Source organism: Globicephala melas, chromosome 15 (genome assembly GCF_963455315.2).
Source record: "Globicephala melas chromosome 15, mGloMel1.2, whole genome shotgun sequence".
Classification (NCBI taxonomy): Eukaryota; Metazoa; Chordata; class Mammalia; order Artiodactyla; family Delphinidae; genus Globicephala; species Globicephala melas.
Window position 1 is genome coordinate 56382503 of NC_083328.1, and position 65119 is coordinate 56447621.

Genomic DNA, 65119 nt, shown 5'->3' on the forward strand with positions numbered 1-65119 from the left:
TACACAAGAGGGTGAATTTTACCTTAATTTTTAAAAGATTTAAAAATTCCCTGGTGGTCCAATGGTTAGGACTTGGCACTTTCACTGCCGGGAAAGTGGGTTCAATCCCTGATCGGGGAACTAAGATCCTGGAAGACATATGGCATGGCAAAAATAAATAAATAAAGGCCAGAAGAAAAAAGTAGAATGAATAATTCAATTTAAGAATATATCCATATAGCTGATTTACTTTGTTATAAAGCAGAAACTAACACACCATTGTAAAGCAGTTATACTCCAATAAAGATGTTAAAAAAAGTCCAAAAAAAATTTCCCAACATTGACTATTGCCTTTTAAAAATTATTTGCAAATCTTCTAAGCAAAAAGGAATATCCCACAATTAAAAAAAAAAAGAATATATCCATATAATGGAATACTACAAAGCAATGAACAAGAATAACTCTTGCTAAAAGAAACATGATGAATCTCAAAATCATTATGCTGGGTGAAAAAAGCCAGACACAAAAGAGTATGATTTCGTATCTATGAAGCTCAAGAACAGGCAAAACTAATCTACCATGATAGAGGTCAAACTAGTGGTGACCACAGAGTATGGGTAACTAGGAGGGAGCAGGAGGGAGCCTCCTGGGATGCTAGAAATGTCGACATCTTGAGCCGTGTGGTACCTCCTGACATCTGTGCTTTATGCTTAAGATGTGTACCTTTGAGGAAATGTCAGTCTTTCCCCAATTTAAAAAGAAAACTTTTAAATTGTCATTGCAAGTTATCTGGTGAGCAAATCCAATAATGCCCAGTGCCCAGTGATGCCTCCTGACTCTGCCAGGCCTGGCACAGGCTCCTTACTTGGGCCCTGCCCTGCACAGCTCTGTGAGTCGGCTGCACATGGCTGCTCCCAGGCTCCTAGCCAGAGGTGGGAATTACTGCCCCACCCCTTGGCCCAAGTAAAACAACCTTTAAAACTGGCTGGCAGCCCAGTATTTGAAACCACTTCCTTGACTGATCCACTCCTCTTTATGAGCATCCAGGAATAAAGTTATAGCTTCTTTTCCTGGTGTAACAGGGGGTTGCAGCACCTCTGCCCCATCCCCGGAAATTCCCAGGGGCAGGGAGGTCTTGGCCAGACCCGAATTGGAGAGGCGAACCCTGGCGCCCCCCTCTACCGGACCCAGGCCCGGACCTCCCTCAAGGTAGATGTCAGCACCAGGGCCTTCTCTCAGGGAAGAGTTTCATCCTCGCTTGACCAGGGTCCCTTCCTTGCCTTCCTCTTTCTTCTGTTTCCCCTGCAAAATGAGCTGAATACTGACCTGGTGTGCGTAGAAGACACTAGGTAAAAGTGTCTGGAGCAGACAGACAGCAGCTATGACTCTGATGGGTTATGAGCGGGGCAGATGTGGCTGCAGCTGTCAGCACCTGGCACAGTCTGGGCAGTGTTAGACGCTCAGCACCCATTACTTTCTCCTCCCCATGTGGCCTGATCCAGATGGACAGAGTGGTAAGAGGACTCTCAGAGCAGAAGCCAGGCAGCCTAGCCCCACCACCTTGGCCCTCTGGGCCAGAGGTAGGAGGTGAGTGGGAGAGTCCTGGGCAGCTGTAATACCTGCTCTGCTTGTATCTGTTGTGTAACCTGGGGTGAGTGCCCTCTGAGCATCCAGCTGCCTTCCTCCTCATAAAACTTGAGGAGCCTCTTGAGCCACTTGAGCCCTCAGGGTGGTACAGGCAAGTCTCAGCATAACCGTGCCCAGGGCTCACTCTCTCCCCTCCCTCTACTTCTCCCTCTTTCTCAGGCGTCTGCACAGATATTTTCCTTTATCTGGGGCAAATCCTCACCCAAATAAAGCTGGCCTTGGTGTCAGCTGCCTGCTCAGTGGAGGGGGCTTCTGGAGACTTCCAGAGTTCCTCTTCCTGAGTAGAAGTCCAGCCCTCAAGATACCGGCCCTCCCACAGGTTGTGCCCTTGCAGGGGGCTCTAGACCAAGAGTGAAGACCAAGCCTTGGAGCGTAAGAAACTTGGGGTGGGCAGGGGGACAAGCTAGAGACCAGGTAAGTGTCCTTTAGACCCAGCCTGGGAATCTCAAGTCCCTTCTTATTGCTCTGGCAAGAAATAGCCTGTTTTCCCATCTGCAAAATGGAGCAAATAATCACGGCAAGGTAGATGAACTTTGACAGAAAGCAGTAATGACACCTGACATGTTCTGTGTGCACTCTGTATCAGGCAGCGTCTTAGTTGTACATTTGCAAAGGATTCCCTACAATCACAGCTCATATTTGAGGGGGAGAGTTATTTGCTGTGGCATTCCGAGAGGATTTCCTGACACACCCAGGTTTGGTCTGGGACTGGTTCTCCCAGATTGGCCCTTTCCCACTCTCTTGATCTTGAACTTGGCACCTCCTAGGTGGTGGAACCTCTGCTGGGTGCTGGGGATACTGAAAGGAAAGTCATGTCCCTGATAGGGCAGGGAGCCTTCTGGGAGGAATTAACATTTGAAACTAAATCTTAAAAGAGGAAAAGCAGATTGGGGAGAGCATTCCTGAGGATAATACAGCAGATGCAAAGACAAGGAAATGTAACAGCAACTCTGTTGCTGGGATTTGATTCAGCAAGAGGTGAGGAATGAGGCTGGGGAGGGCCTAGGTCCTAAAGGGCTATGAGACTTTTAAGTTTATCTGAGGGCAATGGTGAGCCACTGACAATTCTAGAGGAGAGAACTGATGGCATCACTCTTGCCTTTTTGGTGCAGAATTTAGGAAGGGTGAGCCCAGAAGTGCTTGAGCAGCCAGATGAGGGAAATGGGGAGGCTGAATCCAAAATCTTGGCAAGACTTGGGAAGAGGGTAAGAGGCCCCCTTCCCAGGGGTCTTCCAGCCTCAACCTGCTGACTTGCCCCTGCCATATTCCACCATCAGTGTCTGCCGCAGTCTTGTCAAGGGCTCCACAGGACACATGCTGCCTTACTCAACTTGCTCAGTGCTTTATTGAACCAAGACCCTACCAGATGACTCATCAGGGCCTTCAAGAAGCCCTGCCCATTTCCTGAGATTCAGAATCCAGAGGTGGCTGGCCTTGGTTTAGCTGCTTCCATGACATTTCCTTTTGAATATCTCCAAACCTTAAAGTGTAAAGATTTTGTCCACACAGATACACGTATACTCCTGCTGCAGGCTGTCATCCTCACTGAGACACTTTCAACTCAGCGGTTTGTAGACAAGGCATTGTGCATCCATGGCCATCCATCCATCCACTCTTCCATTTGTCCATCTGTGTATCCATGACAAGACAGCAGCAAGTTCTGACATGGTTCAGGCCCCAGGGTTCACAGCAGTGAGGGCTGGGCTTCCAGTGGGCTCAAGACGCAGGCCTTAGCCCTCACCCAACGGCCTCCGCAGATAGTAACATCCCTTTCTGAGGCAACAGAAGCCAGGGCCAAGTGGGTTATGAAATTTGAGTCTTTAACCCCAACTGGACGGGGGAACCTAAACCTTAGCCTGTGACTATCCTGAGATGGGCAAAAAAAAAGACAAATCAAGCCTACAGATAACACTGAAACAGGAAAGAGTAAGAGCTCATGTCCGTGCTGGAGGTGTTCATATGGAGGGACAGGAAAGAGGAAAAGAGAAAGGGGAACATGGCGCACACACTCAGGAGTGCTGTCGAGGGCCTGGGGCATAGTGCTGAATCCTAGGGCAGCGAAGAGTACAGCTGTGGCCCATCCCAGGGGGCTGTAGCTTTCTCTCAGCCTCATACATACAAACAAAGCCCCTAGAAAAAAGGGGGCTTTTCTGAATACAGGAAGACAAAGGGTTAACCCAAACAATAAAGAAAAAAAAACAAAAAGGCTCCTGCTAGACACAAAATACTTCCTTTGAACTAGACTTAATCCAATTTCACTAAGTCAGCAGGCTGGGCTCTTCCAGAGGTGCCAGGGGTGGGGGCGTGGGTGTCACCAGGATATGGAGTATGACTGGAGTGAGACAGGGGATCAGCACTGGGGTGGACAGACAGGACACCCTCACCGTCTTTCGCCCAGACAGCAGACCCTCAGCCCTGTAAGCCACCGGGCAGCTGACGCCCAGGCCGCACAAAGCAAGAAAGGCGGGTGGGACAGTTGCCAGCACTTCACTGGTCCTGCAGGCGGCTGCAGAGCTCCCGCCGGCTCCGCTCGCCAGCCCAGCTGCGCGTCTTGAGGCGGAAGGTCTTCAGCTCATCCTTGAAGGCCTCATGGTTCATGGGCCGGTAGTCTTGAGGCTCACAAAAGGTCTAGGGCAGGATGGGATGGGTTGATCAATACGGGGAAATGGGCAACTTCGGTGGGGTGACCCAGTCCTCCCTACTCCTTCTCCTAGGGCTACCGCCTGGCCGAGCCCTTTCCCTGTAGCCCAGCCCTCCCACGGAGACTATGGCCACCCCCACCCATGGTACCGGGTGCTGTGGGAAGAACTCCTTGTAGCCGCCTTTGAGGATATACATCTCAGGATAGTAGAGGCTGGGGTAGTCATTGGAGGCTCTGTCCCGTTCCCGGATGAAACGGCACCTGGGACAAGCAGGGGTGTGGGGTTCAGAGCTGGGCGTGCAGTGGGTGTACATCAGGGGACCTGGTCCCCACGCCCACTCCTTTGAGGGCCTTGGGGAACCACAGAAGGCTTGAGTGGAGGAATGTCCGCCACAAGAACACTTTGAGATCAGTCTGGCTAACTGGGTACAGAAGAAGTTGGGGAGATAGAAGGAATGAAGCAAATCAAGGGGGTTCTGTGTCCAGAAGACAGTTGCTCAATCTCTGTCAGAGACATTTCTCCTGGACTGAGAAAGGGGAGGCAGAAAGGAGAGAAGTGGACAAAGTTCAAGAGGTAGATTCAGAAGGTCTAGACAAGGCTTGGTGAGGAGGAGGTGGAGAGAGGAAAGGATGATTGAACTCTGGAAGGGTCAGTGTCACTGAGGACTGGGACAGGGCCCTTGGACTTTAAGGACACTGATGGAGACTGATGGAGAATTAGGTTTTGGGGAGGGGGGCGGCAAGGGACAGAGGGTAGATGGGAGGCCTGTTGGGAAGGACAGTGAGAGGGAGACAGGAGGAGCGTGCCATGCACAGGGAAGCGGGGATGAGGTCTGCTCCAAGGTATCGGGTGAGACAACAGGTCTAGGCCCAGATGGGGCCATGGCTGGGCTTGGGCGTCTTGGCCATTGGATGGCTCCAGCACCCGCAATCCCGGGCGAGGAAGGTCAGGAGCAGCACTAGCTGGCTGGGCGGAGCTGGGACTCACATGCGGGGCCCCCGCTCAGATGAAAATTCACAATGGAAAATGAGGATGATTCTCTTGTCCAGGCTACAGGGTATGATGGGGCTCTGTAGCAGGAAGGTCTCAGCATCCCTTTCCAGAGGCAGGTTCACAGCAGTCTGCCAAAGGAGCCAGAGGTCAGGCCACAGCCCTAGGCCTGGGTAGGAGACCCTGCCCTATGCGGTCCCCATCTTTCAGATGAGTGACCCCACCTCCTGAGGGGCAGAATCCCATGAGAGGGTGCACCCACCCCCTACTGATTCATCCTCCGGGCAGAGGAAGGATAGAACTGGGTGAGTCTTCAGGGCCTCTCCCGTCACCCTGCCTCACCTTGATGTGCCCGCCTTCATACTCGTAGGGGTATCTGCAGTCCACAATCACAAACCTCTCCACGATGTTGCTGAACTTGCCTGTCAGCAGGGCCACCATCTGTAGGAGGCCACGGAGGTGGGTTCCAGCAGTTCAGGCGGGCAGGCAGGGGCTGACCCATGCTCGTAGCCTGACCCCAGGGGAGGTTAACAGGCAAACAGAAGTCCCAAATGCACCAGAAAATAGCTCATGCCTGCATACCGTTTCTGGTGAGATGTACTTGAGGTCTTGGTGCTTTCCATCCACAGTCTGTAGGAGGAAGGCCTGAAGGGAAGAGGAGAGAGAGGGGAGAGAGAAAGTGAGATTGGTAAGATGGAAAAGATGGAGTTTTTTCCCAAGCCCAAAGGCCACACCTGCTTTGACCTTCAAATTCAGCTCTGGTTCCCATAGCAACCAAGAGGGGCCTCTAGGGTCTGATCCCCAGGGAACAACCTTCCAAGGGGAAATGAAGATGGGGAGAAGAGATGAACCCCCATGCCTCCTGCCCCCATGTATTGCCAAGCAAGCCCCAGGATGAGGCCCAAAGAAGCTCCAATCAAGATGTTATGGTTTGGAAATGTTTTCCAAGGTTGAGACACCACTGATGCCCTGTACAGATTTGGGTACAGTCGGGATATCAAGGAGAGTGAGAGAGAGGAGTCTAGATGAGAATAAAGGATAAGATGCAAAGGACAAAGCGAGGGGCCTCTGGGGAAAGAGGGAGTTGCTGAAGCAGCTGCTGGGCTCAGGGGCCAGTCAGTAAGGGATCGAGCCTTCTGAGGGATCCCACTGCTAGTACCTTGGAGTAATCCCCGATCAGTTCTCGGTGGTCACTGTCCAGGATGTTCTCAATCTCGTCATGACACAAGGACTTTGAGCGGAGAACGCGGGCTTTCTGTGAGGCAGGTGGCAGCCAGGGTCAGGGGTGAGGCTGCCCCTCAGTGCCCCGTCTGGCTAGGACCCCCCTTCCCTGCACCCTGTCCTCTGCCACAAACCCGGCTGAGAAGGACTTGCAGGGTGGACTTGGAGGGTGGCAGCTCAGCCCTGCCAAGCCCAGTCCTGCCCTAGAAGGAGGGCACTCACGGGTTCCTCAGCCTCCCGCTGCTCCTCCTCTGGAGGGGTCACGCTCCTTCTCCGCTTGCTCTGTATGGGCAGGTCCCTGTCCTGGGGCCGCTCCAGCCTCTTGAGGATGGGCCGGATCACGCTGCAGGGCATGGACGGAGAGCGGAAGAGCCGCTGGCACTTGCTGTACATGATGAGGTCCTGGCAGAGGTGGCAGGTCTGGGGTCAGAGTTTCCAGCCCCTGCTCTCCACCCCAAATCCCACCTGGAGGGTAGGGCCCCACCCCTCCAAATTCTGAGGGGCCTCTCCAGAGGCTCACCTGCTCCTCTTCCTTTTCTGAGGTCTTGACCAGTGGGGCACTAATGAGGCTCTCCATGCCTGGGGGGACTACATCATCATCCTGAGGCCAAATCAGCAAGGATATGGTTACATTCACAGGCAAAGTTCCAACCTCTAAGGCCCCGAGTCCTCCAGGATAGGCTTCCCAGTTCTCCCAGCAAACTTCAGGCCAGCAGCCCTCCCTGACCCTGCTCACACCTCCCTCGCTTTGCCCGAGCACAGGGCAGCCCCCCAGAACTAGAAAGCTGCAGGGCCCCACTCGCTGCAGGGGCTTGCATAGAACTGTGAGAAGTGTGCCATGCAGGAGGACCAGGCCTCCCTCTGCCCTGCCCATCCACCCTTCACTGCAGCACCAGCCACCTCCTCTCCTCTGATTGGCCAGAGGTCAGGCTGTGACTCAGTTACCTCCAATTCTTCTTCTGACATTGAAGTGAGGTCATAGTCTTGCTGTAGGAGCTCAGAGCTCTCCCCTTTTCTCAGATCCCAAGGAGGGAGAGGTAGGGGGCCTGACAGGGCAAGGCTGTTCACCTTTAAGTCACTCTCCAGGATATCCACGAATCCATCATCTTCCTCGGCAGCCCCCTTGGTTGGGGTTAGGGAGAAGCAGCATTGGGCCAGGGGAGTCAGTTCCTCTACTTCCATCTTCCGCTCAGGGGTGAGACACTGTGTGGGTGACGAATAGACACAGACGACTCAGGGGTGGGGCCCTGAGGCAGTCCCCACCCCAAATTTCTGAGAAAAGTTTCCCAGCGCCTCAGGGCTCAGGATCACCCTCAAGTCCCCCAGGCTGCCTTCACAGGCACCTGCCCCGCGTGCATGCCTGCCCTGCATGGGTCAGCTCTCCTGATGTACCATCAGGTCGGGAGCCGAGCTTGGCCTCTGGGCAAAGGCTTCTCTGCGGCTGGCCCACTCTGCCAGGGCATGGGTGTGGCTGGGATGTGTGGGCTTCCCCGGCATCTTGAAGACAAATCCATCCTGCGGGCAATACAGGGAGCGGAGGGGGGTGCGTGATCAAATGCCAGAGAACCATCCCAGCAAGCCCCCTTCTCTCCCTGGAGTGCTCCCACTCTGGCCTTCTGGAAGCGCACATTCTCTTTGTCCTCCCTAGAGCTGTGGGCAGCTCGGCCACATGCTTCACTCTTCCTCCAGGTGCCAGGTGCTTGGGAGTTGGTGATGTTCCGTAGCACAGGGCTGTGGCCCAGAAGCCTCCCCTAGAGAGCCAGGAGGGCAGCAGGTACAGAAGGCTGCATTCCTCTGGTGCCAGCCCAGGCCCTACCTTCTCCCACCCCTCTTCCAACTCCCCCAGCTCCCCTGTCCACCTCCAAAGCCCCAGCTCCCAGAGCCAGACCAGAGACACCCAACCGATTCAAGTCCACCCTCTGGGAACCAACCACAGTCCCTCCTGCCCCTCCACAATCCTGGCCAGCAAGCCCGAGCCTCCTGATGGGCCTCAAGGACACTCACCGGCAAGGACTGGAAGCGTCGGATAGAAAACTGCTCACTGCAGAAGGAAACAGGGATACCTCAGGGCTGAAGAGTTGGGCCGTGACAGAGAGCATGCAGGGTCCCCCTCCACCACAGAGCCCTGTGCACCCCTTTGGGAGGACCTGGGAAAGCACCCTCCCTGGGCCTACTCCACCCACACGGGGCAGGGGAGCCTGCGTGAGGAAGGCCCAAGCACTTACTTTCGAATAACTCGGCTGGCTGTCTGGATGGCCTGTTCAAATCTAGGAGAGAGAAGGGTCCCATGCATCCCAGCTCCCCTCACAGCCCATCGCCCACCCCCAGCATTACGTTTTTAGTCCACAAGGGCCAGGGCCAAGGTTCAGGCCAGGGGAAAGAGGAGGGAGGAAGAATGCAGACTATCAGGGGGCCCAGGTGTAGGGGAAGGGGAGATGAGAGGCAGCCTGGGATTTTAAAGGCTGCCGTGAATGAAGGAGGCCTGGAGAATGGCAGTGACAGAGACAGCTGGGGTAGGTTGCAGGGTGGCTGAGGAGTTACCAAGGCAACAACAGTCTCACCAGCCTGCCCACAGGCCTTCCACCTGTATGCAAATCACCTCAGCAGGGCCATATGGCTGCCAGGAAAGGCATCCATCCATCCTATGATGACAGGCCTTGTCCTGACAATGTGGATATCTCCAGGGCCTGGATGCCAGAAAGGCTGGGCTTCCCTCCCTTGTGTGGGACTGTCCTGGATCCTCCAGGACAGGGGCCTGGTTCAGTCTGCTGTACCAGACCCCCTAGCGACAAATGTGCAGGGTCACAACCTCTCCTCCCTCCTGTGGAATTTTCCAGGACCCAGATTCTGTCCTACCCCCTCCTCCTGCCTTAAAAGAGGCCAGCAGGCAAAGAAATCCAACAGATGTTCCTTCTGAGGCTAGCTATGTTACCAGAGATCACCTGCCAGGCGGGGCTTTTGTGTGTCTATGTGTACACACACACACACACACACACACACACACACACACACACACACACACTTCTTTCTGTGTAACCATCAAAGCAGGTGCAGTGGTGGTGGGGGGAACTGAGGGCTAAAGTGTCAGGGGGATGCCCCTGCCCCGAGTAGGGGGGTGGCTCTGCCCAGCCAACCTGGCATCAGGATGACCAATTTAATTGGCTTGGTTTTCAGTCTGCACCTGGGCCCTGGGGGTAAAGCAGGGACGGTTCTGTGTTACCATCAAAACCCAACGTGCAGTCCCCACACCACCACCCAATGCTCTCCCCATTTCCTGTTTATGAACAAACCTGCAGCCCAGCCCAGTCTGATCAAAGGCAATGGGAGGAAAGACAGCCACTGCCCTAAACCCAAAGCCACAGTCCCTTAGCCCAGGCCACAGATGCCCAGCTGTTCCCAGTAATGCCTGACAGCTGCTCTCCCTGCTGGGGCATGATCAGCTGGATGGGAACAGCTGTGCTCTGGAAGGTACTACTCATGCCCCACAACCAAGAAGCAGGGAACTATGCTGAGCAGAGCCCACCAACTTCTCTACTCCCCCCTCACAAAATGCCTGGTCCAGGGGTTGGCCAGAGGGTCAAATGTCACTGAAACCAGAAGTTACTGATAGGATGGCCAAGGGCCAAACCAGCTTGCAGCAACTGTTTTGTTTGGCCTAAAGTAAATTAAAAACTTTGAATTAGTTGGACTATATTTTCCTACCACCCCAGCCCTGAACCCACTCTAAGCTGCTCCCATGAGAGCAGACCCTTCCATGAGACAAGGAGCAGAATTCTAGGACATGGGAAGGTCAATTAGTGCCCCCATTGGGGATCCAGAGAGGTCTGTTTGCTCTCCCAGGATTCCCAGTGAGTTTAGGGTAGAACTGAGATTCCCCAAGGCAGGTTCCCCGTCCTTGGTAGTGTGGTCCCTCTTCTCTACTCACGTCTGCTCCACCACCTGGGGGTCCATAGGGCTGGGAGAGTCCATGCACAGACCTGAGGACAGAGTGCATTGGTTTGAAAGTAGTGGCATTTCCTGCACACTTTCCCCCACCATGTCCCAACCCTATTCAGAAAAGGGAAAAAAGCCTGTTGTTATTTTAGGTCTTGACATATTGAAAAATGAAACAAAACCCACCCATGGACCCCAAGGGCTGACACACTGCCAAATCACACAGGGCTCCACTCCCTGTTTACTATGGAAACTCCTCCCTGTAGGCTTTAAACCAGAACTCTGCTAAGCATTTTTCTAGAACTGGTTTAAAATAATCTGTTCTAGAAGAGATAATGGCTTTTTAAAGGAAAAAGTTAAAGCTGAAGGCAAGTGAATGTTATAAAATGACAGACTTTCAGCCCTGATGCCTCCCAGATGGGGCTGTGGTTCAGGATTTTGGCGCCTGGTTTTAAATAGGTAAGATCTCATCTCCCGCAGAGGACCCCACCCAACACCCACCTTGCCCAGCCAGTCTGTGCTGGGCATGGTAAGCCCCACCAGAAGTGGGCAGAGGGAGGCTGCTGGGCCCACCAGGTTGTGGTAAGGATGTTAGTCTGATCAGTAGTGAAGTGGGGAGGCTAAGGCAGCCCCCCAAACTCCCCTGGCACCCCTGGGCCTCACCTGCATCAGAAGATTCAGAGGACTCAGACGACAGGGAGGATTCAGACGCCCGACGGGACAGGGATAGGCATGTGAGCAGGCTGCCTACCTGACTCTTTGGGGTCTCGCTGGGAAGGGAGCAGGGACCCAGGGAAGGAGAAAGGTAAATATGGGGCTCAAGGGCTGGCCGGCCCATGTTCCCACCAGCCACCCACCTCTGAAGGGCCCATCCAGCCTCTGCACTGTCCCAGGGAGGTGATGGCATCAAGGGCCTACCCTTTTCTCAGGCCTTCTACAGAGACTCTAAGTGTCTTCTCTTTGTTGATTGATTTAACGTTCTCCTGGGTGCAGGGGAAGGTGAACCCGGAGCAAGAGCAAGGAGGTAGGCTGGAGGAGGTGGGCTGGGATCATCCTGGGGGATTGTGGGGCAGTAGACAGCCCTGGAGGGCTTTCCCCTAAACTCTTCAGGCCCCTACCCATCCACAAGCCTTTCTGGAGGAATGGCCAAGACTTTGGTCTTTATTGCTCCAAGGACAACCCAGGCTGGAGCTGCAGGCTTGCTCAGGAAGCAGGACCAGAGTTTAACCCCTTAACCCCAGGAAAGAACTGGGGGTGGAGGGAACAGGGCCACCCTCAAGTTCCCCCTCCAGACTCAGAATCCCCTGCCTGGGGCAAAATGGTGGAGATTTGGGCTCAGATTAGGAAGGCAGCATGGTGGAGGTGGGGAAGAGGGTCTCCAGAGGCTTGTGCGGGCCAAGAACAAGTCACCTGGAGGGTGTGAACAGCACAGCCCTAGTCCTGGGCCCCTGAAGCAGTCTCTGTCCCGGATGCCTCCCCATTTGGCACCCAGGCAGGGCTCCCAAGAGGCCTGGGACTAAACCCTAATGCGGGCCTCTCATCCCACATCCAGTATCCTTGGGGCGCCCTACCTGCCGAGCCCGGCGAGGTCGTGCATGGTCTGGGTGAGGGTGGTGACCGGCGAGGAAGCGGCGGCGCGCTTCGGAGACCCCAGGAGGCCATGAGCCCCCAGCCGGAGGCCCGGGAGGTGGCCGGGACGCTGGGCGCCACCGCGCACGCCGGCCGGACTGAGAGTCGAGGCTGCCGCGGGCTCCGGCTGGGGCAGCTCCATCTCGGTGGGGCGGGAGGGCTGGGCGAAGGGCGACCCACAGACGCCGGGCACAGCTGGCCGGGACGAGGTAGGGAGCCGGCCCGGGGTGGAGGGGGGAGGGAGGGAGGAAGGAAGAGCAACGGGGCCGGAGCGAGGGAGGAGAGGGAAGCGGGGAGGGTGGGGAAGGGAGGAGGGACGCAGGGACCAGCCACCAGCCCGGGAAGCCTCTGGCAGAAGCTGCCACCTCCACCTCCTTATATATTCGAAAAATAACAGCGGCCGCGCCGCCGAACGCCACCAATGGGGGTGCGGGTTAGAAGAGAGGCGGGACCGAGGGCGGAGCCCGTGTGGTGGAAGGCGCGGAGGCTGGACCAGCCGGGCCTCGCCCAGTTCCAGGCTTTGGGTGGGGTGGAGGAATTAGGGTTTCTCTTACACCCCTCGCACTCCCTCCCAGCTACGGTTCGAGGAGCCTGGCTTCCCAAATTCCGCTTCTCAGTATGTGGTTTGGAGCTACACCCCCCGGCCCCCAGCGAAGAGGGTGTGTAGAGGGCCTCCAGCGAAGAGGGCCTCAGAGGATGCAACAACCCCCCAGGGTGGCCTCAGAGGGACCCCCGCCGTTTAACATCACTCACAAGCACCGGTTGGCATCTTGAGAGCCTCCATTCCCGGAGTCTGCAGAATACAGCTGTGCTGTGCGGTCTGTTTTCTTCATTCCACTTTACAGACGGGGACAATGAGGCGTAGAGAAGTTCATTAACTCGTTCAAGGTCACATGGTTGTGCAGATGGTGGAGTTGAGATTCGCCCCAGGTGCCTCTACTCCCACAGCTTCCCTGACCCTGCAACTGGCAGCTCAGAGCGGCCCCAAAGCGTAATTCCCACGGGGAGCCCCCAGTGCAGGAGGTGGACCCGCGGTGGGGGCTGACACGTAACTGATGGGTGCTTCCATAGCCTCTGATTAGATGTGATGCCAAGGGATCCAGTTTTCTCCCGCAGTCCCAGAGGAGGCTCTAATGGTTGGTCTAGCCATGAGTTTGGGCCGTAAGGGCCAAAGAGGGTGTCAGCAACCTCAGAACCCAGTTATGGAATTATCTCATGCCCACTGACGGTTTGGCTAATGTGGTGCCAACGTTTAATTGGTGTTTCTTTAATCAGGGAGGCTGAATTTGTCACTAGTTTTAACTGAACATCTTCTAATTATCTGATCACCTCCTAGGGAGCCATCTTTCCTGGACCGTGGTGGGAAGGCTGAACCCAAAAGCGAGTGGGTGGTAAGCTACTCTTGCACCCCATCTCCCCCAGGGAGAGGTGCCCTCCGGCTTGTCAGGTCGCAGCTCAGGAATGCTGGAGCCGCGGCCTTGAGTCCCTTCCCCTGCAGCCCCAATCCTTCAGGCCAAGGAGCAGTGGGTGGGGGTGGCAGAAGGGAGGGCATGGCGGTAGGGGGTTGGGTGGGCCAGGAGACATGTGGAGGAAGGGAATGGAAAGACCCCAATCCCATCTGAGAGGGGTGAGGAGGGTGGGGACGTGACAAAAGTATGTCTCCCACCCCACCGAAATCTTCAGGGCCCCTCCCCAGAGGCAGTCACTACTATAATTTGTTGCATATTCTTCTGGAGTCAGTCTAAACAGTCCTAGCTAATAGAAACAAAATGGGAGGCACAAATACGAGCCACATATGTAATTTAAAATTTTCTAGTAACCGCATTTAAAAAAGGACTTCCCTGGTGGTGCAGTGGTTAAGAATCCGCCTGCCAAGGCAGGGGACACAGGTTTGAGCCCTGGTCCAGGAAGATCCCACATGCCATGGAGCAACTAAGCCCGCATGCGACAACTACTGAGCCCGCGTGTCACAACTACTGATGCTCGCTTGCCTAGAGCCCGTGCTCCGCAACAAGAGAAGCCACTGCAATACGTCCACACACTGCAACAAAGAGGAGCCCCCACTCGCTGCAACTAGAGAAAGGCTGAGCACAGCAATGAAGACCCAACGCAGCCAAAAATAAATAAATTACAAAATAAATAAAGGAAGGGTGTTTAAAACAAAAAAGGAAAAAGAAACTTTAATATTTTATTTAACCTATTTTAAAAGTTATCATTTCAACATGTTATCAATATAAAAATTTTTAATGAGATGTTTTACATACTTTTTTTTGGTACCAAGCCTTCAAAATCCAATGTGCGTTTTACACACACAGCACATCTCAATTTGGACTTGCCAGAATGTTTTATACCTTGCTTTCTTTTACTTGATATTTTTACTCAATTCCCTAATGCTGAACATTTATTTAAATGATGCAACAGATATGCATAGAATGAAGTCCTAAAGAGAAACTGCTGGAAGGAATGGACTTTATTTATCAAAATCTCCTTTTCCCTTTCCTGAATCTCATTTTCTCAATCTGAGTTATTGAAGAACAGGGACCAAGTCATTTACCTCTCCTCCCGTCTCCCAGAACCTTGAATAGGCCCAAGCCCAAGGTTGGTCTCTAACCCCCATATCCTACTTCTAGAGATTTCTCTTAAGAAGGTGATAAAAGTATACAGAGATGTATGTTCATAATAACAATGAAAAATGGAGAGCAAGCTGAGTGTCCTTCAATAGGGAACTAGACAAAAAAGTGGTTCCTCTATACTGTGCAATAGCTGAAGCATTTAAAGAGAACAGGTATTGGGAGGATCGGGATGCCTGGCACCTGGCAAGCCCAATAATAATTGCTGATTATTGAATGATTACCTATTGGGCTCTTGGAAAATGATCTTTTGGAGAAAGGGTTCCTAGAGTAAAAGAATTTTGAAAGTCATTGATGTAGATATTTATTGACATGAGAAGATCTTTACAATACGGGCTAAAAAATATTATGCCAAGCGTGGTCCCATTAAAAATAATATGCACAGGGGACTTCCTGGTGGTCCAGTGGCTAAGACTCCATGCTCCCAGTGCAGGGGACCTGGGTTTGTGCCCTGGTCAGGGAACTAGATCCCACATGCCATAACTAAGAGGTTGCATGCCGCAGCTAAAGATTCCACATGCCACAACTAAAAGACCCCCGTGCCACAACTAAGACCGGCGCAGCCAAATAAATAAATAAATAAATTTTCTTTTTATTATAAAAAAAATGCACAGATAAGTATCCTAGAAGGGTATTCTCTGAGTGATGGAATTAATGGTGATTAAATGGTTTTATCCTAAAACTTTTCTGTATTTGAAAATATCTTCCAAAGAACATAATTTGGAATAATATTATAATAATAACATAATTATAATTTTTAGATTAATTAAAAGAACATGATCTCCATCTGGCAGTTCCTCAAACATTTAAACATAGAGTTACCATGTGACCCAGCAATTCCACTCGTAGGTATATACCCAAGAGAAATGTAAACATATGTCCTTGCAAATAAATATTTATAGCAGTTATTTATGATTGCCAAAAGGTAGAAACAACCCAAACGTCCACCAACTGACAAATGGATAAGCAAAATGTCATATATCTGTACAACAGAATATTATTCAGCCATAAAAAAAGAAAGAAGTACTGATAAATACTATGTCATGGATGAATCTTGAAATATGAAGCTAAGTGAAAGAAGCCAGTCATAAAAGACACATATGCTATTATTCCATTCATATGAAACGTTCAGAACAGGGAAATCTATAGACAGACAGTAAATTAGTGGCTGTTTAGGGCCAGCCAGGGAAGGGGCAGGGAGTGGATAGGGAGATGATAGCTAAAGGTTATGGGATTTCTTTATAAAGTGATGAAAATGTGCCATCTTTCCAATTCTCCACCTTAGGAAAGTCCACAGTCCACCTTCCCTTCTCTTGGCCTAGGCTGTCCAAAGCTGCCCATGAGGCCTATACCCATTCCACTTACGTCATCACTATCCTTTGTGCCTCTCAGCAAACTTTCCATTTTCCTTTTCACTTTATTATTATTTTAAAAACATTTTTGGCTGCACCACACAGCATGTGGGATCTTAGCTACCTGACCAGGGATCAAACCCACGCCCCTTGAAGTGGAAGTGCAGAGTCTTAACCACTGGACCACCAGGGAAGTTCTCCTTTTCATTTTAAAAAGCCTGTAGTACTTGCTATTGAAGAAAACTTGGAAAATTCAGCAAAGCAGAAAAAAAAAATCTCATCTATAGTCATTTCACCCAAACAACCATTGATTATAAGTCAGGTTGGGTGGGGAGGCAGGAGGACATACACGCACATGGATGAAACCTCCAAAACTGTAGACTTGGTTTCCTGAGGGTTTGTGGGAAGGAGTCCTCAGCCAGGTGGTCCTACATTTACTTCTGCACAGGGACCTTACACCCATTATGGGCCAAGCATTGATCTGGCTCCTAAAGGAAAAAAATCTCCCAAGTTTTCTTCTGGACCTTGTGATTGGAAGGATATTTTTTATGTCTTGGGGTGGAGGAAGGGGGAGAAGCTCTCTCTAAGTAAGACACAAAATCCAGAAGCAATAGAGGAAAAAACTGACAGACCTGTCTACTTAAAGATTAAAAACTTCTCATATCTGAGATTCCCTAGGCTAAGTAAAAGGACAGTGCAGACTGGGAGAAAATATTTGCAATATATTTAAAGATTTTATGTCCAGAGCATATGAAGAGTTCCTAAAAGTCAACAAAAGAGAAACAAGGGCAAAAGATATGACTAGAAAATTCTCAGGCTTCAAATGGCCAGTAAACATATGAAAAGAGAAATGCACACTGAAATAGCAGTGAGTTATACTTTCTTCCCTTGGCTTCCAGAACAGCATAGGAGCTTGAATTTCCTCCTACTGCTTCAGCTGCTCCTCCTGCATTTCTTGTTAGTTCTTTCTTGAGCCCTTAACCTTGGAGAACCCCGGCACTGTCTTTGGTGCTATTTTTTTTTTTTGGTGCTATTTTATTCTTCGTCTACACCCATTTTCTTGAAGCCTCATCCAGCCCCAGATCCTCAGCCTGTCCCTCTGGGTCACAGCCTTCCTCTCTGCCTACTCCTCAGGCTACTTTAAGATTTTTTTTTAAAAAAACACTGCAATTCATTCATTGTTTAAAGAATTTGTCATGTTTATGCGTTTGGTGGAGGAAGAGGTTTCAGGGATTTGTATGTATGTATGCTTATGTACATACATGACATTATTTCTGTAGGTGCAAACACATTTATGGCTAAATGCATGGAACAGCACAGAAAGTGAGACACCGAGATGTTATCAGTGTTTATCTATGAATTGTGGGATCATCATCAACCAGATTTAAAACTATACTGTTGCTTATAAAAATAACCTAAATATGTAACAATAGGCCTCATCGATTAGTGTTCAACCATAATTGGAACAATATGCAACTATTAAAAAGTTTGTTGGTAGTACTTTATCAGTAAGGCAATATTTTCATCACTTGATGCCAGGTAAAACAGCAGGAGATGCCAATACACAGTCTATATCGTCTGATGCCAGTTTTATGCGATAAATTTTTAAAGAAAACTGCATGCGCCTAGAGAAAAGACTGGAAGTACATGTATCAAAATGTGACCTGCGCATCTCTCCAGGTGTTGGGGTGAAAGGTGCTTTTTAGTTTCCTTTACTTTTCAGTTTCCTCAAAAAACGTGGGTTATTTTTACCTTAATAAAATAAAAAAGACAAAACATAGTTGTTATTCTTTATAAGCAACAAATGGCTGCCCACCCGGCGCAGAGGCCGGGCACAGCGCCCCGGCCCGCACCGTTGCCGGCGGGTCACCAGACGCCCGAGCGCTGGCCGTTCAAGCAGGCCGAAGCGCCCCCGCGCGGTCGGTCCGGGGCGGGGAGGAGGGTGGGCACGGAGGGCTGGAGGCGGTGCCGGGCGTCCCCGCGCTTCCCGCGAGATCCCGCTCTACCCGCTCCGCCCTGCTCGCCGCGCTCCCAGCTCCCCGCGTCGCGGCACTTCCTGCCTTCCGCTCCCGCGCCTCCCGCTCTCGCCCGCGCCCGCCGCCTGCCGCCCGCCGCCCGGCGCCGCGCCCGCCGGCGCCCCCGAAGGTGCCCCCGGCCCGGCCGGGTCGCCGCCCCGCCCGCCGCCCCGCGAGCCGCTTTGTCTCGGGCGGGGCGAGCAGGAGAGGCCGCCAGGTGCCCCCCGCCGCGGGCCCGGGCCCCCCGCCCCGGGGCGGCGGCGGTGGCGCCGGGCCCCGGGGCGGGGGGCGCGCCGGGATGGGCCCCAAGCGGCGGCAGCTGACGTTCCGGGAGAAGTCGCGGATCATCCAGGAGGTGGAGGAGAACCCGGACCTGCGCAAGGGCGAGATCGCGCGGCGCTTCAACATCCCGCCGTCCACGCTGAGCACCATCCTGAAGAACAAGCGCGCCATCCTGGCGTCGGAGCGCAAGTACGGTGTAGCCTCCACCTGCCGCAAGACCAACAAGCTGTCTCCTTACGACAAGCTCGAGGGGCTGCTTATCGCCTGGTTCCAGCAGATCCGCGCCGCTGGCCTGCCAGTCAAGGGCATCATCCTCAAGGAGAAGGCTCTGCGTATAGCTGAGGAGCTGGGCATGGACGATTTCACTGCCTCCAACGGCTGGCTGGACCGCTTCCGCCGGCGCCACGGTGTGGTGTCCTGCAGCGGCGTGGCCCGCGCCCGGTCGCGCAGCGCTGCCCCCAGGCCCCCAGCGGCGCCCTCCAGCCCGCCCACGGTGCCCTCGGAGGGCAGCGGTGGGGGTACCACGGGCTGGCGCGCTCGGGAGGAGCAGCCGCCGTCGGTGGCCGAGGGCTACGCCTCCCAGGACGTGTTCAGTGCCACTGAGACCAGTCTGTGGTACGACTTCCTGCCCGACCAGGCCGCGGGGTTGTGTGGCAGTGATGGACGGGCACGCAAGGCCACCCAGCGCCTGAGTGTCCTGCTGTGCGCCAATGCAGATGGCAGCGAGAAGCTTCCCCCACTTGTAGCCGGCAAGTCCGCTAAGCCCCGTGCAGGCCAAGCCGGCCTGCCCTGCGACTACACCGCCAACTCTAAGGGTGGTGTCACCACCCAGGCCCTGGCCAAGTACTTGAAGGCCCTGGACACCCGCATGGCTGCAGAATCTCGGCGAGTCCTGCTGCTGGCTGGCCGCCTGGCAGCCCAGTCCCTGGATACCTCGGGCCTGAGGCATGTGCAGCTGGCCTACTTCCCGCCAGGCACCGTGCAGCCGCTGGAGCGTGGAGTGGTCCAACAGGTGAAGGGCCACTACCGCCAGGCTATGCTGCTCAAGGCCATGGCAGCACTAGAGGGTCAGGATCGCTCAGGCCTGCAGCTAGGCCTCATGGAGGCCCTGCACTTCGTTGCTGCAGCCTGGCAGGCTGTGGAACCTTCGGACATAGCCACCTGCTTTCGTGAGGCTGGCTTTGGGGGTGGCCCTAATGCTACCATCACTACTGCCCTCAAGAGCGAGGAGGAGGAAGAGGAGGAGGAGGAGGAAGAGGAGGAGGAAGAGGAAGAGGAAGAGGAGGGTGAAGGGGAGGAGGAGGAGGAGGAAGATGGTGAGGAAGAGGAGGAAGGGGGGGAAGGAGAGGAGCTGGGGGAAGAAGAGGAGGTAGAAGAGGAGGGTGATGTTGATGACAGTGATGAAGAGGAAGAGGAGGAGGAGGAGAGCTCTTCTGAAGGCTTGGAGGCTGAGGACTGGGCCCAGGGAGTAGTGGAGGCTGGTGGCAGCTTCGGGGGTTATGGTGCCCAGGAGGAGGTCCAGTGCCCTACCCTCCACTTCCTGGAAGGTGAGGAGGACTCTGAGTCAGACAGTGAGGAAGAAGAGGAAGATGATGAGGAGGAGGACGAAGATGACGAAGATGATGATGAGGATGGTGATGAGGTGCCTGTACCCAGCTTTGGGGAGGCCATGGCTTACTTTGCTATGGTCAAGAGGTACCTCACCTCCTTCCCCATTGATGACCGTGTGCAAAGCCACATCCTCCACTTGGAACACGACTTGGTCCACGTGACCAGGAAGAACCATGCCAGGCAGGCAGGAGTTCGGGGTCTTGGACATCAAAGCTGAGCCACTGGGCCTAGCCATGCCTCCAACCCGGATGTGGCAGCACCAGCCCAGGGCAGAGGACTCTCTGGGCAGCTGTTGTGGATGGAGCCAGAGTGGGGAACCCCAGATCCTTTAGTGATGTTCTCCTGGTCTTGTGACAGGCCCAGTCACCGCGGTAGGGCCTGGGGCTGGTGTCAGCCTCACTGCCTGCTTATTGCCTCTTTCTCAGAATCCTCTTTCCTCCCTATTTGCCCCTGGGCTTGGGGGACCAGGTGGGGAGGGTGGGGAGCTGTCCGGTGCTACCACACCGTGCCATCAGTGGACTAGGCCACAGTAGCAGCCAGGGATGGACCCTGGAAGCTCCTGGCCAGAGAGTCCCCTCTGCCATCCACACCAGGTCTTCGGTGGGGGGGACCCCAAAGCCATTCTGGGAAGGGCTCCAGAGAAAAGTCCAGCCTAGGACCCCACAAGGCTGGCAGCCCCGCATCCCTGCCCCGAGGCCGCCTTGAGAAGCACAGTCTAACCGCAGGCTCCTGGGCCTGCCTCTGCCTGCTTCCCCACTTCCCCAACCCCTTCCTCTGGCCCAGTCCATGTTACTTTGGCCCTTGCTTTTCTTTCCAGATTGGAGGTTCTCAAGAGGCCCTCCAGAGGAGTGGTAATGGGCACTTCCCTTGTGGGCAGCTGCAGGCCCCATGCCTCTCCTCCCTCTCTGGCAGGGCCCTATCCTGGGCAGGGGTCCTGGGGCTGGGCCCAGAGTCCAGCCATCCAGCTGCTCCTTTCCCAGTCTGAATTCAATAAATCTGTCCACCCCCCTTTTGTGGGAGTGGACATTTTAACAGCCAAGGGTGCATCCTTCATGGTCTGGGCTTGCGTCTGTCTTGGGGACACTTTCTTTCCCGGTTCCCTTTGGTCCTTGCTCTGGTGGGACAAATGTTGAGAGAGTGGCTACAGCCCAAGCCCTGACCAGGGTGAGGGGCAACATGTATATCTAAGTGTTGCCTAGGCTTGGGTGGGAGGGGTTTTCAATGCACCTGCCTGGGGGTGGGTTTGAGCAAGCTGGGCCTTGCACTGCTTTGGGGTTAAAACTTTTGGGTCAGTTGGCTGGGACAGGAGGGAGGGAGCCAACAGTCCCTGGAGGGCCAAATTAAACTGTGGGCACCTCGGAACTAGGCTTATCAAGGACCATTAAAGAAGATCCCTGCAGGAGAGGGGTCAGAGGACAGAAAGAAAGGAGTGTTGGGGCAGCTCCTGTGGTCCAGGTTGGAGTTTGTAGGGGCATACAGGGCATCTCTTGTATGGTGCCTTAAGAGGGAGTCCTCTAGGCCTTTCAGTGATTGGCATTTCCAATTCTGGTGGCTATCCTTGGGAACAGTGTCAGGATGGAGGTGAAATTGCTGGGGACACATTGCACCCCCAAGAGGTTAGCCACTCCCTGTGTGGTACCCTCTGGACCCCCCCCCCCCGCCCCCATCCAAAGGTGAGGACAGGCCCTCTGCTGATCCTACCCAACCTTTCTCTTCAGGGCCAGCTCGCCCCTCCCGGGCCCTTTGTCACTGAGGCCCTCAGGCCCCAGTGGTTCTAGTGAGGGGAGGGCCTGAGCTTGAGCAGGCCAGCAGCTCTGGGCCCCAAACCGGTTTTCCCACCTCTACTGAGGCTGGCACATCACCCCTGTGGTTCCCTGCCCCCACCTCCTCACAGTTCCTCCTCTCTCCACCCTGGAATGTGGGGTGGGGTGGGGGGTGTTGCAGGCAGTTATCCAAGTCATCTTTTTAAACAAGAAGGTGGAATGACTTTCCCTTCCGTACCTCTGACTCTCAGGGATTCCCTTAAGACCTTGAAGGCTTCAGAACTAAGTGAAAGCAAAAAAGCAGTTGGGATTCCCAGCCCCCACCCTGGCCTCCATCCAGTCCCATCTGAGCCCCGGAGGATGAGACAAGGAAGCCCAGCCTACCCCCTGGCCTGCTCTGGAGTAAATATGTGGGAGCAGTAGCCTTCTCCCCAGATGCCCCTGGCCAACCCAAGGCCCTCACCTCAAATACCAACAAGGCAAATACTTCCATTTGTCTCCTGCCAACAAGAACACCTCTTTTGCTGGAACTGAGATCATCTCATTAATGATAACACCAACTGGCATTAATAGGGCTCTTGCTGTGTGCCAGGCTCTATGCTAAGTACTTTAGATGCTCACAAAGCCCCTGTGAAGTAGGTAAAACCATGAGAAACACAGAACAGAAAGGTTCAGTAATGTGCCCAAAGCCAAACCACTAGTATGTGGCAGAAGCAAGCTCTCTCCCCAGGCTGACTCTAGAAGTGCCCCTTTACTAAGGAATTCCTAACCCTAACCATATTCCTAAAGGAATTGCTTACTGACTCAGTTTCTCTTTAAAAAAAAAAGCTTTTTATTTATTTATTTTTGGCTGTGTTGGGTCTTCGTTTCTGTGCGAGGGCTTTCTCTAGTTGCAGAGAGCGGGGCCACTCTTCATCGCGATGTGCGGGCCTCTCACTGTCGCGGCCTCTCTTGTTGCGGAGTACAAGCTCCAGACGCGTAGGCTCAGTAGTTGTGGCTCACGGGCCTAGTTGCTCCGCGGCATGTGGGATCTTCCCAGACCAGGGCTCGAACCCGTGTCCCCTGCGTTGGCAGGCAGATTCTCAACCACTGCGCCACCAGGGAAGCCCCTGACTCAGTTTCTAACCCATGGAAGAATAGCTCTTGGAGATGAGGGATGTGGAAGTGTCTACAGGAGCTCTTGAAGCTCCTGTACCTATAACTAACCCCTGTTCCCCCAGTCCCCAAATACAGGGCTTTTGTAAATACCCTTCCCATTCTCTGTATTACTCCTTAGGGATGGTAGGTGAGAACCATCCCCATTTCATGAAGGAGGAAATAGGGTTCAGGACTATAAATGACCTGCCCAAGACACTGGCCTTGAGCTCTGGTGCTCTCCCTGGGAGTCTGGGTTACATATAAAATGCCTCACTGGGACACTACTTGGGGGGTGGGGGTCAGTGGTGTGGGGATGGCCCTGTGAGCACAGAGCTTTGAGGAGGGACCTAGCAAGGAGGCACTGTCACCCAGCCTACCACACAGTCCAGATGTGAAGCAGCTGGTGATTAACAATGGACCACCAGATAAAGCTGACAAACACTGGGATGCTGACTTCACTTGGGACTGATTGCTAAAGGACCCTGGAGGAGTTTCCTTGTCCTGAGGATACTGATGCAGGGGTTCTGGAGGCCTGGTTGGCTTTGGCAGTTCCTAGAGTGGGCCAATGTCTGGTGAGCAGTTGGCAGAGGTGATTTCTTGGGAGGTGGACAAGACAAACCGCCTTTTCAAAGCTGGGGCCTGAGAGGAGGTAGCTGGAGGGGGAAAACTACAACTCCCAGGAGCCCTTGCTCCCCCGGCGACTCGAGTATGGTTGCCATGGTTTCAGAAAACAATATGGCCGCTCCCAGCTGGAAAGTGAGTCTGGGTTAGAGAGGCAGAGGAGGATCTGGGTGGCAGCAGTGGCGATAGAGGAAGCTCTTGAGGGGTCGTGAGGTTGGGCCTGGACTCTGCACGGCTGGAACGGCCTGACCTTTCTGAGGGCGCCAATGGCGGGCAGCGTGGACGAGGAAGCGCTGCACCAACTGTACCTGTGGGTAGACAACATCCCTCTGTCCCGGCCCAAGCGAAATCTCTCCCGGGACTTCAGTGACGGAGGTGTGCGCTCCAGCGTGTGTGTGTGTGTGTGTGTGACAGACGTGTGAGCTCCAGCGTGTGTGTGTGTGTCCGCGTGCGCGTCTGGGTGTGTTCTGTATGTCCTTGTGTGTCTACGCGTTCTGTCCTGTATGTACGGGTGTACGGGGTGTGTGTGCATACATGTCTCTTGTGCTTGTGTGCTTGTGGCGGCGGAGGCGGGGGTGGGTTGGTGGGAGGGGTGTCTATCTCCTAGAACTTCAGTTGTAGAAGTGTGCATCTTGGGTATGTGGGCATGTGTGTGTCCATATTATGTATACATGTTCTATCCTTTATGCATGTGGCGTGTGTGTGTGTCTGAGTCTGTGACTCCCTCCTGGGACTTTAATGACTAAGATGCGTTCTGTGTATGTATTTGTACATTTCTGTGTGTGTGCATGCCTATTCTTCTATTCTATATATCTGTCTTGTGGGAGTCTGAGCATGTGTTTGGTCATATGTGTGTTGACATGTTCTGTCCTGTATGTATGAGTGTGGATGTTGTGTGCATATGTTTCTTTGTGATTGTGTAGGTGTGTGTCCAAGACTGTCTCCTGGGATTTTAATAATAGAAGTATGCACCTCTCTGTGTGTATATTGGTGACACTTTGTGCTTCTGTGTGTGTGTGTTGGTGACTGTCTCTTAGAACTCCAGTGATAGAAGTATGTGTCTGTGTATGTTTCTGCATCTCTGTGTCATTTTGTGTGTGTGTATTTATGTCAATTCCTAGAGTGAGGCCCCAGCCTCCTGAAGCGTTCTCTTTGAGACTCATAGAGGACTAGAGACCTTAGTTTTTATATGCCCCGAGTTAATGGCAAAGGAGTGCAGCTCCTTTGGGGTGTGCTGGAATTTTTGTCTCTGGCTGATCACTGATCTTGCTTTCTTACCTCACCTCCATATCATCCTTACCCCTTTCCACATCTTCACCTCTCCGCTTGGCCCCACCACTCTGAAAACCCTGATTCTCCCATCCCACCCATTCTTTCTCCCTCCCCCTTCTTCCTTACCCATCTCTACAACTTCCATGTCTGCTCCCACCCCCTCTCCCTCAGTCCTGGTCGCAGAGGTCATCAAGTTTTACTTCCCCAAGATGGTGGAGATGCACAATTATGTTCCTGCTAACTCTCTCCAGCAGAAGCTGAGCAACTGGGGTCACCTGAACAGGTAGCAGAATACCTGGGCACACTAGTGGGATCTCCAGCCCCTACACTGGGATCCCAGGAAGGTCTGCCCAGCCCCTCCACCTCCTGTGGTCTCCACAGTCCAGGCTGGTGGCTGGCTGGGAAGGGACAATGCAGACAGAATCTGTCTGGTAACAAAATCAAGCGACTCTTCTTTTGGGGAGGTGACAAGGACCCTCGAGACATATAAACACTGGGCTCAGGTTGGGTGCCCTTCCATTCCCCCAAGGCTGTGCACTGAAGGGCTGCAACTGCTGCACCCCTTTCCATCCCCCAACCCTTCACTCCATCCCCCCCAGGAGCCAGTCCACCATCCCTGTGTCTGCCCCCCAGGAAGGTGCTGAACAAATTGAGCTTCTCTGTACCAGATGACGTGATGCGCAAGATTGCACAGTGTACCCCAGGCGTGGTGGAGCTGGTGCTCATTCCACTGAGGCAGTGCCTGGAGGAGCAGCAGAGGCGCAGGAAGCAGGGCACCAGCTCCTTACAGGTGCCACCCCATTCAAGTTTCTTGCACTGCTCTGGGGGAGTTTCCCAGGCAGCAGAACGCTCTGCCTCAGCAATAAGTGTGGGAGAAGGGTGCCTGGCTAAAGGGAGCCTGGCGGGCGGGCGGGGGGAGGTGCTCTTTGCGGGTGGGCAGCCTGAGCTCACAGCAGACCCTGGGGGTTCTTTCAGGAGCTGGCTCCCCAGGATGGCACTGACTACATAGATGTGGGTAAAGTGGCCTTTACTAGATGTGGGTAAAGTGGCCTTTACTAGATGTGGGTAAAGTGGCCTTTACTTTTCTTCCCTCCCAGGAGGAGCTTTCCTCCCGTCCTTCCTTCCTGTGGGGGAAGGGGTGCGGGTGTGGGGAGGTGGAAGACAGGAAAACAGGGCTCCATCAGGATTACTCCTACACTTGCCTTGTCTCAGGTTTCTCCCAGAAGGCCCGAGGGGAAGGTGCTCCAGACCCCCAGGGAGGGGGGCAGCTCAGGTAAGGAAACTGGGAGCTCCTGACCTCACCAACCCTGGTAATCTCCCTATGCACATGGCTAGGAGGTGAGGGTGAGGTTTGCACCTGGAAAGGTAGGGAAGTCAGGGATGGGTGGGGGAGGGTGGGGGGGAGAGAAGGCCTGGTCGAGGGACACTGGAAGGGTGAGGGTGGGGCCCAAGATCCAAGCCTGGGCTAAGCTGCTTCTCACCCCAGGGTGGGCCGGCTGCCTGTGCCCCGGCCTCTGGGGTATAGCCAGGCACTGCAGGGCGACCGAAGCTTCGTCCTCCAGATTGCTGAAAAGGAGCAGGAGCTGTTGACCTTGCAGGAGACTGTGCAGGTGAGGGCGCACTGGGAAGGCGCTGGGGGATTGGGGCCTGGAAACACAGGGGCGGGGGCAGCAGGCTGCAGGCTTGACCTCTATGGGGCTCCTCCCAGGTCCTGCAGATGAAGGTGAGACGCTTGGAGCACCTGCTCCAGCTCAAGAACGTGCGCATCGAAGACCTCTCCCGGCGGCTCCAGCAGGCGGAGCGTAAGCAGCGGTGAGCCAGCGGCTCCAATGAGCCTCCTGGGACAAGAGCGCCTCCCCTCTCTTGGGGTGTGAGTTAGCATGGGGGGCAGCGGGACAGGAACCCTCCAAGCTGAGCCCCGTGACTGAGTCCCCTCCTTCCACTCCATCCGGGTCAGGAGAATGGACTGCTTTCCAGAACCTAGAAGCCACATGCAGAGACCTGGCATGCACCTCAAAGCAGTGCCTGACACCAGAGGGGGTTCTGCCTTGGTGCTCCCTGTGCTGGGCCTTGGGGGGTGGTTCCCCAGCTCGGTCCGCACCCCTAGAACCCGGTCCCCGCCCAGCTCTGATGACAGCAGCGTCTCCATCCAGGCTAGTCCTCTGTGCCCTGGGCCAAAGGGGAAGCTGCCCCAGACACCTGAGGGGCTTCCTCGCCCCTCCTGGGCACTCACCTGGGACCCAGCTGGAGGCTGGAAAGTGCAACAGCTGAAGGGGTGAGGAGTGAGCTCAGCCAGGAGTGGGGAAGACATGGGCTGTGCTTGTTCCAATTGCCCTCCCCTCACAGGGGTTATGTTAAGAATGTCTGGGCTGCCCCCATTAAAGGTATGCTCTCCTTCCTGTGCCTGCCTTCTGTTCTCTGAGGGGGATTTCCTGTCCCCCTTGTGCTACACCCCACCCCTTAAGTGAAAGAGCCTTGTGGGCCCAGAGTGGGTCTCAACTCGTGGTAGCTGGGCCCTGAAGTGGCCACTGCTTGGTAGGTTGATGATACCACCAGGGGTTAGGTCTTGTGCACTAGGACAGCCTGACTTCTAACTCTGGCTTTAGACTGACCCCCAAACCTATCCTCACAGTGTCCTCCAACCCTGTCCAAACCCAACCACAAACCCAGGCTTCAGATTCTCACCAAATGTAGCCACATAGTCACCCTCAACCCTGCTTATGGACTCACCCCTAAACCTGTCCTCTGTATGACTCCCAACCCTGCCCACAGACTGACCCCAAGTTCTGTGGACCAAGGCCAAGCTTGACTCTCAACCCTGACCAAGATACCATGGCCTTTGGTGCCATCAGCCTTTGGTGCCAGGCTGGAATCGAGTCCATGTTGTTAGATCTTCTGATATTTCAAAAGAGGAACAAGAAGAAGCAGAGGAGGAGGAAGAGGAAGAATAATTTTTTAAAGCCCCATGTGGACTAAACAAAATACATCTATAGCTTACTCTGGGTGCACTGTCTGCCACTTTTAGAGCTTGAGGAATAGAATAGACGTGTGAATACAACTGTGGGGGAGGCATACCGGGGCACATGGAATGGTGGGTTGGGTAATAAGAAAGCATCTGGCAAGAGTGGATGGGCTGGGATCAGAATGTAGAAATCTCCCAATGACCATGCTGGAGGACAGCATCTCAAACTTCAGAGTGTGAACTTATCACCCAAAATGATGCTAAAAAGTCTGAGGCTCTTCTGGAGACAGTCCCAGAGCACAGAGCGTTTTGGAACAGGGGAGGATTCAATAGTAACAATAGCTCATGAAGATTAATTTGCCGACAGTGTGTTCACCAGAGACCCGAAGATATGTTAGGGGCCACAGGGATCCAGCGGAGGGTAGGAGCCTTGGGGGCTCCCCAAAGGCAGTGACCCCGCTCTTTCTGAAAGGAAGCTGGCCTTAAGCTGCCCATACCATCTCTCTCCTAGTTATGTTGGAAGAAGGGACCGTTCCCCGCGGGTACTTTAGGGACCCTGTTCCAGCCAGCGAAATCGGGAGGGGGTGTTGTTCAAGGACCTGCAGGCGCAGCAGCGGCTAGAACCCTTAAAGATCCGAGGGCTACATTTCTGCTCCCAGACTCTGTGCAGGCGCCCACATCCCACCCCGGGGCGCTGAACTAGGCACATCCCCCTGCCATTGCGACCGCCTCCGTGGAGATCGAGAGCAGAGGCTGCGGTCCCCGGCGGCTCCTGCACAAGTTCTCCCACCCCCCACCCCGCGAGCCTTCTTTGTTCTGATTCTTATCCGGGCCGGCAGGGCACCCAGGACGCGTCTCAGTTCCTCACGGGAGCGCTTCCTCCGAGGCAGGGGGATGGGACGGAAGGGGAAGATGCCGAAACCCGGCGATCGCAGAGCGGGAAGAATGGAGGGTTCCTCCGCTCCTGGACAGGACCTAGCGATGCCCGTATCGACTGCCAATGCGAGCTTGGAAGCCTCGGAAGGCGACTTTCAGGTGCCTCACCTAGCTCTGAGCCCCACCCTACAGCCGCTCAAGGGACAGAGCCCAGGGGACGCCCCTTCCAGGTTGGGCGGAGACAGGAGGAGCAAAGCACCAGGCTGAAAGTAGACACGCGTAGGGCCTATTAAGGGCGCTTCTACCTTCTCTCGCTTCTACGGTATCCTGCCGCCTGGCCACGGAGAGCGCCCTGGCTGACTTCATCGCGAGAACTTGCGGGTCCCCGGGGCGTGGGCTCGCACGGCGCAGCCGCAGGGGCTCCTGCAGGTGACGCAGAGGCGCAACGCCCGTTGGCGGTTCTTTGGGGCCTGCTTATTGGTCTGAAGTGCCCTCGCCCCACCCCTTCGGTCGACCAATGGGCGGAGGTGGGGGTGTGCCCTTGAGGCGAGCGGTAGCGGCGCGGGGCTCTCTCCTCTGGTTCTGCGCTGAGACCCCGCTGCTGCTGCCACCGCCACGGCTGCCGCCACCGCCACAGCTGCCGCCGCCGCTGTCGCGGTCGTCCCTGCCCTTCCTGGCTTCGGGGTGCTCCCCGCACGGTGAGACTGCTCTTCCTTCCGCCACCTCCCGGTTCCGCCCCGCTCGCGGAGATCCCCTCCCAGCGGAGCCGCTGTTCTGGGTAGTCGGTGCCTGCGACCCCATCCGGCTGGGGCTGGAGGGTTCCGCTGTCGGGCCCGGGACGGGGAGGGCTCCCTGGCATCTGAGCTGGGGAGATGTCAGGCCCCAGGGCCGCAGGTGACCGTTAGGTGGTAGAGCTAGAGTGCTTTCCGAGGGGCGCTGTCGGGGGCACGTGTGACACAGTGAGGGCGGGGGCCAAATGGGGTCAGCGCCGTCAGCAACTCCGCGCCCGCCCTCCATTGTCATCGCCTCAATGTGTGACCTTGGACGAGTAGCCTCTGAACCTCGCGTGGCTCGGCACCTTCAGGGAGGAGGGCTGTGATATCGGGGAGTACGGGCTCCCGAGACAACAGCGTCAGCAGAGATGAGGGTGGGGACGGCACAGGATTATGAGGGACAGAGCCGACGCCTCGCAGCCCGGGAGGAGTGTGATGGGGGGGCGTCCAGACTCCTCTGTCCCCTTAGAAGATGAGGATGGGGTGGGGATGGGGGCGCCACACCCACGGGGATGGAGGCGGGAGAGGGTATAGATTCCTATACCCAGGCCCCTGATGTCTCTGGGAGCTTGGCCACCACTTCCCCTTTGTCACAGAGCAGGAAAGGTTCGTTTAGGTTCTGGACCAGTGTTCCTGTTAGTGAGCAGGAACCCTGGTGGACTGAGAAGGGTGGGCTTGGGTTGCCTTTCCTCTTGAACCTTGGCCTTGGGAAGTGTGGGTAGGGCGTTTCTCTGCTCAGGGAGTTGAAGAAGGTCAGAGGCAGCTGTCACCCGCTGGACCTGGCCTGGCCTCTACTAATTGGGGCCTGGGTGGGGCAGGCAGTCTGGAGGCTAGAGGGGTCTGAGCAGCCTCTAGCTGCGGGCCTGAGAGGTTGTGGGGAGGAGATGCTGGGGAGAGGAGGGCAGCACTTCTTGGGGAGAAAGGAGGGTGGGAGATGGTGGGGGTCCCTTCCTGAGTTCACCCCTGCTCCACTCATTCTTTTTCTAATTAATTAATTAATTAATTAATTTATGGCTGCCTTGGGTTTTCGTTGCTGTACGTGGATTTTCTCTAGTTGCGGTGAGTGGGGGCTACTCTGTCGTTGCGGTGTGCGGGCTTCTCATTGCCCCATGGCTTCTCTTGTTGTGGAGCACCGGCTCTAGGCGTGCGGGCTTCAGTAGTTGTGGCTCACCGGCTCTAGAGCGCAGGCTCAGTAGTTGTGGCGCAAGGGCTTAATTGCTCTGCGGCATGTGGGATCTTCCCCGACCAGGGCTCGAACCCGTGTCCCCTGCATTGGCAGGTGGATTCTTAACCACTGGGCCACCAGGGAAGCCCTCCACCCATTTTTAAGAGAGAGAACACCCATACTTATCCTTGCAACTTTGGCCTGCTGGAGGGAGGAGAAAATGGAGTCATATCCAGTCTGAGTTGATATAAAACTGTCACAACCACTCCTGACCTTCAGCCTTGTCTTTCCAGGCCTTGTTCTAGGTATGTGGGCCCAGTCCTATGTCAGGTCCTGGAGTCAGCAGGTTAGTGTGGCCTCAGTGGGTGCTCTTTTTACATGCTTGAGCTTTGATGAGAGGCTTCTGTGGGACTGAGTGCTTAAGCCAGGACTGAGTCCTAGGCTGGGGTGGGGAGGATGGAAGATTGTAGAGTTCCTGACTCAAAGTCCTTGAACAGGTTGAGAATGTGGATTAGGAATGAATGAGAAACGAGGCCCCAAGAAGCTTGTTCCTAGCCACAAAGCAGAGGACAAGCTGGGGCTGGTCCTACGATGCCTGGGGTTTGGAGACTGGAGAGACGTGCTGTGGGGATGCAGCTGTGAGGTACAGGGCAAGAGGGTGGCAGATTCTGGAGCTCCACTTTGCCATGGACAGACTGTCTTTGACCCTCCCTTCAGCCTTGGGCCCCAGTGTGGGACAGCCTGGAGTAGCAGCTAGCACTCTGTGTGCAGGGCAGGAATCTAAGGGGCTGAGAACTCTGGGTTCCTGTGTAACTGTCCATCTGTCCATTTGCCCAGCTGCCATTTCCCTGTCCTGCTCCTTGTGCCAGAGGCGCCACTGGGCCTGACTGAGCCCTTCCCTGGGTAGAATAACCTTGAAGCAGCCTTTCTGTCTAAAGCTGAGAGGGATCTGAGCTGGGAGCTCTGTTTCCCAGAGAGAAGGTTCCGCCAATTTACCTGAGATTAACTGAGAGCTGAAGGAGTCCCCGAAGGCCCTTGTTCCAGCTTCCCAGCCCTCCCCATCCTGTAACTCTCTGTGGTACCACCCCTGACCTGTTGCCAGCCCATCTAAAGGTGGGGGTGTCTTTTTTTTGCTCGAGAGGGATGTATATTCTTCACATCTTCTTTATGAGTCCTTCTGGTTGTAGGGCATAGTGGGCTCCCAGCAGTCTGCCCTCTGGCAATCCCTGGAGACCTGGTGGGGAGGGGAAGGCAGGATGAAGGAAGGGAGAGGGAGGCCCCTCAGCCCTTGAGCTGTTTTTCTTTTTTTTATATATAATTTATTTTTGGCTGCATTGGGTCTTCGTTGCTGCACGCGGGCTTTCTCTAGTTGCGGCGAGTAGGGGCTACTCTTGAGGTGCACGGGCTTCTCAGCGTGTTGGCTTCTCTTGTTGTGGAACCCGGGCTTTTTAGGCACACGGGCTTCGGGAGTTATGGGGGCTTCGGGAGTTGTGGCCCAATGCCATCTCCTCCTGATTCTGATGAAGAATTGTGCGTGGACGAGAGTCTGGCTCACAGGGGACAGCGACCAGAGAGGCTTTCTGCTAGGAAAGGAGCTTTTTCCAGCCTTCTCTGAGCCCCTGAAGTCACTTGCCTCCTCGCTCTGCGTTCTCATTGCCCAAGGGTTACAAGGCAGTGCCTGAGTGCTTGCTCTGTCTTGAGCTCTGGGCAGTGCAAGAGACGCAGGTCCGGCCCTCAGTGGACCTTCCATTTCAAGGTTGAGGGGGCAGGTAACAGCTGATTGTGGCCAGGCTAGAAGATGCCCATCGGGGGGCCCTACTCCGAGATGGGGGGAAGGGAGTGCCCTCCAGGGCAGGGGTTGGCTTAAAGAATGAGGTGGGGCGGTTCCTCTTCTGAGAGCCTCTGGGCCCTGGTGCCACATCTGCCTAGAGGGCCCAGCTGAGGCCCATGCTTGGGCTCCACTTAGTTTGGTCATTCATTCATTTAACAAATATAAACTGAACACAGCTGCTCCCTGCCAGGTGCTGGGCTGGATGCTGGGAACACAGCGTTTGGCAAAAACACAGTCACCGCCCTTGTTAGGTGGGGGACATAGATATCAAATGATCCCAGAAGTGAGAAAGGGGATCCTTTTTGAAGATTTTCAGGCCTATCCTGGGATGGGCGGTGGTGGGATAGGGTTGTGCTACCTTGAAAAACGTCCTCTGGAGCTGAGACCCAGGCTGGGGTGTGGATGGGGGGCAGGATTATTCCAGGCAGAGGGGATGGCCTGGGTTAAAGCAGGCAGGCAGGCAGGCAACAGGCAATGGACTGGGGAGGAAGACAGGGACCGGACTCTGTGTGTACTGGGGTTTTATGAAGTGAAGAGAGTTTTATGAAGAGCCCCAGGAGCCTTTGCTTACCAGCCACTGTTTGAGTTTCATCCAGGCCTCCCAGGAAATGTCCTGGGAAATGGGGGCCTCTTGTCATTTCCCCTGGCTGCAGAGGTGTGGCTGGAGCAGCCTCTGCCCAAGGTAGGAGGAGGGTCCCCTTGCTCTTGGCCCCTTGCTCTTGGCCATGTTTCACATGCTCTGAGTCCACAGCTTCAGGGGATGGCTGGAGTGGGTAGGGTAGGGCAGGCTTCTCTCCAGGGGCCAGTCTCTCTGGGACAGCTAGGCATTCCAGGGCTCAGGGGCTGCCCTTCTGGGAGTGACCTCAGAGTACTCACCTGGGGCTGTTTCTGCCCTGGCCGCTCCTGCATTCCTGAGACCCAAGCCTTGCCTTTCCCTGTACCTCCTGAGGCCTCGTATGTGGGCTCCTGGTACCCAGGCTGTTTGCCCTGCCCTTGAGGCCAGGCTTGGGCCTAGGTGGACTTCTCTTGCATTGGGAAGTAGGGAGGGAGGTGAGGCCTGCTCTCAGGGCAGCTCGGCACCTGAGGGGCCTCAAGGTTATGCCCTCCACAGGCCCAACTCTGAGGCCACCCCAAGTTGGCTAGTCTCTTCATTCCCTGGACTAGCCAACGTCGTTCACTTATCTCTCCTTTAGTGTGTATCTCTGACAAATATGGACATACTTCTCTACGTAATCCAAATCCATTATCGCACCTAACTGATCAGCTTTTATTTCTTAATGTCATCTAAGATCCAGTCCCACTCATTATTTCCCAATTATCCCCTAAATGTCTCTTTTTAGAGATAGTTAGAAATCCCCTACCCCATTTATTTTTCTTCTTGAAACTGACGTGGAAAAAACGAGGTCAGTTTTCCCATTCTTGGTCTCTTTGTGTGTTAATTTAGAACAGCGGTTGGCAAACTTTTTCTGTGAAGGGCCAGATAGTAAATATTATAGACTTTGCAGGCTATGTGGCCTCTGTAGCAACTACTCAAAGTAGTTTTGCTTTAGTGCAAAAGCAGTTTTAGGGAATTCCCTGGCGGTCCAGTGGTTAGGACCCAGCACTTTCACTGCCAGGCCCAGGTTCAATCCCTGGTCTGGGAACTAAGATCCCACAAGTAGCATGGCAAGGCAAAACAAACAAACAAATAAAAAAAACAGAAGCAATTTTAGACAACACGTAAACAAATGAGCACGGTTGTGTGCCAGTAAAACTTTACAAAAAACAGTGGCGGCCCCCACAGGCTGTAGTTGGCCCATCCCCTATCTAGAACCACCTCCCTCCTTTATTTTCCTTCTTACAGTTTGGAAAAAAATTAGGTCAGTTGTCCTGTAGAATATCCTGCCTTCTGGGTTTGTCTCCTTGCTTTCTCGTGGAGTCATTTATTCTGCTGGCCTCTGTGTTTTTGGTAAGCTGAGGTTGGAGTTCTAGGGGCTTGTTAGATGCAGGTTAGACATTTGGGGTGGGGCTGCCCTGTTAGCACTGCTGTGACTTGGTGCTGCCTCACATCAGTAGACATCAGTGTGTCCAGTTGTCCCACTCTGAGTGAGAGGAGATTGACTGATGCAAGACTGACTGATGTCACATCCCTCCATTGCAAACTCGTTCCCTTTAACCCTAGGTCATCTGTCAGTGGCACTTGCGCATATGTGAGCATCCATTTCAACCTTTGCCTTACTGGTTTAGCACCCACTGATTAGTGCTGCTCCTAGCATTTGTGTTTTGGGGGTTGCAGAATTATTTAGCAGTTGGTCATTCCTTTGTTAAAGAAGAGCTGTCCTTTAACCACCAGGGCAAGTTGGTTATAGGAAAGGCCAAGAGAGAGGCTGAATTAGTTCTCTATATTGCCAGTTTCCAGTAGAGAGTTAGGGCATTGCTACTGTCAGTAGTGACAAATGAGGATTTGGGTTCGTTTGTTTTGCTTTCTCCCGTTTTTTGTAATCTCTGTGAATGCTCTGATTTTATGTAATTCCATCTGTTTCCATCAGTTGCACTTATTATTCTTTTTGATGTTGAGATGGTCTCAGCCCAGTCTTTCAGAGGCCTGGCTGCTCACACAGGCTTCCTGGAGGCGCCTCCCACAGTCTCTGCCCTGAGGCTGCCCTTGGGGAGCTGAGCTGGGAGGCCAGCCGGATAGTAATCAAGCCAGAGTCTGAATGGTGGGTTTCGATGGACGGCAACCCCTTCATGGGTATCTGTTCTGTATATGGCCCTGACCGATCACTCGGAGGGAAAGCTCTGAGGACATGTTTTATTATGTGAGCCCCCATATTTGCCCCCCTCCAAGCATATTGTTAACTCTGACCTGGACCCACTTGTGCAACGTGAATACTGTGGTCTCTGGATGTAGGATGGTACAGCCTGTGAGTCTGGGATGGGCCAACCTTTGGGTCACCAGCACCAGAACTGACCCCTGGAAAGTGCCAGTGAAGTCCGCTTCCTTTGCTGGTTGCCTCTTCCCACCAGCCTTAGGTGGGCTGGGCACGAGAGGCTTGTGCTGGTGCTTTGGCACCCAGAAGCTGCAGCTCAGTACATGCTGGCCAGGCCCTGGGTCAGTAGTGTGTCAGGCAAGGGTGAGGGCTCTTGGTGAATGTGGGGAGTGGGTGGAGGAGTGGGGGGGCAGAAGCCCCCTCTGCTAGGGGGTGCAGGTACCACTTGGGCTACTGAGAGCAGCAGGGGTTTGGGTCCTTCCTAAAGGGAACTCTCTGCTCTCCCCTAGCCACAGGCCCATTGGTGACCCTGACCCCTGCCCTCCCCACTCCCCATGCATCAGGCTTCTGCTGGTGTCCCTGGAGCATGGGAAGCTGCTGAGCTTGACCAGTGGTGTCTGGCAGGAGCTGCGTGTCTCACCCTGTGGCAGGGAGGGCATCCATGGCTGCAGCCAACAAAGGTGAGTGCCTGCCTGGTCTGGCGGGGTTTGTAGCATCTTCCAGCGGGCCCTGGTGGGAAGGGGCATTGCTGCATGTGGGGCCTGCGTTGGCTGTGAGTATGTGTGTGTGTCTGTCTGAATGTGAGGTACTAATTACATTACACCAGTGTTTGTTCTGGGGACACCCAAGCCAAACCCGGGTACCCCTGCTGGCTCCATGGTGTGCTGGTCTTTGGAGGTGTGTGCCTTCATGGCCCCATGTTCCAGCCTCCCTGTTCCACTGTGGGGGTTGGGGAGCACAGGGGGCTTTGGGTGAGCATTGAGGCTGCTGAGGTGGGTAGGGCCACAGCAGGTTGTGGAAAGGAATTTGGGTTTCATTCAGAGTCTAGAAGTGCTCATAGAAGGTTTTAGGCAAGGGAGGCCTGGTAGGATATATGAGGATCAAGTCTGGGGGGCTCAGCAGTGAATGTGAAAATGCCAGGCTGGCCCCCTGGCCCTCCACTGAGTGTGCAAGAACCCAGGCAAGGGCTGGCCCAGGCCTTCTCACCAAAAGGACTCTGGGTAGGGCTGTTGGGAGCCCTAGGGGCTGTGGGGGTCAGAGAGGATTAGGGTCATGCTCTTGGCAAGATGGGCCTCTTTCAGCCTTAGCCTCCCCCGGTACAGGCCCTCAGCCCAGTTCCCACGCTCTGCCTGCCTTAATCCCTGACTTCCCGGCCTTGGAGAACCTGACCCAGCTGGAGACAGCCGTGGGCCATGTGAGGGGTTAAGCAGAGGAGGAAAGGCGTCTCTGGGAGGGGTCCTGGAGGCTCCCCTGGGTTCTTCCTTCTTACCTGCCAGTGATCAGTGATGAAGTTTAGAGGCAGCTGCGGCCCCTCCTAGGAGGGCTGAGTGTGGTTTTTGACCCTGTTTGTTTCTCCCACTCCCAGGCAGGTCCCATAGAGCCCATTCCTGTCTCTGCCCTTCTCCCCTCTCAAGTTGGGTCAGCAGGAGGGGCAGGCAGGGGGCCTCAGGTACTGACAGACCTGGAAGAGGAGATCCCAGAGATGGGGAGCTTGCTTGGCACTGTGAAGGAGAGCATGGGGCAGGGTATCTTGAGGACTGGGGCTGAGTCCTGCACTGCTTGGTGTTTGGAGTTGGGAGGACTGTCTCTTCCCTGTTAGCCCCATTCCCTCTAAGTGAAGGGTCATATTAGCTAATCCCTGACTCCCACCCCCACAAACCCTCTCTCAGGATGAGTATTTTCTGTGGGAGGACTGAGCAGGTAGGGGCAGGTGGGAGCCTCAAGCCTTTGATCGCCACTGTCCAGTAGGATGTGGCCTAGCCCAGCAGTGGATGCTGGATGATGTGAAGGGCAGTCGCAGAGGGCGGGGAGGTGACACGGTGGAGTAGTTTACTGGGATAGGTGAAGGCAACAGCCCCGGTAGCCCTCTCCCACTCTCTTCGTAGGCAATAAGCCCAGAGTCCGGAGTATCCGCTTTGCGACAGGCCATGATGCAGAAGGCTCCCAGAGCCATGTCCACTTTGATGAGAAGCTGCATGACTCTGTGGTCATGGTCACCCAAGAGAGCGACAGCAGCTTTCTGGTCAAGGTATGTGTGCATCTTCCCCGCCCCCCCGCGCCCCCCCCCCCATCATCAGCCTCATTCCATCTGTCTTCTCCCTGGCCCTGCCTGGCTTCCTGAGCCTGTTCCATTTCCTCTAAGTTGGCTCCATAGGCACATCTTTGTTCTTCCCTGGGCTTTGGTTTCCCCATCTGTAAAATGGGAAGTGTGAGACTGTGGTAAGATGAGTGCACTTAGGACAGGGGTCCCCAGCCCTCAGGCCACGGACCATTACTGGTCCATGGCCTGTTAGGAACCAGGCCACACAGCAGGAGGTGAGCAGCAGGCGAGTGAGCGAAGCTTCATCTGTATTTACAGCTTCTCCCCATTGCTCACATTACCTCCTGAGCTCCACCTCCTGTCAGATCAGTGGCGGTATTAGATTCTCTTAGGAGTGGGAACCCTACTGTGAACTGCGCATGCGAGGGATCTAGGTTGCATGTTCCTTGTGAGAATCTAATGCCTGATGATCTGAGGTGGAGCTGAGGCGGTGATGCTAGTGCTGGGGAGTGGCTGCAAATACAGATTATCATTAGCAGAGAGGTTTGACTGCACAGAGACCATAATAAATCAGTTGCTTGCAGACTCATATCAAAACCCTATCAGTAAGTGGCAAGTGAAAACAAGCTCAGGGCTCCCACTGATTCTTCATTATGGTGAGTTGTATAATTATTTCATTATATATTACAATGTAATAATAATAGAAATAAAGTGCACAATAAATGTAATGCACTTGAATCATCCCGAAACCATACCCACCTCACCCCCACCCCCTGGTCCGTGGAAAAATTGTCTTCCACAAAACCAGCCCCTGGTGCCAAAAAGGTTGGGGACCACTGACTTACGATGTTACTTGAATGGGAGTGGAGCTGTTGTTATCATCGGCATCACCCCAACCATTGCAATTGGAAGGCAGGTGTCAAGGCTGTGGTGTCACAGGCCTGGGTTCAGGTCCAGGCCTGCTATTCTGGCTCTGACCTTGGTCAGGTCACCTCAGTTTCCCTTCTCTGAAGTAGAGACAATTTATACCCCAAAGAGTTGGAAATGGAAGGATGTATGTATGTCACTCAGGTGTAAGGCTAATTATGCTGATAACAAGGTGTGACTTTATTTACTCTTCTCTGCCAAACCTCTGGCTGATTTAGGCTCTTTGCAGTAGTATTTATCACCCCCATGTTTTTCCCCTCTCCTCCTCTCCGAGTGGCCACATCTCATACACTCTTGTCTCCTCTGCTGCTGGGACACACACAGTTGGATCCCACATCCACTTTGGAGGGGCAGGAGGAAGTCTCTGGAGGGGATGGATTGGAGGGAAACAGGGACTGAGGCCCTCAGGTTGGACAATAAATCAGGGCTCCAGAGTTGAGCCCTGGAGGGCATGGTGGTGAGGATGCGGGATGGTTTCTGGTTTATTGAGATCACCCTGAGGAGGGGCCCAGAGTCATACCTGTTTGCCCAACTCTAAAACCCTTGCTCTTCCTCCAAGAGCTGACAACTTCCCCAAGGGAATAAACATAATTAACCCAAACTTTCAAAAATAGCTCCCTGCCTCCCATTGCAAAATCCATTCATGTAATTAGAGAAAATCTGGAAGATAGAAAAAACTATAAAGAAATTTAAAAGTACCCGCAATCATACTATCCAGAAATAACTACGGTTAATATTTTGATGTGTGTTATTCCAGTTTCTTTTTTAGCTTTGTTTCCAAAAATGAAAAACTGGTATCACAGTGTACACACTGTGTTTTGCTTGCTTCTGTTGTGAACCATCTCCTGATGGTTTCCACGAGATTTTAAAACTGCCTGGTATTCCACTATATGTATCATCATTGATTTAGCTGGTTCCCTATTCCTGGTGTTACAGTTTTGTACTGTTATAAATAGGGCAGTGATGAGTATTTTTTTTTGCACATCTCTGAGTATTTCCCCTGGAAAATTCTGCAAGTGATACAGCTGGATCACAGGGTCACCATTGGCAGGTACAGCCAGAAAGTCCTCTTGAGAGGTGTGCCCTCTACCAGCAGAGTGTGGGGGCCACAGGGACTGAGCTTTATCATGCAGTGACATCATCTGATCTCATTGAAAGGCTAGTTGCTCCCCCAAAGGACAGGGCCATCCATTTCCTGAAACTGAACAGGAGTGTGTGTGCATGTGAGCTGTGGATACAGCATGCACCCCTGCACCTCCTGGACTGCCACTCCAGTCAGCCTACCTGCCCAACAGCCACCCTGGCCTGTGACCCTTCACATGGCTGGAGTTTCCAAGGATGGCCAAGCTCTGTGTATGAACAACAGAAATTGCTCGGGCTGTGAATCAGGGCTGTTGGACACAGTGAGCCTTTGAGTGGGCAGGCAGGAATCCATGTTCACATGCCAGCAGGGTGGGCCGGAGCCCAGGTTCCATGGCTGGTGCCAGTCTTGTGGGCCAGCTTTGGACTGACACAGCTGGTCTAGTGTCTGTTTTTCTAATTCTGTCCCATCCTCCATCTTGTGCTATCTGTGTTGCCTGGTGGCCCTGCCATGACTAGAGGACCAGAGTCCCTGGGCTATTGGCTCTGGCCACATGCTGGTAGTGGTGGGAGCAGGTGGATGGCCTGTGTCGTGGGGCTTTGAGCCTCCCCTGTGGGCAGTGGCTGGTGCTTTGCTGTGTGCCACGTGTGGCAGCAGTAGCCAAGAGGTCCAGGGAGGACTATACCCTGACCACACTGTGGCCTTCAGCCAGTCATTTCCTAGCTTCCATTTCATCATCTATAAAATGGCCACCAAGGAACTTCAGGGCTCATGAGACAGATGCTGAGGAGTGTGTGGGCCAAGCTGTAGGGATGGGGTCCTTGGAGAAAGGGCCTAGAGCTACCCGGCCAGGGGTGTGGACCAACTAGAGTGATGGAGGGAGTCAGGCTACCCTGGGATTGTCAAGGAAGCAAGTGTAGGGCCCCACAGGATCATCAGTGGCACAACCTGGGTGGGCCCTGGGGGAGACTATAAGTGAAGGTGCCTCCTTCCCCCACCCCTCCTGCTGCAGGTTGGCTTCCTGAAGATCCTGCACAGGTATGAGATTACCTTCACTCTGCCCCCAGTGCGCAGGCTGAGCAAGGAGGTCCGAGAGGCACCTGTCCCCAGCCTGCACCTCAAGCTCCTCAGCGTCATGCCCATCCCAGAAGGTGCGTACCCTGCTTGGGGTGCTGGAAGCCTGCCCTCCTCCAGCAGGGCCTGGGTGTGAGTGGGAGTGAGAGCATGGGGTACTTCCTTCCCCCATCTAGGGCTGATGGGCAGCTTAGCAATCAGGGGTCATGATGCCTCTTTATGGCCTTGCAGTGTGGCACCTTGGCAGGTCCCATACCCCAGGCCCCACTCCCTGAACAGAAGTCCATGGGCTCACACAGTTGGCCTATGTCTGCTCATTGCCTGATAGTTACCTTAATGGGACAGTGGGAGCCACTGAGGAACTGGCTCTGGGCCTCTAGCCCTCCCTCTGTCTGTACCTCAGGAAAAAGCTACTGGAACCTCAGGGACTCTGGGCAGCTACCTCCCATCACCCGCCAAACCGGGCTTGGGCTTGGGGCTGCTTCTCTATACCCTGCCAGCTTTAGTGCCCCCCCTTCTCCCAAAGGCTAGGGTATCAGTTTCACCATGTACCGAAGCCCCAGCTTCAGTTTCATTTCCCTCTACCTCTACCTAATGACCTCACCCTCAAGTGGATTGAGCAAGCCCCCTCAGGCCTCTTGCCACCAGATCTGCTCAAGCCCTGCCCTGCCCTCCTTTCCCCTCCCCATCACCCTCTCTCCTTGCTTGCCTTTTTGGGGAATCCCACCTCTTGGAAGCCTGAGTTTGACCTCTGGCCTGCAGGCAGAGGCATGTAGAGCTCAATGAAGAATGGGAAGTTCCTGAGGCCCATGCTCCCAGCCCTGGGGGTAGGGTCCTGGGCCATCCTTGCTCCTCTGGAGGTCTTGGTGGTGGGTGGGGGCCAGTGAGTGCTGGGGGGTGGGGGCAGGAGGCCGCAGAGGTGCTGATCGCCCGGGCAGGTTACAGCATCAAGTGTGAGTACTCAGCGCACAAGGAGGGCGTCCTCAAGGAGGAGATGCTGCTAGCCTGCGAAGGTGGCACCGGCACCTGCGTGCGCGTGATGGTGCAGGCGCGCGTCATGGGTGAGAGCTCGAGGCCCGGGTCTGGCTAGAGGAGGGAGGCACCAACTTGGCTGCAAGGAGTTTCCACCCTCCTTGAGTCTGAAAAAGGGATCCTTGTCCCGGCCCATCCCCAACCTCCTTGGTGGGTGCCTTTCTCCCCATCCCCTAGCAGAGCCGGGAGGGAAGGTAGAGGAGTCCCCTTGGAGTAGGTGGGGCCAGGGTCCAGCCTGGCATACTGACTTGTCACCTGCCTTGCAGACCGACACCACGGCACACCCATGCTGCTAGATGGTGTCAAGTGCGTGGGTGCTGAGCTAGAATACGACTCAGAGCACAGTGACTGGCACGGCTTCGACTGAGGCCCTCGCCCCCACCTGCCTCGGGGCCTCTCAGCCTTAAACCCCACCTCGTCTCCTCAAATGCTGCGTGATGGTGTGGCTTCCTCACCCTTCCCAGGGATGGGCATGGAGGTGGAGGGTCCAAGGGCCTCCAAGCTGGAGCCTCGCCCACACCTCTCACCTCATTTGTGCCACCTCCCTGCCTCTCCAGCATCCTCCTCTCCCACTTCCTCCTCTCTGTGTGCCTCAGTCTCCTGCTGGAAGAAATGGGCTGAGCCCCCAAGGAGGCTCTCTGAGGAGGGATGGAGAGGGCCTGGGGTGGGTTCTACCCACCCCCCTACCCCAAGCCATAGGGGCTGTAGCCAGGGCCTAGGAGAGGAGGGAGCTGGCTCTGTGGTGTAGCTGCCCCCATTACTGCTGCTGTCGTCTTGCTTTAGCCATCTCTCCTGTCCCCTCCCTCTTTCCCACTGCCGTCCATGGTGAGGAGGAGGGAGGTGCAGTTCCCAATCCCTACCCCCCCAGGTCTGTGTTTCTTGGTTTTTAAACAACTGGTTGGGATAAAACCCTAAAGAAATAAAACTTCCAGTGGATACCAGAGGCCAGCAGGATTTTTGTTCTCCAGGGCCCTGAGAATGCCCAATCCTTTACAGAAGGGCCAAGGAACGGTTTTGGCTCAACTCATTCTTTTTGGAGGCAAGGTCACTTTGTGGTATTACAGCACCTGGCCCCAAAAGAAGTATGCACAGGGGGTGACATTTTAGGCCTGGGAATAGTTGCCAAGACAGAGTTTGGATGGGGAGGGGCCTTCTGCCCAGGTCAGAGAGAGGTCTTGTGGAATGGGGCGTTCAGTTTGGGAGGCTTGACCCAGAGACAGCAGCACCCCCTTCTGGTCAGTTCCCAGCCCCAGGCACAGCTGAAAACCTCCCTTTGCAGATCCCAGCCCCTCTCCACTACTCCACTATTAGGGTCCCCTCTTGTGAGGTACCAGGAGGCTATAGCTTCACCTTGAGCATAAATGCTTTATTGTCACCTTAGGGTTCTCAGGCAGGTGGAGCTGTTGCACATCATGGGAGGGCAGGTACACTGAGTTGATGGCAGAGCTGCGACCAGTGCTCCCTGTGTCCTCCCTACCCTCCCCCCACTCCGTGGCTCGATGGAGTGCAAGTGGGTCATTCATAGGCTGCCCCTGGGGCCTTCTCAGATAGAAAGGAAAGGCCCCCCCCGACATGTGCCCCCACATCCCCTTCATAAGTGCCTCGCCCTGTACCCTTCTCATAGTCTGCTACTGCTCTTTCTACAATTAACATTCATACTTGGGTGGTCAGTACCACACCCAGGAAGGTCTTACTACCCCTGTCCCTTTCCTGTCAGTTTCCAGTCCTTGTCCTGTCTGGCTCCCTAAACAGGCTGAGCCAGTCAGTCAGTGCACTCCGCCCTTCAGGCCCAGGCCCTGCACAACCTCCTTCCTCTTGCTGCCCCACCTGCAGCTGCACCCCCACCCCCCCCACTCCCATCCCGGACCCCAGTTCAGACCAGGGCTCAAGTCTTCCGGTGCATTCTGCTTTCAGGATCATGTGCTCCCTGTGGGCACGCCGTCTTGCAAACCTCTTTTAAGTCTCCTTGACCTCAGTCCTTGGCAGGGCCCTTCAGCCTTCCAGTCAGCGGACCGGGGCCCAATCCTAAAGCCAGAGTTTCTGGATATGTCCCCACCCATCCTCCTGTGACCTCACCTCCCCTCACCTCCCGGGGCAGGATGGTGGGGAATGGGGCCGGTTGGTCCGCCTCAGCCCGCTCCCCAGGCCCTGGGCCAAAAGAGAGTTCAGCGGGGCCGACGGGGGCTGGCACTGCGCCCTCAATTGGAAAGAAAGTCGATGGCGGCGCGCACGGAGCGATTGGTGCTGACGTCGACGGCAGTGACCTTAATCTCGGTGTCGCCAAACTGCATAGCAGTGCGGATCTCGCGGCGGCTAGGGGGCGCGCCGGCGGCATGGGGGCCTCCCTCGGCGGGCTCGAGCTCTAGACTGAGCGCGCCGCACTTGCGCACGCCTGGGTCGGTGATGAAGCGCGCGTCCTCGGCGGCGCAGCAGTACAGGTTGATGAGCACGCGCCGCTGCCCTGGGCGCGCTGGGCAGTAGCTGCGCAGCACCTCCTCGCCCAGGGCCACCGACTGCTCGGCGGCCACGAAGCGCTCGAACACGTCGGTGCACCAGCGGCGGCCGTCGCGAACCAGCAGCTTGTCGGGCGGGTGGCGCCCAGCCACAAAGCGGTTGAGCACGCCCACGCCGTAGGTGAGCGGCGAGCGGCGCACCCGAACGACGCCCGGAGCCTGCCCGAAGAGCACCGCGCCCTTTAGGATGGTGAGGCCCACGTCGTGCGGAACCACCACGCGGAGGCCGCGGGCACCCAGTGCTGCCTGCACCGCGTGCTGCAGCACGGCCGACTCTGCGAAGCCGCCCACCAGGAACAGCAGCTTCACGCCCTGCACTTCGGGGCGCGCCAGCAGCGCCTCTGCGGTACAGGAGTGAAGGGTGGGGGTAAGGAGGAGGGAGGGGGAGTGGGCCACTGAGGCCACCACTGCGCAGCCACTGGTGCCTCTCCTCTGCCTGCCTGTATCCTCAGGCAACCAGAAACTAGTCATTTCACTATAAAAGGGTAGCCTGGTTTTCATAAAGAAAAACACCGGGCACTTTCGTGAGGGCCCATGGCAATCTTTATGGGCTCTGCTTCCCCACCACACTGTGGAGGGCTTGAGATAAGGGTCTGCATTTACACATATTAAATGCCTACTACGTGCAAGACATTGCACTCTCTAGATACTTCAGCTCATTTAAATCCCTGTGATAACAGTTTGGGGGACCTAATACTATCACCCCATTTGGGGAAACAGGCACCAGAGGTTCTTTAACCTGGCAAGACTGCACATTTTCCCGCCTATCTCTTAATCCCCACCACACTGCATCCTCCAGGTATTCCAGATGATTCTGGGTCTCATTCCAGTGTGTGGATATGGGGAGGTTTCCAGGCACTAACAGGGTAACATATTCCCGCATCTGGGTGTGTATGTTGAGGTGAATGAAGGACCCAGGCTCAGGTGCTCACCTATGTGCTGGATGATCCCGCTGACCGTGGGCTGAAAAAGGTCGTTCATGGCCTCACAAGACATCCTGAGCATCCCCTGTGAGGACCACTTCACGAAGTTCACGCTGTAGGTGTTGAAGGAGGCACAGGCCCATGGGTCAGGGTCCCGGGCGCTACCCCTATTCCAGGCCGAAGTACCTGGGCACTGACTGCACATTATGTGTTGTGCCAGGCATACTTTCAGGGCTTTAGACGCAGGTCTGTACCAGGTCCAGGCATGAGGTCCCAGGAGAGGAGCCGCCCTTTGCCTCGAGCAGAGGAACCCAGACCCATTGGCTAGCGTGTGTGTGTGTGTGTGTGTGTGCGTGTGTGCGTGTGTGTGTGTGTGTGTGCGCGCGCGCGCGCAGGGAATGGGAAGAGGTAGATGTTGGCCTTTCTGCAGGCTCAAGATTCTCGCCCCAGTTTGGGCTGCTGATTCCAGCTGGGGTACTCATGCCTCTCCCACTGCCTACACCGGGGCTGGCATGATATGTGCGTGGGATAGATAAGGTGGCTCCCCTACTCCCCCCCGGGGCCCACACCTTCCCCTGTAGGTGCGGTCCCCCGGCCCACCTGCTCCTGCGCAGGGCTGTCTCCACGTTGTGGCCTCGCTGCTTGCGGTAGAAGTCAATAAACGAGAAGGGCAGCGAGATGTTGAGCGCCCCCGCACGGTGTGGGCCTGCGGTGCGTTTGCGGGCCTCGAAGGCTATAGTCAGATCCACCCAGGCTGCTGGGCGTTGCCTTTTGAAGGTGGCGATGAAGTCCTCGCCGAAGATGCGGCCCAACAGCTGCTCGAAGGCCAGGTCCACGCCCACCGCGCCACAGGGGCCACCTTGGGTAGGGCAGAGGAGGAAGTGGGGCGTCAGTGCCGACTCCGCCGCCAGGGGGCGTTGGCGGGGCCAGGGCGGTCTGGGTACCAAGGGCGCTGCCTGGCTACTCACCAGATGCCTTGTAGAGCTCCTTGAGGGTGCCATGGGGCTGCTCCAGCTGGTGCACGGTAAGGTCCACCGTGCCTCCCCCGCAGTCTGCCACCACGTAGCGGTCTCCTACGGGGGCGAGCGTGAGCACACACTCGTGGCACCTTCAGCTCTGTGCCCTCTGCAGACACACCCAGCCTCCAGCCCTGCCCCAGGTCCTGAGCCCTGTCTGCGGGGCCATGGGGGTTAGGGTTGAAAGGGGCTTCAGGTGCTTGAGGGTCACCAGGTAGGAGCACAAGGTGTGGGGGAAAATGGTCCCAGGATTCTGCAACTCATCTGCAGAGAATCCCCCAGGGGAGTGGGGGTTAGGGGCATGGCTGTGAGTGGGGGTGGGAGTGCAGGTGACTGAGGGGAACTACGAGGTTAGGTACAGCTGAAAGAGTTGGAAGGGGCAGGGTTCCTAGGGGCTAGAGCTGACTTTGGGAATGTTCCCCCCACCTTCAGTATACGGTGCCCCACAGGGCCCAAGGAATATCCCTCCATCTCCCCTCCCCCACCTGCTTGCATCTCAGCCCACAGTTCTCCGACACCCGATTCCACCAGGAACGTGCGGCTGTGGCGGGACCTTCGAAGCTGCTCTCGGGCTGTGTTTTGAGGGACAGCAGGACAGTGAGGTTAGAAGGGGTGTCTCAGCTACCATGCTCAATGCCCCACATCCTTCCACCAACGCCCTCCATGAGCATCTGGAGCAGCCAGTGCTCCTGAAACTCCTGCTCCACTCCTAACTGGGAGAGGGCAATGCTGAACCCCAGAGGGTCCAGAGAAACTGGATGGGGTAATCTTAGGCACTGTAACCAACAGCTAAGGGGGAATATTTCTGGCTGCAGGACGTTCCCTTAATCCAGAAGGGCTCAGGCCATGGCAAAATCAGAATTAAGAAGGTCTGAAGGAGCTGGTGATGGGGTGGGGGGAGGTCCTGGGACCTCTCCCTGTCATGGGAGATGGCATGTGAGGGGGTGATGAAGGTTGACCATAGCTGTCCCAGTTCCTGGTCCTGGCAGCAGGAGCTGGGGGCTGATGGGGGAGGGGGGAGGACAGCTGATGTGCCAGGAGGGGAGGGAAAACTGATTCAGTGGCTGTTTAAGGGGCAGCTCCTGAAGACCTCCACCTTCAGCTCAGAGTACCCTTTGTCAGTACCCAAGCACCTCTCCCCAGGGTAGGCATCACTCTCCCACTCTCAGATTCAGGGCTGGGCTGAGTCCTACCATCCTCTGACAGTGCTACTCTAGGGCAAGGTGTAATCTTCAGCGCCTGCCTCCAAGGCCACCACTGGGCAGTATCCCTGGGGGTGGCTCACCCTGACGGAAGCTGGAATCAATGGAGCGGCGCTCGCCCAGGCGCCCACTGCCTGGAGCTCGGCTGCTCAGGTCCACGAGCTGGTGCAGACGCAGCTTGCGGCAGTAGACAGAGGCGGCCTCAGGCTCCAGGGCGATGAGTAATTGCTCTGCATCCTCTCTTGACACCAGTCCGGCCTGAGGATGGGTGGTTAGCAGGGTTGGGGAGCATCATGGGCCAAACATCACACTGAAATGGCACCTCAGGGCAGGCAACCGGGGGCCTGTGGGGCTCCAATCTCCTCTGGATTATACCCCACCCATGCTAAGCTTCTGAGGCCCCTCCATGCTGCACAAATTTGGAGCTGTCTCACAGCCACCCTGTGACCAGGCTGGGGAGGGGCATGGCCATGGCCAAGGATGCCATGGTGTTGCCCAGCAGGAAGAGACCTTAGACTGAGTGAAAACCTAGAGCACCTGGGATCTGCCTCCAGGCTGCCCAAGGTGTCCCTGGGCTGCAGCAAGGTCCCCTTCACAGATGCTGGGTTGGCCAGCTAAGCACTGGCTGAGGGGGTTAGTGGAGACTCCAACACAATGTATTGGGGAGGGTGGGTATAATGGCCAGACCATCAGTCAGAGGGGTGGGGGGGCCCCTTTTGGCTTACTGAACCCTCTTTCTCCACTGGTGATAGACAGTGGCTATGGGCCTCCCCACTCTTAGGAGAACTTTGTTCTCAGGGAATCTGATATAGGAGGAAAGAAACTTTAACTGAAATTTCAGGCGCCAAGGCAAGGCAGTCTGACCAGGTGGGGGATGGGGATGGGTGGGTATTGAGACTCCAGCCTGTTCTCAGCAGACAGGGAACAGTGTGGGAGGAAGCAGGGTGGGTAAACCAGCAGGGGGCCACTGGTGTAGGTGTTTGTTCTGGCTGGGCACAGCCATGCTTTCATCCTGGTCTCTGCAGGGGGATGCCCACTGGCCTCAGGGTTAGCTCCCTCTAGAGACAAGTGTAGGCACCTGCGGATTTGACAGCTGTGGCATGCCTGGCCCAAAGTTGTGTTTGTGGGGGGTTGGGGGTCCTGGTATCTTCCATGGGAAGATGTACTGGAATTCCTGAGATCCCTTTTGGGGATCCTAGGGTGTCCACCAAGGCCTCAGGTTCACAGGCAGGATCAAACAATGAGCCCCCCTCCAACCTCCCCATTTCCACTTGAGAGGGGGGTGCCTGAGCCGTCCCCCTTTCTCCAGACCTTTGGGCACCTCTTATGGTAGGAAGACCAGCAAACATTGGCCAAAATCGCCTCCCTTCATAGTTTCATAGTCCTATTTCCCCTGCTCAGTGGTTGGGGCTGTGGTGAAAATACTGATGCTGGCTGAGGTGGGTGTTCTTGGTGTCCTGCCCAGCTACTGTGAGTGTTGGCTGCTATTGGCTCACCGCTGCCCCTTCTCTGAAGAACTGCCCTCAGCTGAATGAGAACCGCCTCACTTGGAGGGGCTTTCCCCAACCCCCCCAGTAACCAATGACAGACTGATAAGGATGGACAAAAAGCCACCCCCCCCCCGCCTCCCCGTGGCCAACACCACAGTACATTCTCCCTCTAGAGCTCTCCATGGGATCAGGCTGAGGCTAGACTCCAGCTGAGACCACATCCTTGCTCAACTCTTTCTCCTGTCCTGCTTTCCTCACTCCCCTTTCTCCTGAGAGTCCTAGCAATAGACCACATGCACAAGAATCCCCATCTTGGGCTCTGCTTCTAGGAAACCTGCCCTAAGACACTGTTTAAGCTGGCCTGGGCTGTGTCTTTTGTCCCTCTGCTCTCTGGTCCTGCAAGCCCACCCCCTTTCCTGGTGGCAACAGCCCTCCAAAATGGCCAGCAGGGGGGGGGCTGGCAGTCTTTACACAGTGGCTCTGTGGTCCCAAGGGTGGTGGGTGAATGAGGGTATGGGCCCTGCCCGGGGCCCTCCCGACCAACATGGTCCACGGCTCTGAGTGCACATTCTCACCAAGTAGGCAGCCTCTCGCATGAACTGCTTAGCTGGCTGTTTCCAGATGGCCGGCACTGTCAACACCCAGCGCACAGTGTCCTTCTCTGGCAGCGATGGGCACTGGTCCCTCAGCTCCTGGAGCAGGAGGGGGCAGTGAGGGGAATGGCTGGCTTGGTTTGCGGGGAGTGTCTTTAGCCTCTATGGGAGCTGGAGGAACTAATCAGCCCTCAGGAGGAACTTCCCAGCTAACTTGGAATCCTAACACCCACTTCCCCACCACCACCACCTCCCCAACACCTGTAGGGTTGATGCAGGCTCTACCAGATAGAAAGGCAGGGGACTGGAGAAGATGACCTCTGTCTTCTGACAGTGGCTACCCACTGGATGGACAGGGGATGGGCTGAGGGGAAAGGATGGACCTGGGGGCCCTCCACCCCAGTAGGCAGGGATGGGGTCACAGCGCACCTGAAGGGCATGCTCCTTGAAGAAGCGCAAGGCATGGGCGAACACCTCCAGAGCAGGCATTTTCTTTCCATTTACTGCTTCTAGCTGGGTCTTCAAGGTGAGATCCTGGCAGGGACACAAGGTGACTCTGCAGGAGGCCGTAGCTCTGCCTCCATTTCCTGACAACCTCTTATACTCACCCCATTTCCTGGTGCTCCTCCTCTTTGGCACTGTCCCACTCTGGCTCTAATCTCACATTAGTTCTCTCCCCAGCCCCTCTCTTTACCCTATCTTCACCCCTTGGTCATGCCTCCATCCCTTACATTCAAGTTCCGCCTCCTTAGCTACTCCTCCACCAGTCCCCTCCTCACCTTTTAGCTTTACCTACCCTCCATGAGGCCTCCCTCCCCGTTTTCCCTCCTAGCCCTGCCTCCCTGGCTGGAGCTGGGCCCTGAGACAGAATGTGACTCACAGTGGCACTGTGGATCTTCATCTTGAACTTCTCAAAGTAGAGCCAGTCACGAGCCTCCTCAGGGTCCAGATCGTGGTAGTAATCACGGGCTGTATAGCCAAAACTGTGAAAGGCACCCTCTGGGGTCAGCAGCAGGCAGGTGGGGGTCTTCTGGTGGGCCACACCTGGGTCCCCGCCCTCCCATTTCCTGTGGAGGCAGATAGCTGTCAGTGTGGTCAGCAGTAATCCTCCCTTTGTGGGGTTGGGTGCTGGCTCTGGAACCAGCTGTGTGACTTTGGGCAGCTCACTTGGCTTCCCCAAGCCTCAGTCTTTCCATATGTAAAATGGGAATGATAATAATACCTACCTTTTAGGGTTCTTGTGAATATGGTGCTTGGCATCCACTTAAATCTCCATAAACGTTGCTCATGGGATCCTCTCTATCCATGGGGCCATGGGTCCCATCCGACATCCTCAGCTCCTGATCCCTTCCATGAAGTATACCATTGGACCTCACCTCCCTTTTTTTTTTCTTTTTTTTTTTTGTGGTATGCGGGCCTTTCACTGTTGTGGCCTCTCCCGTTGCGGAGCACAGGCTCCGGATGCCCAGGCTCAGCGGCCATGGCGTACAGGCCTAGCCGCTCTGCGGCATGTGGGATCTTCCTGGACCGGGGCATGAACCCGCATCCACTGCATCGGCAGGTAGACTCTCAACCACTGCACCACTAGGGAAGCCCACCTCCCTGTCTTTTTAACAAGCAGCAGCAGCAAACCATCTGCCTTGTCTGGCCTTCTGATGTGTCTCTCCAGGACCCTGGCAGAGACCTCCTCCCAGCCAGCTGGTTTGCCCTCCTCTAGGCCATCTTCCACAGCTAAGCTCTTTCAAGGTATTCATGATCACTCCTATCTGGCCGACATCAGTAGCTACACCCCAGCTGACTGCACCTCCACCAGGCCCCCAAAACCTGAGACTCCAGACTTCCCTATGTGCAGGCATCATCTGGACCTCCACCCAGAACTCACTGCCCACCCAGTTCATTAGCCTGGCAAACCCTTCCTCCCCTTCCTCTGCGTTGTCTGATGCCCTGACTCCTCTAGGCCAAGCTCACCAGTGCAGCCTTTTGGGGAAATAACTGGGAATCCAGGCAGAAGGAAGAGCATGTGCAAAAGCTTAGAGGTGTGAAAGACCAGGGAGAACTAGCTATAAGTTGGCTCAAAGCAGGAGAAAATACAGGAATCTTAAGATCAACTAAGGAGGAGTATCAAATGCCATATCAGAATTCTGTCTTGGTGGGTATTAGGTAGGGGAGTGAAGAGGCATGACCACATTTGCCTTTAGAAAGGTCACTGGTCCCCATGTAGCAACAGAGTGGAGGGGAGGGAGGATGGAGAAGGAAAACCAGGGAGGAGGATATTGCAACCGTTCAAGTGAGAGAGGGTGGGGCTGAACTTCGGGGTGGTAGTGGTGGAGAGAAGTAGGCGGGTATTACAGAGATATTAGAGATAGAAGTGATGGGGATTAGTGGCTAGTGGGGGTGGGAAGGACTTGGGAGGAGGCCAAGATGCCCCCAGTTACTTCCTGTGATTGTTATCTCCAGTGTCCCTTCATGTGTCCTCAGCCCCAGCAAGGGGCCCAGCATGGCCTTGGCTGTGCATGCTGACAAGTTGGGATGCCCTGCAGCTCTTAGAGAGCTCTAAGGGCCCAGAGCCTTTGTGGCCTCATGTGGATGTGGAGGGAGCAGAGAAGGGGGAAGGACAGTCCACGCTCATGTAGGTTAGGTCCCCTGTATCTTTGGGGCAGTGACCCTTTGCCTGTCTCTCCACCCACCCTTCCATCCAGCCTCCCAGGCCCTGGTGAAGCCCCCTGATTCCCCACCCCAGGCTGAGTTGGGAGCTTTGGGGTCTTCTATAGGGGTCTTCCCCCTATAGGCTACAGCCCCACTAAGATATATTCAAAGGATCAGGGTCTTGAGGCCTGAAGGGGAGTGTCAGACAAATGTTTCATTCAAACAAAACAAAATCCATCAGAATGGATTTTTCAAACAGCTCTTTCATGACAACTGTGTGACTTGTCAACTCAGTTAACCCTCTGATCGTTCATTTCCTTGTATTTCATTTGAGCCGAACCTAGGAATCTGCCTCTAGGATTCTACCACATAGAAATTCCAGCACAAGTTTTCAAGGAAGAATATTCATTGCAACACTTTTTGTAATAGTGAAAAATTAGAAGGAAAAATAGCCTCAAAACTATCAATATAAGAATGGATAAATTATGACACATCTGTACTGTGGAATACTATGCAACCATTAAAACAAAATCGTGGCTCTCTGTATTCACATGAAACATCTAGAAAATAGTGTTGAAAGCTTAAAATAAAGCAAGTTGTATGATATAACACTTTTATTTTAAAACCACATATTTATTTGGTTTTTGCATATGTATTTGTGCATATGTATTTGTGTATGTGTTTGTGACTAGCCCAGAAAAAGATCTGTGTATTTTACTGTATGTTTGTTATCTCTCAATAAAAAATTTAAAATAAAAAACAAAGCCCAACATTTCCTGCAGAGGTCAGAGAGCTGCCCCAATTGGGGCTGAGGGCCCAGGCCTAGCACCCATCCTCCAAACTTTTGCCCCAGTGAGGAGCCCAGACTAAGGGTGGAAGGCACTCTGAGGAGACCCCATTTCTCCTTAGTGACAGTACTTCTGGGACCAGGTCTCTCCCAGGGTGTAGGATTCCCCCCGCACCCCACACCAATCTCCCAGCCCAGCCACCCTCACCTCATCATGTGGATGGCCTCAGGGTCACTGGCAAAGCTGAAGGCATAGCCACTGGATGTGGTGCCGAAGTCGATGGCCACTACCACGGAGAAGGGGGCCTGCTGGGGGGCTCGGGCCTCAGGCTTCTGCAAGTGCAAGACCTAGTCAGGGAGCAGCCAGATGGCCAGGCTGAGTGTATGTGGGAGCCCTCCCAACCCCTGGCTGTGGTCCAGACCGGCCCTGGCCCAACCCCACCTACCTGCCTGCCTGGCTTCCTTCCTCTCCTAAGCTCCAAGGTAAGCCCTTGAGATGCCAACTGTTCAGAAAGCCCAAGGCCTCTCAGGTAGCCCCATGAAGTTTTGGGCTTGAGCTCCTGCTTCCCTGCTTCTGGTTCTCTGCCCACCTTCTGCCTGGACTGCCTTTGCCCCACCCCCATCTCACACCACTTCACAGCCTGGGCCCAGCTGGGGGCAATTTTGCTGCTCTGAGCAGCTTCATAGCACATGGACCTGCCTATATTTGACCCTCTTGCTCTTTGTGGCCACAGTGACACAGCCAGACTCTATCCAGTTTTGTGACAGAGAAGAGAGGCCCCATGCATGTGCCCAAGAGTGGTCCCTGACTCCTCCCAGGCCAGGCCTGGGCTCCCTGAGAAAAAGGGGGTCCCCAGGCTGAATCACTAGGGTGAGGCCACCCCACGTGGGGTGACCTAGGGAGCTTGGGGGTGGTGGTTATGTCCTGGATACTTCAAGCTAGCCCCAAACTATTTTTTAGCAACATGTCTCCTCTTCCCTAGATATACCTTGTATTAAGGTGGCTGTGGTTGACAGGAGGGGAAGCAAGTCTCGGAGGCCCAGTGCTCTGAGAACACACAAAACTACTTGCTCAGAAGTACACCTGCCCCAGGCAGGTTACGTGCAATGGTCCCTAGATGTTATCCTGGAGAGAGATCACCTCAGTAGAATTGTTACCCCTACAGTCCAAGGTCACCTAAGGCTAACCCATCAGGGGGAACATGAGTGGAGTGTGTAGGGGCAGGAAGCATGATGGCACCCCCAGCCCAGACCTGCCAGGGCTCTTCCAGGCACCAGTGTGACCTTCCCCACTAACCAGGCCACCCACCACCCCAATCCCTGCTCTGGGCTTACTGGAGACTGTGAGGGTGTGAGGGGGGCAATGCCACAGCTTTCTTGGGTCCTTGGGGAGCCGGGTGGGCTGGGCACTGGAGACCGCTCTGGGCTGGAGCCTGCAAAGAGAGGGCAAATCACTCTGGCACAATCAGGGTAAGGGGCTGGTGGCTGGGGCCCAAGCCTGGGGGATTCTTCATCAGTCATTGCTGGGCCAAGGTGAGGGGTACCCTGCTGGGGAAAGGGGATGAGGGAGGGAGGGTAGGAAGGACGGGACTGAGGTCGGGGTCGGGGATAGCTGGGCTCAGGGTCTGTTATCAGTTAGAGGTGACCTATTCCTGAAGGGTGACATACTTCACCTAGGGACTCACTGTCTCCCCCAGCACTCCTCAGACACAGCAGGGAAGGGGAGAGACAGAGAAGCATTGTGGGGGTGGGGAAGACTGAGTCCAGAGATAGAAGGGCAGGAGAGATGGGGCAGGTGAGCTCCTGGGGTGAGGGTGGAGAAACCAGAAAAGGTAGGGGACTACAGACCTAACTGAGTGGGAGTGGAGCCGCTCCTCTCCCCACTAAAGTGCAGCCACATGGTTCTAATCAGGACCTGAGGGAGTTGCCTCCCCCCCTCCCTCTGCCCCACAAGGGCCATGGACAGGCCCAGCTGGCTGACTGGGGCAACACCTCCCCCAGCCCAGCCCTGAGCCAAGAGGTGTCCACCACACTAGATTCCAAGCCTCCCCTCCCCCATGACACACATAGACCTGGAGCCAGCGTTTGGGGGCAGGAGGCCCCCTTAAGACCCTCTCACAGGCCCAGGACTGAGCTGGACCTTTGGTGGGAGGAAGCAGTGCAGCGCCCAGAAGGCAGCCCAAACCCTGGTCTGGTCTGGAGGCTCTGGCAGCTCAGGGGGCAGGAGGGCCTGCTTTGCTGGTGTGGGCTGGTGGGCTTATCACTACCACACTGAACTTTGCTAAGGCCCCTGGGAGGGGCACTGGGGCTGCCCTGAGATCCGTGTGTGGGGACGGGGGCGCTGGCCAGGGAGATTGATGGGGTCTGGTATGAAGACACATTGGCAAATCAATGTCTGGCTTTAGGCTGAGCCAGGGCTGGGGCCTGTGTACTCGCTCAGCCACAGCTCTGTGGCCCTGGCAAGTCCCAGCCCTCCTCGACCTTGGGGTACACTTGGAATATATGTGAGGGGCTGGGCATGATTCTGGGAAGTGCCTGGACAGGGCTGGCATCTGTCTTGCAGTGCTGGAGGGGCAAGGACATGGTGGTCACACTCCCAGAGCCCCTTTTTCTCAGGTGGCCAGGGCAGGCTTGGGTCCTGTCACCAGCTCCAGCTTGAGGGGCCGAGTTGCTGTGGTTTGAGCCTGGGAAGGGAGTCAGGAAGGAAGCCCCAGCCCACCAGGTCTTTGTGAGTGGACTTCCTGAGGCGTGTCCGTCCTGCCTCCTGGCCTCCTACCCCTGCACAGAACCCAGAGCCTGCGCCCAGACCAGGCCAAAGGCAGATGCGCATGCACACAGAGTTCTGTGCAGACATACACACCCTGTGCCCAGAGACCTGCCCATAGGCAGACACGCAGACACACACACACACTCACATGCGTAGTCCTGTTACACTGACCCTCCTTGCGCACACACACTCACAGAACGGTGCTCAGGAGCCTCTGCTGGGCAAGGCACATGGACAGACTAGGGGTGGGTCTGAGTGCCAGGGTGAGGGGGGCAGTGGGCCCCGGGCAGAGGTGAGGGGGTGGGTCTTACCGCTGTACAGCCCCTGCAGGCCCATCTCCGGGACAGCCAGCATCTTTGTAGGCCCTGTGGCTGTGAACAGGAACAGACAAGCAGAATGGCATTTATTTGTTCCTTTGTTCCCTTACTGAATAATTGTTTATTTTATTTATTTACTTTTGGCTGGAGTACTTTGAAGCAAATCCCAGGCATGTTGCTTGACCTATAAATTATTTAATGTCTCTCTAACAGAGATTTTTTAAAAGACATTGCCACAACACCACTATCATGTCTAACAAAATCAACAGTAATTCCTTAATTTCATCCAATGCTCAATCCTCCATCCCAGCTTGTCTCAAAAATGTCGGGTTTTTCTTTGGGCCACACTGCGTGGCTTGCAGGATTTTACTTCCCCGAGCAGGGATTGAACCCTGGCCCCCTGCAGTGGAAGTGAGGAAACCCAGACACTGGACTGCCAGGGAATTCCCTCAAAAATGTCTTTTTAACAGTTGCTTTGTTGGAACCAGGATGCTCCTAAGTGTTTTCAGGTGCCCACTCTCTGCCAGATGCTGTGGGACATCAGTGACCCAGAGAGGCACTGTCCCTGTCCTGGGGGCCCACAGCCTGGTGGGGAAGCCATTCATAATCAGATAATCATGTAAGTGAATCTGAGATTACAAACAATGCTGTGAAGGATACTGTGAAGCAGGGCAGAAAGGGGAGCATGGCAAGGCTGGAGAGAGGGGTTGGGCTAGGCTCACCCTGCAGGCAGACCCTGGTGGACCCAATTTTAGATCTGGTTTTACATGAAAGGCAACAGCAAATCTTGAAAGGTTTCAAGTGGCAGAGTGAAGGCAGGGGCATGACTAAATCTGTGTTTTAAAAAGCCCCTCTGGCTGCATGGGAAGTGTCGATTGCAGTGGGACGACATGAAAACAGGAGCCAATAAGTGCTCCAGGCAACAGATGGTGGTGGTGGCTGTGTGTCTTGAGACAGAAGTGTAGACATTTATGTTAGAGGTTAAAATCAACAAGCCTGATGGAAGATGGCTGGATTGGACATGGGAGGTTAGGAAGAAGAAGGTGTCAAGGATGACATTGCCTGATTCAAGCTGGGAGATGGATGGTGAAATGGAGAATACTGGAGCAGGGCAGGCTGGCAGGGGTAAGGGGCAGTGTTCTGGGTGCAGTTTTGAAACTGCTGAGAGAACAGACTGAGGAGTCAGATGACATATGACCTAGAGGACAGGGAGAAATCTGAGGTGGAGATGCGTGTCTGGGAGTCATTGTCACAGGAGGCTTGGCAGAAAGTAGAGTGGGGGAAGGGAAGGGAGGAGAAGCTCTGAATAAAGGTTGACTGGAGGAAGGTTGGCTGGCCAGGGAAACGGAGTTGCCTGCTATGGTTTCATGAAGATCTTGATAAGAGAAGGCTGTGAAGCTAGACGCCTTTAGAGATTTTTAGATGAGACTGGAAACACCTGTTTTTAATGGCATTTCAGTGGAATGATGGAGATGGGGCGGGAGTCAGGTAGGCGAGGAGGGAGCAGACAGTGAGAGAACAGAGCTAGCTAGCACTCCTCCAGCTAGCACCTGGAGGAACATAATGCTTGAGGAGGGGAGGACAGGTTTTTATTTTCTCTTCTAAGGTGGGAGGAACCTGAGCTTGTGTCTGTGAAGTTCTGAGGGCCAAGCTAGAGGCCTCGTCCTCCAGGTCATTGACAGCTTTGTTACTCAAAGCGTGGTATCAGGACAGCAGCACTGGGTCCCCTGGGAGCTTGTTAGATGTGCAGGCTCTCAGGCTCCGCCCCGGACCTGCTCAGTCAGCGCTTGCTTTTTCACAAGATCCCAGGTGGTTGGGAGCACCCTAAGGTTTGAGAAGTGCTTGTCAATGTATCCTGGCCCAGTCTTCAGATCACCAATGCTACTGTCCTCAGCAGTGAGCCTAAACAAGGATGGGGACAGCCCAGAGCCCACTCCCTCTCTGTAGCCAGTGGCCAGATCAGGAAGTTTTGCTAACAGAACACAGCGGACACAGAGCTGGGCACTGTCACACCCCTACACACATGTGCACACACCCTTGCTCACACAGAATTCACACAACCCAGCCCCAGCATGGACAGACACTGAGACACATCCAGGATATTCCCCCATGGCCAGCACCATGGAGATTTCCAGACGCATGCAGTCCTGCTGTCACTGGAGGTGCACAGGTGGATGTCCAGGAATTAGAATCAGGGGAAATACAGGGGCTGATCATGGGCACTTGTACAGCAGCTGGATGATGCTGAGAAAAAGGAAAGTAAATGGTGGGGGTGGGTATGGGCCTTGAGAACCAGGGACAGGTGCCCAGTTCAGGGTGATGGAGTGTCGTGCTGGACGTGGATTCTACCAGCTCCTAAGAGCTGATTCTGTGCATCTCTTCTCAATTCTGCATTTATTGACATCACATTGATAGCTTGAAATCAGCCATGGTGATTCTACCATAGAAGTTGGTAAACTGCAAATTAGGTTTTTCTCCCTCTTGGGGAGCTGACTGAAAAACATCTACCAACACACTACTGGATCAAGCCCACAAGAGAGAATATGGCAGCCCTATTTATACATTGTTTTGATTCATCAGCAAAAACTTATTGACATTTCTTCCTGCCAGGTTCTGCAGCTAAGTGCTGGAGAAATGCTTTGCTGAATGAATGAATGGATTTTCTGAACCAAGGATACTGTATTTGGAGCAGAAACAATCTAGAACCACCAAGAAAAAAAGACTCAAGAGTTGTCACTCTAAGCTGATTCCATGTCCAAACCAATGCGTCTATAATCTCCCCAGCTCTGTGAACCTGGTCCAGTTATCTCCCATCTTTGAGCATGTGACACGGAATGCCCCTACACTCAGGGCTGACAAGGGCCTGTTACAGCACCTGGCTGGCATGCATCATGTTGCCTCTCTGTGCCTCAGTGCCCTTTCCTGTAAAATGGATCATGCAGGGGGCTTGTGAGGATCAAGTCCAAGAAAGGAAGGTGGCTGATAAAAAGGCAGGAAGTTCGACAGATGTGAGCAGTGTTCTTTCCCTTCGTGATGTGGATTCTGAATTTTCTCTTGTCAGAAGTTTTTGGTCTTATTGAGACTTTTTTTCTAGTCATTCTGAGTTCTTTAGGGAGGGAGGGAGGCCCTGAATCAATTTGTGTTAAAGAAGGAGGATCCTGCTGATTCTCTGAGAGGTGGAGGTACAAGAGGGTGGCAGCCACACAAGCACACACACATACCCCATATTTCTTTGGGACATCCCCCACCATGCATACACACCCACATACCAGAAACATGTAAGGAGAATGCTGATCATGGGACTCAGGACAACCTCAGCTACAAAAGCTATATCTGGGCGGGGCCTGCAGCTGGAAGTGGGGAGAGGTAGATCCCTGCCCCGGGGGCCCACTAATTTCAGACTGGTGATGCTTATGGGTTTGAGAATTGGGTGGGGCAGTTTGATATACAGAGAGAATAACTTCATTTCCTGGCTACAAGGGCAGGCTAAACCCTGGCCCCAGCCTGACCCCTACCCTACCCACAGAGAGACCCTTAACCCTGCCTATGGTCTGTCCCTTAACCTTGCCCATGGACTGACCCCTAGCCCTTGGCCTCATATTGACCTCTCATCTTCAGCTTTACCCTGACCCCTGGCCCTGGCTTCTACCCAATAGGCATGACTGGGGACTAGGACAGAGTGTGGCCGAGTAGGGACTTGAAACTGGAGACTCCCATCCCACAGTGTCCCCCAGACTCACAAAAGCCTAGGACTTTCACCTCCCTACCCCTGCAGGCCTCCTTTTACCGGGACCCTGCCTCTCCCATCCACTGCTCTCTCAGCATCCTGCCAGTCAGCAGGCAAAGAGAGGCCACAGGCATTTCTCCCAAGCCAGAGGCTGAGCCAATCAGGGCCCAAGGAACAGATCAGAAATGGCACCCAAAGGGCTGCCCCAGTCTGTCTCTGGAGAGGCACCCTCAAGGAGAGGGACCAGTGGGAGGTTGTGGGGTGAGGAAGCTGCCTTCTCCTGGCCTGAGGCAGGGAGTGATAGAAATGGCCTCCCAAGTCCCCTCCCTGTCCTCGACTTTTCTTTCTATACATCCTGCCCTGCCCCCATGGGTCCTCATCAAGGGAGCAGCCAGTTCACAAACAACCTCTGTCCCACACAGCCTAGGGCCTGAAGCCCCTCCCACCCTCTGCCCACTGTCCCTCATCTCTTACCTTCTGGGGATCCAGGGCTGCCTTCACTCTCCCAGGGAGTCCACATTTTAGAGCACCCTCCCTGTCAGTTTCTCTCCCCCACACAAGCTAACTTTACAGCCTGGCTCCACTGGGATCCCACAGGGAGCCCTGACCCCACCCCACCTGGATTCCCAAGCTGGCCTCACAGAGAGAAACCAGAGGTCCCTGTTCATGAGGCCAGCCCACAGTCTGGCACTGTGCCACCCAGCCACTCTTGAACTTTCTGAACCACAGGCCCTGGGAACTCCCCCTGCAGGCATCCCCAAATACACACACACTCAACCCCGGGGTCTCCACCTCTGGCCTAAGCACCGTGTCCTCCACAAACTGGCTCCCTGGAGCAGCCCCCAGCCCCACAGACACCCAGACACGGAAGTCCCTCGAGCCCCCCTCCCTTCCCCCAGATCCCCACCCTCCACAGGGCGAGTGTGGGGTCCCAAAGCCCGGATGTAGCCCTCCGTCGCTACCCCAATTGCCTTACCGAACCCACAGCCCTGCTGGAGAGAGGAGCTTGAAGATCTGCCCCAGTCCTGTCCCCCTGGGTCAGGAAGTTTGTGGTGGGGTCTCAGCCGCCAGCCCGCGATGAGACCGCAAACCTTGGCGTTTTCTCGTCTCTGGGAGCCCAGCGGTCCCCCGCCCAGAACTCACCTCTGCCCTGCCGACAGCTCGACCTGTGTCCAGACGCCTGGATCCCGGGCCCAAAGCCGGTGGGGCGGCTGTGCTCTGCCGCGTCGGCCAAAGCCCTCGACGTGCGCCCAGCCCCAGCCCGGCTCTCCGCCCCGCACCGCCCCCGCCCCTCTCCTCCCCTCCCCCTCCCCCAGGCCGGATGGCCGCGCCGCTGCCGCCGCCGCCGGGTGGGCCAGCGCTTCAGCCCAGATGTGCGAGGCCGGGGCGGGGCCTGCAGCACGGGCCTCCGCCGAGGGGCCCGGCCCGGCTCGAGTCCACCGCCCCTCCTTTTGCCCTTCCTGCGCCTCCCCCACTTCCCAGCCACCCGGGGGGCCGTGAGGGGAGAAGGGTGAGGAGACGAGGTGGAGGGAGGAGGAGAGGAATTTCAGGCCCTGGTAGGCCTCCTGCAGCCCGACTGCGAAGGGCTCCTCTGCCCACCCCAAGGCCACCTCGGGATTCAGCCTAAGGGGCCTAGCTGCTGAGAGGGAGGGCCCTGCCCAGACCCCTCCAGCCCCTGCCCGGGACTCTCGCAGTCCCTTCACCCAGACACCCCCACCCCACCCCCAAGATCCCGAGCTTGGTCTCCAAGGGTCAGAGAAGAGAGAAGAAGCCAGATTGAGGGTGAGGACAGGCCTTTAAGCCCCAGGTTGGGGCCTAGGTCTGTCCTTGCTGAAGTTTGGGGTAGGGAGGGAAGGGTTCTCACAGTTTGGGTCCCCACTCCTAGCAAAGGGATCACTCAGAACTCATCCTGCTTTGGCAAGGAGCACAGAGCTCCTTTCCTGTGAGGGTTCATGACCTTCTTCCTGTCCTAACCCATGCTTTCGTGGGGATTTGGGGACCTGGCCTCCAAACAGGAGACATAGAGTGGAGATCTCCTTGCTAGGCCCCTCTAAGGCAGCTGACTTCCCATAATGCCCACCACCTCCTGATTCTGGCAGGGCCTGGGCCTGGCCCCTTTCTCTCTGCCCAGTGTGTTTCCACAAAGGCTTAGGCTAGGCACGGATGGGATAGGGCCAAGCTGCTTCTTAGCTTGTCTCTCTGTGTTAGGGGGCCTGGCCTCCTGTCTGTTCCCCCAGCCCCTTCTCCAAAGAAGGCTCCCACAGTTCTTTGGGCATCAGCTGCCCCTCCCACCCCAAACCTTGGCAGGAGCTATTGTCCCTCCCTGGAATACTTTCTCTCCTCATCTCTGACCATCTATAAGGCTCCCCAGCTAAAGTGTCATCTCTCCTAGACTTTTTATTTATTTATTTATTTAAAAAATTTTTATTTATTCTTATTTTTAAATTTTTATTACTTATTTTTGGCTGCATTGGATCTTCATTGCTGCAAGCGGGCTTTCTCTAGTTGTGGTGAGCAGGGGCTGCTCTTCGTTGCCATGTGCGGGCTTCTCATTGTGGTGGCTTCTCTTGTTGCAGAGCACGGGCTCTAGGTGTGCGGGCTTCAGTAGTTGCGGCACATGGGCTCAGTAGTTGTGGCACGCGGGCTCTAGGGTGCGCGGGCTTCAGTAGTTGTGGTGTGCAGGCTCTAGAGCGCAGGCTCAGTAGTTGTAGCGCAGGGGCTTAGTTGCTACGCGGCATGTGGGATCTTCCCGGACCAGGGCTTGAACCCATGTCCCCCACATTGGCAGGTGGATTCTTAACCACTGCGCCACCAGGGAAGTCCCTCTCCTAGACTTTTTGCCCTTATTGTCAGGGCCACTGCTCCAGAGCGCTCCCTGCAATGAGACTGGGGGTGAGGGGTGTGCAGAACCAAACAATTTTGTATGTTAGCACTGGCCAATAAGCCAGCAAGGTATCCAATCAGCAGCCTCCACTGGCTGTTCCAAATGTGTGTCTGTAAGAATGTGTGTATCTGTTGGTGTGTCTGTGTGTGTGTCTATGTGTATGAGTGTGTCTTTGTGTCTATGACTGTGTGCCTATGTATGTCTGTGTCCGTATGTGAGTGTGTCTCTTGGGATGTCTATGTGACTGTGTCTGTATGTGTCTATGCCTGTCGGTGTGTCTGTATGTATTATATATGTGTGTCTCTGTATCTTATGCCTTTGTGTGTGTAAGTGTGTTTGTTGTATTTGTCTGTTTGTGTGTGACAAGTGTGTGATGGGGGCTGGCAGGCCTTCCTCTCATTCCAGAGGCCGAGCAAAGCCGGGGAGGGTTGAAGTGTGGCTGGGCATTAGTGTATGGGGAAGGGGCAAAGGGTTGAGCCCCTCAAACACAACCTGCCTCTTGTTTTTCTTTTTCCTCCACCCCAGGTGTTCCTCCCTCCCCACCCCCAGCTCCACAGACTGGCTCATCTCTGACGGCTACAGCAGCAGGCTCTGAGCAGGAGTGAAGAAGACTCGTGGGTGGGGAGGTCCCCAGCCCCTGTTGCCCTTCTGTTTAGCAGCCTTCTGTTCCCCCCTATTTTAGGCCCCCTCAGTCTGACATAGGCATCACAGCCCCACCCTTGGGTAGCATCTAGTCAGACACAAGAGAAGGACATCGAACAATCCCAGTGACTCCTTGCCACTGGGAGGTTTGATTCAACTTCCACCAGAAGATTTGGGCCGAGGTGGGCATGGACAAGGGTCCTCCAGAGGCCCTGCCCTTTGTCATCCTCCCTGTGCCCTTGCACCTCCCTCCTCTCCCCTCCATCGCTATGGGGACCCACCCACTGACCTCACCTGCTTCCTGCTTCTCCCCGGTGGGGGAGGAGCGAGGAAGGATCAGTTCCGAGTGTGTCCTTTCAGGAGCAGCCTCTCTCTAGGTCACGCTTCCCTCCTCTGGCCTGCACTCAGGATATCTCCCGCCTGTGGATGCCCTCGTTCCCAGCCCTGCCCCTCCAGTTCATCTCTATTGTGCAACTGGAGGAGACTTTAAAAAGTGCAAATCTGGTTCCATTGCTTCACTGCTCCTACACTCTCCGTGATTCCCCATTACCTACAGCAGAAGAGCCAAGTGATCCAAGGCTTGGACTGCCCTTGGCTGACCTCTCAAACTCCCCTTCCCAGCCCTAACCTCCAACCGCATCTGCTGCCCTTCAAGCCCAACTTGCCTTCTCTGCTTCTGAACCTTTGTTCCACCTGGGCTAGCCCCAGCCCTGCCTTGCTTGGCAGGCAGCACCCTTCGTCCCTTGGGCTCTTTGGGAGAAACTGGCCCCTGGGAACCTGTTGTGGGTGCTGTGTCTGCTCAAAGAGCCCCCAGCCCTGGTCACCACCAGGTGGGGCTTTTAGGAAAACTCTTTAGGTCTGGAAGGCAGGAGCAATGCTCCTCTTGCTTGGTGCCTGACCCGCACACCAGCAGGCAGTATTAGGGCAGAGGTTGATATTTGTCTTTAGGACATGTCATTTTCCGCCTAAGCTTATGTATTCTGTCTCCCCTCCCTCTTGCCCAAGTCCAGCTGCTTGCTCCATCCCAGAGCTTGGGGCAGGCAGACAGAGAGACACACAAACCACACACACACACACACACACACACACACACACACACACACACACACCCCTCACACATACACCAGGAGGAGGGCAGGTGTTCCCACAGCGTTCCTCGGGAGGAGAGGATGGACAGAAGTCTTTTTCCATCAGTAGACCCTGTTGACTGCACCTCGTGGTGTGCTGGTGCCTATTTGGGTAACTTACCTGCCACTTACGCTGCCACAACACCCTCGGTGGGGAGGGACTCTCCATTCTACAGAGGAGAAAGCTGAGGCTTAGAGAGAAGAGTGCACTGCCCATTTCAGACCCGCTGCTGATTCAGGGCACAGATCGATTCAGTGGGCTGTCTCAGAGTCTGCTCTTGCAGGAGACTGATGAAGGAAAGATGGCACCTGGGCACCCAGACGCAGCCTTCCTGGATAGTTGTCCAGCCCTGCCTGCCCCTCCCTGGGGATGGAAGGTGGGTGGCTCCTGGGACAGAGGCCTCTAGAGTGTTCCTCTACCAGATTCCTGAGGTGCGAGCTTCCTTCCAGGAATGACTCTGCCTGCCCCACCCAGCTGGACTTCCTCTCTGTGGCTCACAGCATCCATCTGCATCATTTTCCTCATTGGAGATGGGAGCGTGGGAGGCCCAGCCTGTGGCCAGGGGTTCAGGATGAGCCCTGGTGGTGCCCTGCCTCCGCTGTTGCATGGGCAGCTGGCACCTCCTCCTTCATAAAAAGAGAGCCCTGGGGTTCCACCTTCCTGCTGAGCCTCCCTAGCACCCTGCCCCAAATGACCCCCAAAGCACCGGAATTGGCCCTGTCTCCCAGAGCTCTGCACTGACACGGCTCCACTTGCAGCTCCTTCTTCAGAGTGATGTTATTAGGGTTCCCAACAGGGACATTGGGAAGACTTCTTGGAGGTGGTGACGCTTGATCTGCATCCTGAAGGATGACTGAGAGAGTCATCCATGTGGAGAAGTGGGCAGAGCATTCCAAGAAGAGGAAGCTGCAGACAAAGGCATGGAGGGTGGAGTGAGCAGGAGGCAGAAAGGAATCAACAGACTCCATAGCTGGATGAGGGGCTGGCTGTGTGTGTGCCTGATGCTTTCAAGTACAGTCCTCCCTTGTG

The 65119-nt window shown here is 55.0% G+C and overlaps 5 protein-coding genes across 13 annotated transcripts; 3 read left to right on the top strand and 2 right to left on the bottom strand.

Annotated features, from left to right (window-relative positions):
* Positions 1–2897: 2897 nt before the first annotated feature.
* CDC25B (cell division cycle 25B) lies at positions 2898–12268 on the bottom strand. Of its 3 annotated transcripts, XM_030847461.3 has the most exons (16): positions 11984–12268; positions 11076–11182; positions 10405–10456; positions 8705–8746; positions 8484–8520; positions 8108–8230; positions 7872–7994; positions 7548–7682; positions 7000–7080; positions 6702–6881; positions 6418–6513; positions 5841–5903; positions 5601–5699; positions 5256–5389; positions 4417–4528; positions 2900–4254 (listed from the first exon to the last, which is right to left on the bottom strand). In XM_030847461.3, the coding sequence occupies exons 1-16, from the start codon at positions 12181–12183 to the stop codon at positions 4114–4116; spliced, it is 1725 nt and encodes a 574-aa protein (XP_030703321.2). In that variant the 5' UTR covers positions 12184–12268; the 3' UTR covers positions 2900–4113. The 3 variants fall into 3 exon arrangements, with proteins under 3 accessions (XP_060140544.1, XP_030703321.2, XP_030703322.2); XM_060284561.2 differs by lacking the exon at positions 8108–8230 and having other exon boundaries at positions 2898–4254; XM_030847462.3 differs by lacking the exon at positions 11076–11182 and having other exon boundaries at positions 2902–4254; positions 11984–12196.
* A 6043-nt stretch (positions 12269–18311) lies between these two features.
* CENPB (centromere protein B) lies at positions 18312–21125 on the top strand. Its single transcript, XM_030847460.3, has one exon. It carries the CDS (start codon positions 18337–18339, stop codon positions 20146–20148), a length of 1812 nt encoding a protein of 603 aa, XP_030703320.1. The 5' UTR covers positions 18312–18336; the 3' UTR covers positions 20149–21125.
* Positions 21126–21320: 195 nt separating this feature from the next.
* SPEF1 (sperm flagellar 1) lies at positions 21321–27119 on the top strand. 5 transcript variants are annotated; one of them, XM_030847578.3, is made up of 8 exons: positions 21321–23827; positions 24896–25007; positions 25358–25514; positions 25700–25739; positions 25937–25997; positions 26211–26334; positions 26433–26536; positions 26682–27119. In XM_030847578.3, the coding sequence occupies exons 1-8, from the start codon at positions 23719–23721 to the stop codon at positions 27001–27003; spliced, it is 1029 nt and encodes a 342-aa protein (XP_030703438.1). In that variant the 5' UTR covers positions 21321–23718; the 3' UTR covers positions 27004–27119. The 5 variants fall into 5 exon arrangements, with proteins under 5 accessions (XP_030703438.1, XP_030703440.1, XP_060140949.1 ...); XM_060284966.1 differs by having other exon boundaries at positions 23817–23827; positions 25324–25514; XM_030847580.3 differs by having other exon boundaries at positions 26433–26825.
* Positions 27120–29095: 1976 nt separating this feature from the next.
* Positions 29096–47975, top strand: ADISSP (adipose secreted signaling protein). Of its 2 annotated transcripts, XM_030847585.2 has the most exons (6): positions 29096–29260; positions 35645–35761; positions 37187–37329; positions 40362–40500; positions 41362–41484; positions 41722–47975. In XM_030847585.2, exons 2-6 carry the CDS (start codon positions 35743–35745, stop codon positions 41820–41822), a joined length of 525 nt encoding a protein of 174 aa, XP_030703445.1. In that variant the 5' UTR covers positions 29096–29260; positions 35645–35742; the 3' UTR covers positions 41823–47975. The 2 variants fall into 2 exon arrangements, with proteins under 2 accessions (XP_030703445.1, XP_030703444.1); XM_030847584.3 differs by lacking the exon at positions 29096–29260 and having other exon boundaries at positions 35604–35761.
* HSPA12B (heat shock protein family A (Hsp70) member 12B) lies at positions 43315–60692 on the bottom strand. 2 transcript variants are annotated; one of them, XM_060284449.1, is made up of 13 exons: positions 60580–60692; positions 55704–55763; positions 53961–54058; positions 52834–52973; positions 50073–50259; positions 49622–49726; positions 49175–49291; positions 47193–47367; positions 46393–46479; positions 45860–45964; positions 45492–45750; positions 44901–45004; positions 43315–44309 (listed from the first exon to the last, which is right to left on the bottom strand). In XM_060284449.1, the coding sequence occupies exons 2-13, from the start codon at positions 55744–55746 to the stop codon at positions 43654–43656; spliced, it is 2076 nt and encodes a 691-aa protein (XP_060140432.1). In that variant the 5' UTR covers positions 55747–55763; positions 60580–60692; the 3' UTR covers positions 43315–43653. The 2 variants fall into 2 exon arrangements, with proteins under 2 accessions (XP_060140432.1, XP_060140431.1); XM_060284448.1 differs by lacking the exon at positions 60580–60692 and adding an exon at positions 59911–59989 and having other exon boundaries at positions 52834–52958.
* Between the last annotated feature and the right edge of the window lie 4427 nt (positions 60693–65119).

Bases quoted from the DNA above. Each gene is read 5' to 3' on its own strand.
- CENPB (XM_030847460.3), top strand. From the start codon at position 18,337: ATGGGCCCCAAGCGGCGGCAGCTGACGTTCCGGGAGAAGTCGCGGATC.
- CDC25B (XM_030847461.3), bottom strand. From the start codon at position 12,183: ATGGAGCTGCCCCAGCCGGAGCCCGCGGCAGCCTCGACTCTCAGTCCG. The intron at 7,081-7,547 runs GTGAACAGCCTT...ATTTGGCCTCAG, and splicing joins TCCTGGAGAGTGACTTAAAG to GATGATGATGTAGTCCCCCC. The intron at 6,882-6,999 runs GTGAGCCTCTGG...CACCTCTGCCAG, and splicing joins CAGAAAAGGAAGAGGAGCAG to GACCTCATCATGTACAGCAA.
- SPEF1 (XM_030847577.2), top strand. From the start codon at position 24,655: ATGGCAAAGGAGTGCAGCTCCTTTGGGGTGTGCTGGAATTTTTGTCTC. The intron at 25,515-25,699 runs GTGCCACCCCAT...GGGTTCTTTCAG, and splicing joins AGGGCACCAGCTCCTTACAG to GAGCTGGCTCCCCAGGATGG. The intron at 25,998-26,210 runs GTAAGGAAACTG...TTCTCACCCCAG, and splicing joins CAGGGAGGGGGGCAGCTCAG to GGTGGGCCGGCTGCCTGTGC.
- HSPA12B (XM_060284448.1), bottom strand. From the start codon at position 59,956: ATGTGGACTCCCTGGGAGAGTGAAGGCAGCCCTGGATCCCCAGAAG. The intron at 49,727-50,072 runs GTGAGTCACATT...TGTCCCTGCCAG, and splicing joins TGAAGATCCACAGTGCCACT to GATCTCACCTTGAAGACCCA. The intron at 45,965-46,392 runs GTGGGGGAGGGG...TCGCCCCCGTAG, and splicing joins GTGGGCTGAGATGCAAGCAG to GAGACCGCTACGTGGTGGCA.
- ADISSP (XM_030847585.2), top strand. The intron at 37,330-40,361 runs GTATGTGTGCAT...CTCCTGCTGCAG, and splicing joins ACAGCAGCTTTCTGGTCAAG to GTTGGCTTCCTGAAGATCCT. The intron at 41,485-41,721 runs GTGAGAGCTCGA...CCTGCCTTGCAG, and splicing joins GGTGCAGGCGCGCGTCATGG to ACCGACACCACGGCACACCC.